Here is a 72,089-nt window from a genome sequence, read left to right as displayed (position 1 = left end):
CGCAATAATCTCACTTGCTTACTGTCTTCTGTAGGGAAAAGCTTTTTAGACCACACAGATGATAGACGCAAAGCATTAAAGGAGAAGTTAGAGAAAGGCTTAGAAAAACGTACTTATGCAAATGATTATGCTTACACAGCCATTAAAACTCAAGGCAAATTAGCTATAGATGCATTACACGTAGGTAGGCTATGTATATATAGGCTAAAATCTGATCAAGACAATTTATTTGTGGGTACGAGTGCATGTAGGCATGTGTTTTTGTTTCAGAGTAAATGGACCTTCATGTTAAATGGACAAGACCCAGCGATTCCTGGAATCTATTACATCTGTGGGTTAAATGCATATTACCGTCTCCCAAAGGGATGGTATGGGACATGTTATTTGGGAATAGTTTTCCCAAAGATATACCAGATTGATGACTTAAAACAAATACCTAAATCTTCTGAAATACAACATGTTAGACAAAAACGAGAATCAGTGGCGGCTGTCATTGGTGACATATTTGGAGCAATAATCCCATCAGTTGGGGTTATCTTAAATTCTATGAAAATTCAAAAGTTGTCTACTATTGTGGATAACATGCTGACAAATTTTACAGGAGCAATATTACTGATGGATACTGAACTTGCTGCAGAAAGAGCCATGACTCTTCAAAATCGGCTTGCTTTAGACATTCTTTTAGCAAAGAATGGAGGTGTGTGCAAAATGCTTAATGAACGTCACTGCTGTACATTTATACCTGATAATAGTAAGAAAATTAGAAGTATGCTCACTAACCTTACTAGAGATAGTGTAGATTTGAAGGATTTAAAAGAACCTGGAGTTTGGGAAAAATTTGGAAAAGGAATTGCCCGAGTAGGAAGCTGGTTTACCAACATTTGGAATGGAGTTCTTGCAAAAATTATGTTAGGTCTATTAATTGTTTTGATTTGTCTATTAGGATTATGGGGAGCATGCAAAATTAATGACAAAATTAAAAGAAACCTGTCAAAAAGAGCCAGACTGAACGAAGAAAATGAAAGAGAGAAAATGTTCAATGAAATATGGGAAAGCTCACATAAAGGGCAAGATGTTGAAATGCGTATTATGCGCAAGGTGAAAAATTGAAGATCAAAGATTGTGTGATGACGAGCGTCATCAGAGGAGGGACTGAGAGAGCGTAGTTTAAATAATATATTTATAGACGTGAAATGCTTACATTCGACAATGCAAATTAATAAATGAGGGCCCATATTTATACTTTTTGACGCTAAACTGCGCTAACGCAGTTTAGCGTCAAAAAATTTAGCGCCGTCTAACGCCATTCTGAAGCGCCATGCGGGCGCCGTATTTATGGAATGGCGTTAGCCGGCGCAAGCAGACCGGCGCTGCCTGGTGTGCGTGGAAAAAAACCACGTAGACCAGGCAGCGCCGGCGTTGGGCAAAAATGACGTTAGGGCGTCTTAAAATGGGGCAAGTCAGGTTGAGGCAAAAAAATCGTCTTAACCCGACTTGCGCCATTTTTTAACGACGCCCATCCCCCATCAACATGACTCCTATCATTGTAAAGATAGGAGTCATGCCCCCTTGCCCAATGGCCATGCCCAGGGGACTTATGTCCCCTGGGCATGGTCATTGGGCATAGTGGCATGTAGGGGGGCACAAATCAGGCCCCCCTATGCCCAAAAAAATTATTAAAAAAAAAAAAAAATACTTACCTGAACTTACCTGAATGTCCCTGGGGTGGGTCCCTCCGTCCTTGGGTGTCCTCCTGGGGTGGGCAAGGGTGGCAGGGGGGGTCCCTGGGGGCAGGGGAGGGCACTCTGGGCTCATTTTGAGCCCACTTGTCCCTTAACGCCATGCCTGACCCAGGCGTTAAAAAGCGGCGCAAATGCGCCGTTTTTGGCCACGCCCACTCCCGGGCGTCATTTTTGCCCGGGAGTATAAATACCACGTAAAGGCCTGGGAGTCATTTTTTAAGACGGGAACGCCTCCCTTGCATATCATTAACGCAAGGAAGGGGTTCACGCTAAAAAATGACGCACACTCCGGGCACTTTGGCGCCCGAAGCGTCTAACGCCATAGTATAAATATGGCGTTAGTTGGCGTTAGTTTAGCGTCGAATTTGCGTCGAAAAAAACGACGCAAATTCGGCGCAACCAGAGTATAAATACGGCCCGAAATGTATTAATAAATGTGAAGATTTATCTCGCTTGTGAACACTAATGCTGAAATAAAAGAAATAATCTTTAATTATATGTATTACCACGATTACAGCCGTATTCATTAGAACTCGTATGTCTTAAGTTAGCATGAGTCGCGAACTAGCTGTGTAACTCTCATTTAAAAGCGTATTTTTCTGCTTCTCCAGTATGCGGACTTGCAAACGACCATGACCCAGCTATTGTTCTTTTCTGTACTTGTTAGCAACATCACGGAATTCTCCCATTCGCATGCTAGTAGCTTCTAGTCTAAAATCTTGTGATTTGAAACAAACATAGACACTTTCAAGGACAATAAAGCGAGGAGAAGAGAACTCTTGACCCGAGACATGTGCCAAGATGGTGAAGTAACCCCGGATATGCCACCTACGAAAATGTTGATTATGAAGACCAATTAGAGGACGAACCGATATCGTGAAATAACAAATGCATTACTTAAAGTATGATTTGATTGGTTACCAATGATGGGGTGTAGTTACTAACCAATAGAGTTTTGGGGGAATGTATCACGAAAAAGGGGATAAAAACCCATGACACGAGAGACGAGACGCATTAGGCAGGGGATGATATTGATTGCATCCAGAAACTCTTGTCACTCTATTTGATGATTTGAGACTTAGAAAATAATCTGGTCCATAGATTGCCCATACACTTTCCCCTTAAGGGAAAGTGTTCCTTGCTTCCAACTTAGATAGACTGACGGTGACTCAACTCATGTCCTGAAGACGAAGACTGATCCTGAATGCTGACCTATCTCGAAGAGGGTAATTATAATGCTAACGGAATCTATTTGCCTTTCTTTCTAGGTACCAACTGCTGTTTGTTTAATTAGGTATCTTAGTTAGATGTTTTTCCAAATTGATATTCTAAATTGTTTTGCATGAAGCCCAACATGCTAATGCTAATTTGAGGCTAGACGAGGTGTTCATTGGACTGACGGAACTGACGTGACTGACATGTAGCTATGCTGAACTGATATTTTATGGATTATTATGCACTGTGATCTATTCTTTGTTTACGCATTTATCTTATGTTCCTGATCATCGCATTATTGAAAGCTTATCGAAGTTGCCATTTTGTGATTATGCTCTTATGCTTCTTAGTTTTGAAATTAATGCGTTTATCAGATTGTAATCAATAGGGAATAAATTCACAAATCTTCCTTCAAGGTGTGGTTATTTGAGTCTGAAAACTAATGATTGCGCCGAAGGTTCATTAATGGTTAATGTGAAATATATTTTGATGATAACTTTTAACAATCTTATTGATTTATTGATTGGGTTATTGATTGGTTATCTCGTCTTATGGAGACTCATCACTGGGCCCAAAGATTCATCGACCTAAAACGAGTCCTGATGTGTATAAATTGACATAGATGGACGCGTTAACAGTTCCAAGAAAAATTTAAAGTTATTGACTGATTATATCAAGAAGCATTATGTGGTCGATTCTGTTAAGTGCCCTAACAGGCATTTTGTTTCTTCACCGTCAAAGACACTGGCGGATAATAAGCTGAGTTCTCTCAGATAGAGCCTCCCCTTGCAGTCTGCGAACAGCCTGGCTAAATCAAGCAGGTAAGTCTCAAAGTACTGGACCCTCTCAATAGCAGACTTTTCTGCACTCATTCTTCATTGGCTAGGATTTAGCTGGACAGTGCATTATAGAGAATAACATTGTACCTATTGTTATATTATTTACTTTCTTACATGTTTACTCACCAGAATTCTTGTGACATTTGCTTCTAGAATTTTGCATACATTCTGCAGTTTCTTGGCTTTAAGTAAAGACTTATAAAGTACCAGATCAGATTCTTGTGGGCTCTTGTGGAGATAGGGTGAGGGAAACCCACAAAAATGCCTACGTTCCCTGCTGGTATTGTCTATTCTAACTAACTTGGTTTTCTTACCTGTAAATGTGGAAGATATTCATACATTTTCTTATCTGCACTAAATTCTTGGAGCCACACATTGAATTACTAAGTATTTCATTGTTTACATGTATTTTTAATTCCATAGATAATGTTAAAGCTAGCATGTTCAAATCTGAAAACGTGTGATCTCACAAAGCAGTAGACGAGCCAGTAGTGTGCTGGGGTACACATTATTTACCATTGGCAATACACCTGACAAATGCAATTAAGAACAGGGTAGTACATATTTAACCATTTAATCACATGTTTATCTTGATCGTGTCTCCATAAATGTACTCCATATATGAAAGACGATGATTACCTGGTGTCAAATGAGCAACACGGATTAACACAAGTTTGATCCAATGAAGAAAAAACGTTATCAAAGGTTCTAGATAATAAAATGGATTATCCCAAATCGGTACATTTTAAGAGATGGTTAACAGTCAATTTTCATTAGAGATGCAAATCCAAGCTCTAACTGAAGTTAGAATTGTGTTCAGCTTAACTTCCTAAAAGAAGCAAGGAATGTGGAAATAACCCGACGGCCACACAGTCTGGATTTTGGAGGAAAACTAATGAAGGAACAGAGAGCTCCCACAGTATTGGGGTTCACAGTGCAGAGCTAGTGCTACTGATTCAGCCGTAGCAGGCCAGTCACCCTTACCACTAATATCGCAAAACATACCTTGGTAACTCTCTTCCTATCAATGCACCTGTACCACAAAACAAACCCTATAAGCCCAGTCACTAAGAGAGCTAAAGGAGCGCAGCACAAGCCTCAATAGTGTAGCTCTTACAGTAACAGTACCACCACTGTAAGTCTTTGTAACACAGTTGACACTAGATTTTGTATCTGTTGAGCACATGTGCTCACTAAATACAGAATCTATCACCTGTTGGAACAGATGGGCCTAAATATTGGCGTGGTGTTATCTGAGTGAATGCAGAGAAGTGACATAGACTCTAAATCCTAAAAGATTTTACATAGCAATGGCAAAACCTGTGAGGCTGGTGCACAATGTACATATGCTTTCGAACGTACTTCAGGCAATTTTGTTAGTAAAGCAATTGCCTTTGCTCACTAGTCCCCCTTTCCCTAGGGCTGCTTTTGAATTCTTTCCTATCTAAACTGTTCCACTGTCCAGTTCGTTAAGGAGACTTGCAGGCTGTTTCTCTGTGCATTCTGCCTGAAGGCCTGCAAACTCTAGTTTTTGGGCACAGAAGACTGCTCTCACCCCTCTAGCCAGCCTGGTACAAATACATCTATAGGGTTACGCCACCTTTTGCTCTCTTCCCTGAGTTCAGGTCAGAATGACATCAACACTACTAGTTCCTTATATATCAAAAAATAAAAAGACTCATAGGCAAAAACAGGTTAGTGCCCACTTCAGTTTTTTTATGAACTATATAGTTTGCTGTGAAACAAGATCAATGGTTTCTGAACCACTATAGTTTACAGTTTGTATTTACCTCTTGTCAGCATTGACTTCAGTGTCTGCCACTGTAACCCAGAAATGATTTGATGATTAATTAATTTCTAAAATATAACAGCTTAAGGATTGTACCTTAAACTGTGCTATTTGGGGGTGATATGATTAAGAAATATCCCTACATGCAATGTGGGGCAGGCACTCACCAAGGATCCTTATATATGAAATTAAATTTAAATTTATAAAGTGAAATAAACCCAAGGGTATCTAAATGCTAAACCAAACAAGTAGAAGCCGCTAATGGCTACAGCACCCGAAAGAGCTAACATGAAAATAAACAGGTTTTCAAGGATTTTTAAACAAAATAAAGGAGTCGAGCCTAGAGATGTGGGCAGGAAAAGTATTCCCTAACCTGGTTGCAGCCACGGAAATGGAGTGGTTGTCCCATCTGGATTTACAGAACCTGTGAATGATAACTTTCCTATCTGAGAGGGATCTAAGCATCCTACTTGGAACGTGTCAATTAAAGAGAGCAGAAAAATGTTTCGACCCATTTTGATAAAGGTTTGGAAGACCAAGAAGATAGCCTTAAAGGAGATGTGCTTCCTAATAGGGAGCCAGTGCAGCACACTAATGACCTCTCTAACTGACAGCTGTTTGGGGGTGTTAAGAATGAGGTGAGCGTGAGTTAAATAAAGTGCTTCAGTATCTAGCACACAGAGAGAGGTAATTTAGAAGTTTAATATACCTCATACCGCAAACAAATCACAGAAGGTACTCCAAATATTCATTAAATGATCTATTCTACATTTACAATTGTAATGAAAAGAGAATCTGGCTTTCATTAAAGACACGGAGAATAGCATTATGCATTAAACCTTTTAATGCTACTCCTGCAGCACTTTAAAGAACTGAATAAGATCATAAAAGACCAAACGTCTATGATTCAAATCTTTTCTAAACATAAATACGCCCCTCTTGGCATGCTCTTCCTCTTTTAAATACGACACCCTTCAACCAACTTTCATTGCCTTCCTATTCTTCCAACCCAGAAGAAATTCCAACCTCTAGTATCAGCAACATCGCTGATGACTTTCTAGAACAAATAATAAACACAATAACCATTTTTTCTTCAAGAAAATCATAATAGTAACCGATAACAAAAACCACAATCCAAAACAACTCAATAAAAATCTCAAATCACTAATAAATAGTTTATTTTTTTTAAAAATTCTTTTTAAGTTCAACTTTCAAAGTGGAGGTGGGCAGGATAGTGCTAGCCTTCATGTCTTTATTGAAATCTAGATTCTCTCTTCATTACAACTGGAGAACTGTCATGTTATTACAAGACCAGAGGCTATCATTATGCATGTTGGTAGCAGCCCCCCCTAACACCACATTTGCCATATGCTCATTAGGTCTACAATGATGCTCTGTGAAAACACTTGCATTTGACCAGTCAGCAGCCTTCATAATTTCCTGCAATCTCCCTCTGTATCAAAGAGCCTTGTTTTCCATCTCTCTCATAGAATGAGCCTGAAACGTTTCTAAATAAAGTCCTGCTTCATCCATGGTAGATGTCACTGCCTTAAATAGCTTCATAAACATAGTCAATGACGGACTCACACGATCCGATCTATATTTCTCAATTCTGCGCTCATACTGTTTCATACTGTCCATCACACCAAGTTTCTTACATTGATAAATTTTTGGATAAAAAAATGAATCTGACATAATCTTTGTTCTCTCCAGTATCTCAAACGCCAACAGAAATACGCCCATGCTATCACGACCCACGAATCCACGGGCGGTCTTTCAACCGCGGTATTCCATTGGCGGTGCACACCGCCGCGCTCAAAATACACACACTCTTACAAAACACAGCCACATTGGACAATTCCAAATACACACACCTGATCCACATACACACACCACTCCCACACACCCAATACAATATAAAACACACACCCACATCACCCACAAACCCCTACGACCATAAATTCAGAAAGAAGACCAGAGAGAGACACCACCATCCACAAACTAGCAGCCACAGGCACTCAACACCATCACCCACAGTACTTCCACACACAAAACACCACACACCACTACATATCACCACACTTATCACCACATACACCACCCCACACATCACCTACACCACCCCATGGCACGGCAAAGACACCCAAGGTTCTCGGAGGAGGAGCTCAGGGTCTTGGTGGAGGAAATTGTCCGGGTAGAGCCACAGCTATTTTGATCACAGGTGCAGCACACCTCCATAGCTAGGAAGATGGAGCTATGGCGAAGAATAGTCGACAGGATCAACGCAGTGGGACAGCACCCAAGAAATAGGGACGACATCAGGAAGAGGTGGAATGACCTACGGGGGAAGGTGCGTTCCGTGGTCTCAAGACACAACATCGCGGTACAGCGGACTGGCGGCAGACCCCCACCTCCTCCCCCACAACTAACAACATGGGAGGAGCAGGTCTTGACTATTCTGCATCCTGAGGGCCTCGCAGGAGTCAGTGGAGGAATGGACTCTGGTAAGTCAAATCTTAACTATCATATCCCCCACCCTAACTGCATGCTATCACAGACCCCCACCCTCGCCCCCTCCCCCATTACTCCAACTCCTCACAAATGTACTAATAACACAAACCACACATCCCAACACCAAGCCCTGCATGACACAACAAAGCATGGACACCCATCACTAAAGCATGCCCACTGCACATACCCATAACACCACCCTCAACCATTGTCACACAAACCCCCACACAGGAATGCTAGCACTGGGGTACACGGTCACTCACCCATTGCACACCATGACACACACAGATGCAATAATCATGCTTTTACACCCCTGCAGGACCACTACCCAACGTTACCAGACAGGAGGGTACAGACATCTCCACCCCACCTACAGAAGAGGCCCACAGTGATGACAGCAGCTCTGTCCAACTGGATCCAGATGACCAGCCCGGGCCATCGTGGGCCTCGGGACAGTCGGTTCTCCACACCCAGTCACAGGCTACCACAGACCTTCCCCCCTCTGGAAACACCAGCACAGCACCCACCCAGCGGGCCCATACCCCCGTCCCCAGGACACGTCAATCAGCTGTGTGTCCACCACTACAGGGAACCCAGGATAACCCACCACCCCAATAACAACAAGGACCTGGGGGCAGTGGTAGTGGGCACACGGTCCAGGGGACGGAGGCCCAGGAACACAGGGGAACTGGGAGGGCTGCTGTGTGACAGGGGGCGGACAGGCCTAGGGAACCCACCACTCCCAGGAGACTATGGCAACGGTCCTGGCCAAGTTTCAGGAGACCCAGCGGCTGCAGGAGGAACAGTATTTGGGGTTCAGAGAGGAACTCAGAACCATCAGCTCCGCCCTGGGCATCATCGTAGGGGTGCTGAAGGAGATACTTAACACCAGGAGGGACACTGTGGCACTCCAAGGGGCCCCGGACACTAGCATGGACGATGAACTGCCCACCACCTCTGCCGGTGCTAGTGGACAGGACGCCCCGCCACAGGACCACCACACCAGCACCCCACCTCCTGCAGACGGAGAACCACCCCGCAAACGGTCCCTGAGATCCAGGAACAAGACAGAGCACGATGCCAAGACCCACACCAAGAAATGAGACCAACCTGATTGTCATCCTACTGTCCCACTTTGTAACCCTGTCCATATTGGAACTGCCCCAGCTTCACTTCCTATGCCCATATTGGCAATGCACCTGTGAGACTCATAGACTGGACTCTGCCATGGACATTCCTCCACCATCACCCCTCACCATTTTACAACCCCCTCCAATATTGAGTACTTCAATAAACACCCTTGAAGCACAAAACAATCTGGAGTCACTCTGTGATTTCGAAATTGTGTATTAGCAATGACAGTGACAAAATGCCTTTTCAAATGTAATGTCAACATACCTATGTCACACATCTCAAGTCCATGAGGAATCTAAGCAGATGACACACGTTGGAAACCACACCAGTGAAACCGTAAGGGAAATGTACAACTCAGTTACCATATACTGGTTGAAATCGACAGACAGGATAGAGGTAAAAGTGTGAAAGTACTTGTAGTAGGCAGGAATGTGTTCTCATCTGTGTGTCACTGGAAATAAATTGCTGGATAACTGAGTCCATGTTGTCAATGTCTTCTTCCTCTGCTTCCTCCTCATTACTGTCCACAGGCTCCACAGCTGCCACGACACTGTCATCTGGACCATCCTCCTGCAGGAAAGGCACCTGTCATCGCAAAGCCAAGTTGTGAAGCATACAGCAGGCCACGATGATCTGGTACACCTTCCTTGGTGAGTAGAATAGGGAACCACCTGTTATATGGAGGCACCTGAACCTGGCCTTCAGAAGGCCAAAGGTGCGTTCGATCACCCTCCTAGTCCGCCCATGGGTCTCATTGTAGCGTTCCTCTGCCCTGGTCCTGGGATTCCTCACTGGGGTCAGTAGCCATGACAGGTTGGGGTAACCAGAGTCCCCTAATAGCCACACCCGGTGCCTCTGGAGTTAACCCATCACATAAGGGATGCTACTATTCCGCAGGATGTAGGAGTCATGCACAGAGCCAGGGAACATAGCATGTACCTGGGAGATATACTGGTCTGCCAAACATACCATCTGTACATTCATCGAATGATAACTCTTCCGGTTCCTGTACACCTGTTCACTCCTGTGGGGGGGGGGGACCAGAGCTACATGGGTCCCATCAATGGCACCTATGATGTTGGGGATATGTCCAAGGGCATAGAAGTCACCTTTAACTGTAGGCAAATCCTCCACCTGAGGGAAAACGATGTAGCTCCGCATGTGTTTCAGCAGGGCAGACAACACTCTGGACCACACGTTCGAAAACATAGGCTGGGACATCCCTGATGCCACAGCCACTGTTGTTTGAGAAGACCCACTTGCAAGGAAATGGAGCACTGATAGCACCTGCACTTGAGGGGGGATCCCTGTGGGATGGCGGATTCCTGACATCAGGTCAGGATCCAACTGGGCACACAGTTCCTGGATTGTGGCACGGTCAAACCTGTAGGTGATGATCAAATGTCGCTCCTCCATTGTCGACAGGTCCACCAGCGGTCGGTACACCGGAGGACTCCGCCATCTCCTCACATGTCCCAGCAGACGGTGCCTAGGAATGACAACAGCGACCACAGAGTCAAACAACTCAGAGGTATGTACCCACAGTCTACACAGAACACCATTCATACACAAAATCTGGCCTATATTTGTGTTGTGCGACAAGGCCTAGGTCTGTGTGACGCAGTTGGTAATTAGGCCCTGTGGGCCCCTGAAATGGCGGCTGCCTGACCTCTAAAGTGGGACAATGGAATGTGAGGTAACTGCGCTGGTGTTGTACACTGTCGCGGTAGGCGGTTGAAGACCACAGCGCAATGCTGCATTGGTTAACATTGGGCCCTATGGGTCCCAGGAGGCAATGACGATGTACGCCGCGGACGTGACTGCCATTTTCTATCTGTTCAATCACTCGATACCTGACCTTCGCAGGAGAGGACCTACACTGCAAGTGCTGCTGTGACCTCGGTCTGGAAGAGACAATGGCTCGTGCGTCTGGGGAAAGGGCCCTTGCCTTCACTGAAGAGGAGTTGGAGAAGCTCGTGGACGGGGTCCTCCCCCAGTACACGCTACTCTGCGGTCCAGACAGGTAAGTACACAGGGAGCACGTTGTATGGGCTATGCCTTAGTGGAGAGGGCTGGTTGTAAGAATGAAGGGGGCACAGTTCTGCGTGCATGAAGGACTGTAAATGCACGTGCCACATGGTAAGGATAGGGATGTGGGCCACTCTCTTCGACGGTGCAGTTGGTAATGACTTCTCTTCTTCCCCTGTACATGTCATGTAGGTCAGCGCCCACCAGAAGAAGGATATTTGGCGTGCCATCTCCAAGGATGTCCGGACCCTGGGGGTCCACCACAGATGGAACACCCACTGCCGGAAAAGATGGGAGGACATTCGCCGCTGGAGCAAGTAGACGGCGGAGGCTCAGCTGGGGATGGCCTCCCAACGTGGGAGGGGTGCCCGTCGAACCATGACCCCCCTGATGTTCCGGATCCTGGCGGTGGCCTACCCTGAGTTGGATGGGCACTTGAGGGCATCACAGCAGACACAAGGGGGTGAGTACAACATCATTCAGCGGACTTTGCGTGCAGTGAAGGTGTCTGGGTGGGGGAGGAGGGCTGTGGGTTTCCCTAGGCCAGGGCGAGTTCAGTAGGCTAGGCCCCTCCGTACTGCAGAGCATGTGGCACCCCACCCGACCTCTGTAGAGTGCCAAATACAGGTATACATGCCCCTGTGTCATCTATGTGTGCAGATGTCGACCATAGCCATGTAGGACATATCCCAGGAATTGCATCTGTAGAGCCCAACAGCGCGACATAGTGCAGGGGGCTGCTGTGTCTGTACTGTCCGCCAATGGATGGGTAAGCCATGCACTCAACCTGTCTTTCTTCTGTCGTCCCCCACCCTTTTTGTGGTCTCCCTGTTCTTGTGTGCATCAGCATCATCAGGCGGAGGTACAGTGGCACCGGAGCACGAGGGAGCTGCATCCCACATGGCCATGGATGGCCACACCACGGACTCGAAATACACCAGTGGGATGGAGGGCTAGGGGAGCTACACGGCGGTCACAGGATCAGCAACCAGCGACACGGACACGTCCTCCGATGGGAGCTCCCTTGTGGTGGCAGCAAAATCTGTGCCCCCCACTTCTACAGGTACAGCCGCCACCCCCCCCCCCCTACCAGCACCGGCCTCCTAGCAGCCCCTCAGCCTTCGCACCGTGCCCGCTCACCCAGGAGGGTGGGCATCACCTTCGCCCCAGGCACCTCAGCCCCTGCCCCTGTCACCTCTGCTGCCCTCAGTGAGGAGGCCATTGACCTCCTCAGGTCCCTCACTGTTGGGCAGTCTACCATTTTGAATGCCATCCAGGGTGCAGAAAGGGAATTGCAACACTCAAATGCATTCCTGGAGGGCATTCATTCTGGTCAGGCTGCCCTTCATCGAAGCCTGCAAACTCTGGCCTCAGCACTGATGGCAGCCATTGTCCCTGTCTCTAGCCTCCCGCCTCCAACTTCCTCCACCCAGACCCAATCCCCTGTACCCCAGCCTATCCCAAGCACATCATCAGACCAGCCTGCACACACCTCACCACATAAGGGAAGCTCAGGCAAACATAAGCACCACACATCCCACAGGCACTCATCCAAGCATCACACACATACAGACACACCAACATCCACTGCCTCCACTGTGTCCCCCTCCTCGTCGTCTCCCTCCTCCCTCCCCGTCTCGTCTACACTCTCACCTGCATGCACTACCACTACAGCCACTACGTCCCGCACCAGCACACCCACCAACACACCCCGCTCACGTGCACTCACCACCCCCACTACCATTTACACGTCCCCTGTGTCCTCTCCCAGGGTGTCTGTGATGCCCCTTCCGAAAATACACAAACGCAGGCACACACCCACCGAACAGCCATCCACCTCACGACAGCCTCCAGACCATGCACCTTCACCCAAAGTCACCAAACGTACACCTCCTACAACCACTACCTCTTCCTCCACTCCCAAACCCCCTCCAGCTACCCACCCCAGTGTTCCTAAGAAATGTTTCCTGGCCAACCTTGACCTCTTTCCCACCACCCCCCCCCTCCAACTCATAGGTCGGGTACTAGCACCTCAGCTAAAAAATCTCGGGGACCAGTGGTGTCTGCTACAGGTATGTGGAGTGCACCGGCCACCAGGCCAGCCAGTGTGGCACGGAGCCAGAGCACAGCCAGTCCCCCCCCCTGTGAAGCACCAGATGTTGGACAGTACCCGGCGGGAGAGGGGGAAGACTCCAGCCAGCAAAGCCGCTCACAAGGGTCCTGGGGGTAGTGTTGACTCAGCTGTGACTCCTCCCAAGGTGGGGAAGGGGCAGAAGATATCTCCAAAGAGTGGGAGGAGCAGCACAGCGGAGAAGACCGCCATCATCCCCGCTGCCCAGGAGGCCACCGCCAGCCCAATCGTCACTGGCCAGGAGGCCACCGCCAGAGTCACTGCCCAGGAGGGCAGCCCAATCGTCACTGGCCAGGAGGCCACCGCCAGAGTCTCTGCCCAGGAGGCCAGCCCAATCGTCACTGGCCAGGAGGCCACCGCCAGCCCCAGAGTCACTGCCCAGGAGGGCCCCGCAAGCCACAGCCCAGCTGAACCATGAAGGAATGCCAGCCACAGGCCTGCTGGGCAATGAAGGACCGCCTTCGCAAGCACCGCTGAACCGGCCAGGGACCGCTGAACAAGGCAGAGACTGCCATGGTAAGCACCGCTGAACAGGGCAAGCACCGCTGAACAGGTCAGAAACTGCCAACTCGAGCACCGCTGAACAGGGCAAAGACCGCCATGGAATGCACCGCTGAACAGGGCAAGCACCGCTGAACAGGTCAGAAACTGCCAACTCAAGCACCGCTGAACAGGTCAGAAACTGCCAATTCAAGCACCGCCGAACAGGGCAAAGACCGCCATGGAATGCCCCGCTGAACAGGGCAAGCACCGCTGAACAGGTCAGAAACTGCCATCTCAAGCACCGCCGAACAAGGCAAAGACTGCCATGGAATGCACCGCTGAACAGGGCAAACACCGCTGAACAGGTCAGAAACTGCCAATTCAAGCACCGCTGAACAGGGCAAAGACCGCCAAGGCAAGCACCATTAGTGGCAGGGGCAGTGACGCAACTGGGACCGTCATGGGGTGAGTGCTGCACTCTGGGCACCAGTCCCCCTCCAGAACCAGTGGAGACATGCATCCACTACCTCTGTCCTGCACAGGATGAAGCACTCTGGGCACCAGTCCCCCTCCAGAACCAGTGGAGTCATGCATCCACTACCTCTGTCCTGCACAGGATGAAGCACTTTGGGCACCAGTCCCCCTCCAGAACCAGTGGAGAACAGCATCCACTCCGTCTGTCCTGCACAGGATGAGGCACTCTGGGCACCAGTCCCCCTCCAGAACCAGTGGAGACTGTCATCCACTACCTCTGTCCTTCACAGGATGAAGCACTCTGGACACCAGTCCTCCTCCAGAACCAGTGGACACTGTCATCCACTACCTCTGTCTTTCACAGGATGAAGCACTCTGGGCACCAGTCCCCCTCCAGAACCAGTGGAGATATGCATCCACTTGAGAGACTGTGGCTTTGAACTCCCCAGGATGGTACAGTGGGCAACCCACCCACTGTAGTGAGTTGAGAGACTGTGGCTTTGCACTCCCCAGGATGGTACAGTGGGCAACCCACCCACTGTAGTGAGTTGAGAGAATGTGGCTTTGCACTCCCCAGGATGGTACAGTGGGCAAACCACCCACTGTAGAGACTGGAGAGACTGTGGCTTTGCACTCTCCAGGATGGTACAGTGGGCAAACCACCCACTGTAGAGACTTGAGAGACTGTGGCTTTGCACTCCCCAGGATGGTACAGTGGGCAAACCACCCACTGTAGAGACTTGAGAGACTGTGGCTTTGCACTCCCCAGGATGGTACAGTGGGCAACCCACCCACTGTAGAGACTTGAGAGACTGTGGCTTTGCACTCCCCAGGATACATCAATGGGCATGGAGCCCCCTCGTGGATCTGGCGTGGTGCACTCATCCGGCTGAGGTGTCCCTCCTTCCCTTCCCCCTGAGGTGCCTGTTGTATTTCTATCTGATGCCCCTGCAGTGTTCTCTCCGTTTTGATCAGGTATCTAGTGTGGGCCTCACCCATGCATTTTGGGCCCAGTGGTCCATGGACAATGAATGGTGCATTACCTGCACTACTAATCGTGGTGTATATTTTGTTTAATGTGTATATATATATATATATATATATATATATATGTATATATTTGGTTACTGTATTTTGATATATTACAATGGTTCAACTCATTTCCTTTTGTCTTTGCATTCTTCCGGGGAGGTTGGGGGTTGTTACTTCCATGTTTGGATATGCCTTGGTGTGTGTGTTGTAGTGGGTGAGGGTCGGGGTGGGGGTTGGGATGTTGGTTGTGTGGGTCCCTGTGTTTTTCCCTCCCCCTCCCCTATGTTGTAGGTGCAGTACTCACCGTGGTCTTCGCCGCCGGCGTTGATGATCCTCGTATAGGAGAAGGAAGACTATCGCTGGCAGAATATGGAGTTCCGGCTCCATGGTGTCGTTGTTCCTCGTGGAGTGTGTAGAGGTGAGGGTTTTCCCTTTGAAATGGCTGTTTCCGCCATTTTTTTTATCCACGGTGAATCCGCCCCAGAAAAGGTGGCGGATTGGTAGGTTGTGATACTGTGGGCAGTACATTGTCCTCCGCCTGTCTGTTGGCGGTGACCGCCGCGCAGTTTTTCTGTACCGCCGTGGCGGTCGGAGTGTTAAAGTGGCTGTCTTTGTTGGCGGTTTCCGCCACGGTCATAATTCCAATTTGTTTACCGCCGCGGCCTGTTGGCGGTTTTACCACCGCTTTAACACCGACCGCCAGGGTTGTAATGACCACCTAAGTCTTTTAAAATCCAAACATTTATTACTTTACCAAGAACTCAAAAAAGCAACACTAAATTTACGCCCTACTAACATCATAGCTCGCTCTAGGGGTCTACTCAACCTAATACTTTTCATAATTCTGCACACAAAGACATGCACATATTCCATCCACCTGATCATGACCTGCAGGTACTGCAGACCTATGACAATTCATACTCCTGTAACTAAGTCCTATCTCAAATTGTTCCACCAGAAAATTCACTACTTCCAATACAGGAGCCTCCATGAGATCCAAACTCCTCTCCATGCACCAATGTTCCAAACTCCCCAAATTCCTCTATAACTATGCCTTGTACCTCGTGCCTATGACTCCTAGTGCAAATCAGCTGCTGTCCCAGACAGATCCGAGAAGCATGACGATCTCCTAACACCTTCCTAGCAAGAAGGTTCAATTCATTTTATTGCACCAACAGGTGTTCTTCTCCCATCCCTGTTGATGAATAGTCATTGTTGCTCTGGAATCAAGAAAGGTACATCGCAAGCCAAATCCATGGCCATTGGAAACCAAGTCTGAAATACCCAAAATTAAGTCATCTACACCACTGTGCACTTCTCACTCCTTACTTTCTGCAAAAACCTCTGAAACATTGCAAACTGAGGAAACTCATAAGATGTTCCCTCCTTCCAATTCTGTTGAAACACATCTACCACTACTGCCCCAGGATCTGACATCCACCTGTAATATCTCTCTATTTGATATGTCAGTCTGCTCGCAAAAAGATCCACATCCAGAGGTCCAATTCCCTTCTATTTTCCTGAAACAATCCCGATCCACCTTCCAGTTGTAGAAGTTTCTCAAGGATCTTGAATTCCAAACCGCAGTAAAATTCTCTTTCACAGTCAAATACTCCGCTCTCTGATTTATTTTGTGTACCAAACAAAACACCCAAAGCTTTTTCACTAATTCAGGACTTGCTGCCCCCCAACCGATTTATATAAGCCATTGCAGAAACATTGTCATTTTTTAACAACACTACTTTGTCTTTCAAAACATCTTTGAAACTCATATGTGCATATAGACCTGCTACCAACTCTAAACAATGTATGTGCTGATTTCTCTCCACTGCTGGCCACAATGCACCAATCTCCTAAATAGCCATACGTGCACACCAACCAGACGAGCTTGAATCCACTTCCAATTCAAAATCTGGTATGCATCCAAAAATGGCTCACTAATTCCAAGCTTTCAGGTTCTCCAATCCCCAAATAACTATTCATTTGTTTATTGATCTAAATTGGTCGCCATACCACAAGTACTCAAGACTTCCACTTTCACTCTCTGTTTAGCCTGGCAATGTAAAGGTTCTGGAAAAACAGTCTGTATTGAAGAAGATAACAATCCTATAGACCTCACTAGATCTCTTAAAGTCAAAATGTTCTTCCCCAATACATACCATATTTCCTTTATTATTCTCCTTACTTTTTCCCCAGGTAATAACAACATTACGTTGATGGTATCTTTGTTAAAACCTAGAAACTCCTGTGTCTGAGCCAGCTTCATAACTGACTTCTCCTTATTCACAATAAAACCCAGACTTTCCAATAAATTCCTTACCAACACATGGGCTTTCTGCAACTGCTCCATTCTCTGTGACATCACCAAAAATGTTGCTTAGGTAAATAATAATCCAAATATCTTACTCTCTCTCAAGAAAGACACTACTGCCATCATTACTTTGGTGAAACACCATGGAGAAGATGATAGCCCAAAGGGTAGACACTGAAACTAGCTGGTTCTGCCACCTGAACTGAAGAATTGATTGGCTGATCCTCTCCATTGGAATTGTATAATATGCATCCTTTAGATCCATTTTTACCAGCCAATCTTTTTCAACAACATATCTCTTAGAAGATGTATACCATCCCTCTTGCAATGCCTGTAAATCAAAAATCTGTTAAATTCTCTGAGATTTAACACAAGTCTCCAACCCTTGTCTTTGAAGACTCACCTTTATTCCCCATCCCACTTCCCTTTCTGGCTGTACATGACTGGACCACACCCTCTGTCGCTGCAGCCACCTGACCACGGAGAAAACACAACCCACCTGTCACTGGACCCGACTGTACGGAACCCGCATTGGCTGTGTACGTTGGGAGTCACATGAGATCAGGACCACTGCAGACATATACATGTCACGGTAATTTTTTTAAACTACTGTGCCATGCATATGTTGGGGAGAAAAATGTGTCAAACACAGATGGGGACACACTGGCACACAACAAATGCCACACACATACACAAATTTCACTTTGGTGTCAGTATTTATTGCCAAATGAATGCTTGCACCACAATCATGGTACAGCCACACATTGCAAGGAGATCTGTACCTGTCATGTTGTGCTTCAAGTTGCGTTTGTGACTCAGTACGTGTATGTGTGTGTGCGATACAATTGGCTGGGTGAGGTGTAGGGAGCTGTAGTGAGTGGTGTGGTTGTGTCAGTATGTGTGTCACATGCAGATGGCATTGAAGCTGTGGTGTATGTTGTGTTGCCACATACAGCATTCAGGTGAGTGTTGTTGCATAGCAGTCGTCATTAGTTGTGATGTGTGAGTGTGTGTGTGGATGAATGTGTGGTTGTGTTGGTTGTTGTGGTTGTGTAATGTGTTGATGCAGTGTCAATAGTGTGTGTATGTTGTGTCATGGAAGTATGTCAATGTGTGTTTGTGGCATGTAAATGTGTTGTGGTGGAATGGCAATGGATAATAGAGTGTATGTGGTGTGTTGTGTCAGGTGTGATGCAGGGGTACACATATGGCAAAGGTACAGCGTGTGTGTCTGAGAATTACCTCTATTCCATAGCCACTGCCATTGTCTGATGTCCATTGGGTCCAGCGCCAGCATCCCTCCATCAGCAAACCGCCTCCAGAACACCACCTGCAGGACTGTAATATCTAAATATGGTGGGTGGAACAGTCTTCTTGAGTCCACAACTGAGGCAGTTTGGCGGTGACACCACCAAGATAAAAATCAGCTTATTTTTCTTTATTAGTGTTGCACACATCTCTCACGCACATACCCACCGACTGTATTAGAATAACAAATCTGCCTTCTATGTAGGATAGTGTTTTAGGAGGAGAGTTTTAGCCAGTAGCAGATATGGTGTCTCTGTGGATGACTGCTGCCCAAGCCCTAACTTGAGTTATGGAGGACATCTCCGAGACAAGATCAGAGACTCAGACATCAGATACTGAGACAGCATCTGATGGTGAGGAAAAATGGAGCAGAATCTGCAAGGGATTTTTCAGTCGGTGGACTACAAGAGATTCTGAGGGACACGATGAGGGCAGTTGTGCTGTCCTTTCGCAAGCACCGTCTGTGCAGGGGGACAACTGTAGCAGGTTAGGCCAATCCAGAGAGCACGCATGTGCAGCGGCAAGCACAGACAGAGTGCTCTCTTGGCACTCCCCAATTTAGTTTAGCCCCCAAATTCCACCTTTCCCTGGCAACGTTAGTTGTGAAGTTGATACAGCTTACTTTTTGCCAATTGATTATATCCAGCTCTTCCTGGATGTTGACTACCTTGAGCAAAATGTGCAGCAAACAGATATGCTTGGTGAACAATTTCTGAGGGAGCATGGAGGCACTCTACGGCCTCTTTCTAGGGCACACCAGTGGACTCCCACTTCACTTGAGGAGTTTATGATATTTTTGGACATTATGCCTAAAATGGGGTTAGTGAGGAATCCAACCTTGCAATCCTACTGGTCTACTCACACAGTTTGGGTAACCCCATCTTCGCACCATGCATGAGCAGACATTGTTTTTTGCTGTTGCAGCACATTGTTTTTCAATGACAATTCTGCTGCATTGCCCTTGTACCATCCAGGCCATACAAATTGTTCAAAATGTGTCCTGTCGCGGAACATTTGTCTGCCAGGTTTCCAGAGAGTTATGTTCCTGGAAAGAATATAGCCATTGAAGAGTCCTTTATCTTGTACAAAGGGTAGCTGCTGTTCAAGCAGCACATTTCGAGCAAAAGAGCTTGCCATGGCATCAAGTTGTGGCAGCTTTGTTATAGCTCTACTGGCTATGTGTACAGCTTGAGCATGTATACAAGGATGGACTCCACTCTAAACCCTGTAGGTTACCCTCCCATGCTAGGAGTCACAGGAAAGATTGTATGGGAGTTTGTCCACCCACTCCTTCACAACAAATGTCCCATGGGACTTATTCACCAACATTTCTACTTGCTTTGAAAGTGTGCAAATTCAATTAGTAACTTGTATCATATCCAATGTTATTGAAAAAGGGCACAGGAAACAATATCTTGTATGAGGATTGCTTTCACATCTTTAATATAAGATGTGAAAACAATCATCATACAAGATATTGTGTTCTGTACCCTTTTTCAATAACTTTGGGTACGATACAAGTTAGTAATTGAGTTTTCCCACTTTCAAAGCAAAAGTAGAAGTATTGGTGAATGAGTCCCACAGAACATTTGTTTGGCTTATTACTCAGGGAACTTAGGCAGTATTTCCCAGCATGTTTGCTTCAGTTTCAATGGTAGATATGCTCGCTTAGTTCGAAGAATAAGGCCTCAGAAGGTATACGCGGACACCACCAACTTGCATCCACAAACTGGAGGGAGTTGGATTTAGTACAGTGAGTACGCTGATGGCGCATGAAAGACACGTGTTCTTGAGCTTCAAGTAGCTAGATAAGGGAGGCATTAATATAGGTTCACTTGGCAATTATACAGGACTACTCAGGTCTCTGATGAGGACAGAGACATGAATGGGTAAGAAAAGCTTACAGTAGGTGTGCTTTCACATGGATATTGCACAGGTAGAAGGCAGAAGAGAAAGGTAGTACAGATACACATGCCATGACTTCATTTTCACCTACTGATTCAAACCCATTGGAGCCACACTCGCCCTATACTGAATTACTATGGCATGTATGGGTAAATGCTTGACCTGCTTGCCATGTTCATCCTCCGTCACAAATGAGTAGAGTTCAGTTTTCTGTATGATAAGTGCATTACAATCACAGCACTGCACATAACGGTTAATGGGACATATGCTATGTTCTCACGGACTACCCTTTGTTTAAAAAATTACTGTTCTTCATTGCTTATGATGTTCTGTTTAGGAAACTTCAGCAGTATTGCCCAGGATGTTTGCCTTAGTTTCAAAGGTAGATATGCTCACTCAGTTAAAGGAATGACGTCTTGGAGGCAAATTCGAACACCCCCAACTTGAATCCACAAACTGGAAGGAGTTGAATTTTCCATAGTGGGTGTGCTCAAGACGCATGTAATACATGTCTTCCTGAGCCTCATGTGGCTGTCATTAGAGCCATTAGATCAAGGTACACTAGGCATGCATTTGGTAATGTTCAGAAATAAGGAGGCGGTTAATTGACAGGTGGTAAAATGTATTCAAACTGATTTCATCCTGTGGTGTATGAATGTGATGGCCGCTTGTGTGGCGGTAATAAGTTTATGCGAGTGCACTGATTGGCTGGATTGAGCCTGCAGCTGGCACTATGAAATTCTTGTATGTGGTGCATGAATGGCGTGTGAATGGACTATAAAGCGGTTTGTGCCTTAACATGGCTTTATGGCTCCCCTACAGAAGTCTTTGTTTCAAAATTCAGACACTTTGATAAGTATTAGTGCTTTGAACCCATCATTGTAAGTGGTGGATTAACTTAAACAAATTAGTAGCACATTTTTGAAAACTAGACAACTGGGGAGCCCAGAGGTGCATGACTTCCTTTGCTCTTAACAGGTAATATTACCAAGAAAAAAGGGCCAGTTTTCAGTGGAGAAATGTGATGCATCTATGTTGCGTTTTGGGCCATTTCCTATTGCCAGCACTAGGCCTCCTCACACAAGTGAGGTACCATTTTTCTCAGGAGACTTAGGGGAAGGCCAGGTGGATGGATGTCTATGGCTCTTCGCAGATTTCAGAACTTTCCAGCACAGAAATGTGAGGAAAATGTGTTTTTTAATTAAAATGTGAGGTTTGCAAGAGATTCTGGGTCCAAATACCTGGTAAGACCCATGCACATCAGACCACCCTGTGTACCCCTTGGTGTCTAATTACAAAACATGTGTAAAGTTAAGACTTGTAGGAGCATAGAATAGTAGAACATTTGTTGTTACCCATTTGAGTTTGCTGGATTTGTGCCTTTCAAATGTAAGGCAGTGGTTAAGAAAGATGACATTTTGAAAAATACCATCTAGATCATTGGTTCCCAACCTTTTGACTTCTGCAGAACCCCCACTTTATCATTACTGTAACCTGGGGACCCCTACCAAATCATTATTGGAATCTGGGGACCCCCCTCACTGAGTCATTAAAAAAGCTGGGGACCTAATGTGTTAAGATTATATCATTTTCTAAGCAGTCATGGACCCCCTGAGGATACTTCACGGACCCCTAGGGTTCTCCGGACCACAGGTTGGGAACCACTGATCTAGATTATATGCTAGTACAGATACCCACAAATTCAGAGATGTACAAATAACCACTGCTCCTAAATTCCATATCATGTGCCCATTTCAGAAATACATAGGTTTCCTTGATACTCATCTTTCACTTTGCCTATTTCGCACCAAGAATTTGACTTTACTCTGTACTCAAAAACCATTGTAAGGTGCAGTTCAGTTGGTGGCTCTGTGTACTTTGGGTTCATGGAGAACCTAAAAACCCTATATATTCATACAACCAGGAGGGTCTAGCAGGCATAATGGTATATTACTTTTGTAAATTGGTCATTGTGACAAAAAGTTACAGATGAAAATGTCACAAATGGCCGTTGTTTTACTACTAATTTTCAACATTTCATTATTTCAACAGGTATTTTCCATGGGAAACCTTTAGAAGGATCTACACATATGACCCTTTGCTGAACTGTGTCTACTGTTTAGAAATCTAGGTGCTTCTCTGGATCGCCCATGGGTTTCACGCTGGTTTCTACCACAATCTGAAAGTAGGTTGAGAACACAAAAAATAGGGAAATTTAAATACCTCTTAGATAAATGCTAAAACGGTGGTTCAAAAGTAGGTTTTTTTTTGATTCAGCTCTGCATATTCCTGAATGCTGGAAAGATGGTGAGTTTAGTACAGCAAAACGTTTGTTGATACCATTTTTAGGGGGGGAACCAGACACTTTTATCTGGAGCACATTTTCTCTATTTGTCTCAAAAAAATCTAAATGTTGCTATATTTTGTCTCTGCAGAAGAATCCCCAAACAATGAATACCTTTGGAATCCCCAGGATGTAGGAAAAAAGGCCACAAATTTGGCATGGCTACCTTAAATGGAAATAAGTTATGGAGCCCTGAGGACAAGCTACCCCCAAATAGCCAAACAAGGGTTTAGCACTGAACACTAGGGATTTTTTTTGTGCACCAATTTCACGCAAGGGGAGCGACCCCTTAGGCAAGGGTCACTCCCATGGGGGACACATTTATTTTAGGACACTTCTGCCCCCCTTGGGAGCAGATCAGCCTATTTTGATTAGGCCAATCTGCCCCCAAGGGGGCAGGAACCACTAGGCACCAGGGATCTTTTTTTTATGTTTATTTTTTACAGATGGGGAACGACCCCTTAGGCAAGGGTTGCTCCCCTGGGGGGCAATTTTATTTTAGGCCATTTATGCACCCTTTGGGGGAAGATCGACCTTCTTTTATTAGGACAATCTGCCCAAGGGGGCAGAAACCACTAGACACCAGGGATTTAAAAAAAATTACATAAGGGGAGCGACCCCTTAGGCAAGGGTCGCTCCCCATGGGAGGCATATTATATTAGGCTATTTCTGCCCCCTTTGGGGGCATACTGGCCTATTTCTATTGGGCTTATCTGCCCCCTAGGCACTAGGGATTGTTATGTGTGTGTTTTATTTGGGGGGGTGGGGCCTGGGCAAGGGTCGCTCCCTTTGGGGGCACATTACTGTTGGCCATTGGCCTATTTTTTATAAGGCCCTTCTGCCCCCAAGGGGGACAGAAAGTCCACTAGACACCAGGGAAGAATTGCTTAAAAAAAAAAAACGGGGTGGGGGTATAGCCATACCCCCACCCCAAATAAATGTGGACAAAGTTGTTCTGCCCACCAGTGGGCAGACGGGGCATTTACCCCAATCCACTCCCCAGGAAGGGGAGGGGGGGCAGAAAGTCTTATCCCAATGGCAAGCAAGAGGACATTAGATTATTTTGGGTTCTGATTTTACATTTGGGCCATGAGAGCTTGGCTAACTCTCAAAATTGTCCTACTTGAAATGGTGAGGGCTACAATTTTTGGACTTTGGAACGCTGCAATCTAGAAAAATCTACAAAACTAGACACATCTGAAAACTTAACATCTGGGTGAGTCCAGGGTGCTGGGCTTCACATGCACCTCGCATCAGTTTCTTCCCACAATGTCCTGCAAACCTCGAACTTTGCTTGAAATCACACATTTTCCCCACATTTTTGTGATGGAATCTGCAGGGATCCACAAAATTCCTACCACCCAGCGTTGTCGCATCTATACCGATAACAATTCTGCCACGCTTGTCAGCCTAAAAACGTTATGGACCCGCTTTGGTTCCCTCTCAATTTCAACATGTTTTTGGCTCTTCCCTGTCACAGGAACTTGGCCCACCTACACAAGTGAGGTATCATTTGTATCAGGAGACTGAGGGGATCGTTGGATGGTAGGAAATTTGTGCCGGGTGGTGACCCCACACAGAAATGGGGGAAAAAGTGATTTTCTAGCTAAATTTGAGGTTTGCTGGGGATTCTGGGTAAGAAAAAACTGGGGGATCCATGCAAGTCACAACCACCTGGACTCCCTCGAGTGTGTAGTTTTCAGAAATGTCTGAGTTTGGGAGGTTTCCCTAGATGGCTGCTGAGCCCAGGACCAAAAACACAGGTGCCCCCAACCCCCTGCAAAAACAGGTATTTTTTGTGATTGATCATTTTGATGTGTCTATGTAGTGTTTTGGGGCATTTCCTCTTGCGGGCTTTAGGCCTACCCATACAAGTGAGGTACCATTTTTATCGAGAGATGTGGGGAATGCTGGGTAGAAGGAGGTTTGTGGCTTCCCTCAGATTTCAGAACTTTGCAGCACCGATATGTGAAGAAAAAGTGTTTTTTGTTTTGGTCAAATTACGAGGTTTGCAAAGGATTCTGGGTAACAGAACCTGGTGAGAGTGCCACAAGTTACCCAATCCTGGGTTGCCCTAGGTGTCTAGTTTTCAGAAATGTCCAGGTTTGCTAGGTTTTCCTAAATGCCGGATGAGCTAGAGGCCAAAATCCACAACTAGGCACTTTGCAAAAAACAGGTCAGTTTTCATAAGAAAGATTTGATGTGCCCATGTTGTGTTGTGGGGCATTTCCTGTCACGGGCACTAAGCCTAACCACACAAGCGAGGTAATATTTTTATCTGGAGACTTGGGGAAATGCTGGGTGGAAGGGAATTTGTGGCTCCTCCCAGATTCCAGAACTTTCTATCACCAAAATGTGAAGAAAAAGTGTTTTTTGCCAAACTGTGGGGTTTGCAAAGGATTCTGGGTAACAGAACCTGGTGAGAGCACCACAAGTTACCTCATCCTGGGTTCCCCTAGGTGTCTAGTTTTAAAAAAAGCCCAGGTTTGGTAGGTTTTCCAAGATGCCGGCTGAGCTAGGGATCACAATCCACAGCTAGGCACTTTCCAAAAAACAAGTCAGTTTTCTTTGGGAATATGTGATGTGTCCATGTTCTGTTTTGGGGCATTTCCTGTTGCAGGCACTAGAACTACTCACACAAGTGAGGTACCATTTTTATCTGGAGACTTGGGGGATTGCTGGGTGGAAGAAAGTTTGTGGCTCCTCTCAGATTCCAGTACTTTCCATCACCAAAATGTGAGGAAAAGGTGTTTTTCTGGCCACATTTTGAAGTTTGCAAAGGATTCTGGGTAAGAGAACCTGGTGAGAGCCCCACAAGTCACCCCATCTTGGATTCCCCTAGGTGTCTGGTTTTCAAGAATGCTAGGTTTCCCTAGGTGCCGGCTGAGCTAGAGGCCAAAATCCACAGCTAGGCACTTTGCAAAAAACACGTCAGATTTCAATGTAAAAATGTGATTTGTCCATGTTGCATTTCCTGTTGCGGGCACTAGACCTACCCACACAAGTGAGGTACCATTTTTATTGGGAGACTTGGGGGAAAGTCCGGTTAGGAGTTTACAAAGCTAATAGCAATGGATCTCGCATTTGCTTGAGTTAGAGCTATTAGCGTTGCAAACTCCTAACTGGACTTTTCCTGCCACACAAATGAAAAGAAATGAAAAACGCAGCGCGATTACGTGTGGCAAGAAAAGTGCGGTTAGGAGTTTACAAAGCTAATAGCTCTAACTCAAGCAAATGCGAGACCGGTTGCATTGAAAATGCTTGTTTACATATTGTTATGTTTCCTCTTGTTAGGCTTACTTGGGTGATGGGTCAACACCCAGCATTATGCTTGTATTGCATCTTGGCTAGATTTCAGTTTAGGTGACTGATCCTCCTTCTCTCCCCTTTTTATTTAGTGGATCCTCGGATAGTGAGTGCCATGTATATAGCCTACGCTGTTTCTGAATTACAGACTGCTTGTCAGAATGTTACAAACTTACAGACCCATCAGTTTCACATATATGTTAGGCACGCTAGATGATTCAGTGAGCTTGGAACAGCCTGCTGACATCTGAAGTGTGTCCTGTAAGTCCTGCACTACATGTTATTGTCAGTGATTGTCCAGCAGCGTGTGGGGTAGGACTGGGGTAGACTGACAGACTGGGGTATCTTCCAGATGCTGGGAAAGATTGCTGCCCTACAGGCCAGGACAAAAGTAATTTGAAAGTGCACTGCATGGTCTTAGTTTGGCATAGCAAGAGGTGGTCTGGGTTAGGATTACGGTGTGCTGGTCTCTACCAGAAGTGGGTGTTTGCCAGCTTCCTAAAAACAATTTTGGAACTGGCTCTTAGTTTTTACAAGTTAGGCACTGTGCCTCCCTGTCGACAAGGTGCTTCTGCCCCACTGTTCCCAACGATGATGATAAATGCCACATAGTTATTCTAATGTAAGAGAGGAGAGAATGAAGTAATGATGCAGCTTGTTGTTTAATCTTGGAAGCAGATTAAATTATACATGTTCATGAGGGCATCTGAGCCGCTTTGTACTAACACCATTCTCAAAGAATCGATGGAGCCTTAAAGGGTAGAAATGTCTCAGTGAAGAATATCAGAAGTGGAATGATCTGGTGTAAAATTGAGAGGGTTTGTGCTACTGAAGGAATGGTAGACCTAAGACTGTCAGAGTTATTTATATATGAACTCTGTGGCTATGAAAGGCATTAGAGATGGGGCTGGGATGGTCAGAAGATAACACTGTACTGTTTAAAAGGGGCTAGATCTGTGGCAAAGTGAGAAAATGGTGCCCTATATTATTGACTACAATATTTGCCAGATGGACTTAATAATAGAAAATCTATACCCAATGGACAATATGCTCTTGTTAACTATCTGTAGGCCATTATGTTTATGTCAGATAATAGTTTAATTTACAATATTCTGACATACAATAATTTTTCCCCTGGAAAATTTGGAAATATGGTTGTAGAGTGGAAGAACCCTAAGGATGTATACAGCGATCATTTGGTTAGGCTCAAGATATTACAAAATATTCAGGGAATACATATTCTAGTATTGGTGGCCCTATTTTGACTCATGGATACCTGACACGTTGGACCAACCTGCCAGTCCAGGGTCCCTGAGAACCCTGCTGTTGGACTTTTTCCCTTATGCAGGGCCATCCCCAATCTTTTTGCCTCCTTTTTTTCTGACCTGTTGTTGTTGGCTTTTGAACTTTGAGCACTTTACCACTGCTAACCAGTTCTAAAGTGCATATCCTGTCTATATAAATTGTATTGTTGATTGGTTTATCCATGATTGGCATATTTGATTTACTGGTAAGTCCCTATTACAGTGCACTAGAGGTGCCCAGGGTCTGTAAATCAAATGCTACTAGTGGGCCTGCAGCACAGGTCATGCCACCCACATTAGTAGCCCCGTAATCATGTCTCAGACCTGCCACTGCAGTGTCTGCGTGTGCAGTTTTAAACTGCCAATTGGACTTGGCAAGTGTACCCACTTGCCAGGCCTAAACCTTCCCAATTCTTACATATAAGACGCCTCTAAGGAAGGCCCTAGGTAGCCCCATGGACAGGTTGCAGTGTATGTTTAAGGTAGGACATATACTAATGTGTTTTATATGTCCTAACAGTGAAATAATGCCTAATTCAGTTTTCACTGTTGCAAGACCTAACCCTCTCGTAGGTTAAAATGGGGGCTGCCTTTAAATAAGATTCCCTTTTGGGGGAGGATAGACATGTGGTGTTTGGGGTCTCTGAGCTCACAATTTAAAAATACATCTGTTAGTAAAGTTTATTTTAAGATTGTGTGTTTGAAAATGCCACTTTTAGAAATCTGCATTTTCTTGCTTAAACAGTTCTGTGACTGTCTGTTTGTGGATTCCCTGTCTCAGTCAGTTTGACAGTTGGGCTGTTTGCATCTCTCTCTAGACAGTGAGACAAAGGGAGCTGGGGTGTAGCACCTATATCCTGATGAGCCATCTGTGCTAGGAGGAAGGGGAGGAGTGGCCACTTACACCTGAAAGGCCTGTACCTGCCCTCACACAATGCAGTCTCCATCCCCCTGGTGTGTGTCTGGGGCCTGGCCTGAGAAAGGCAGAATTTCACAAACAAGAGAGATTTTCCTTTGAAGTAAGCCTACTTCAAAGGCCAAAATGGGTATAAGAAGGGCACATAAAAACCACAGACTTTAGGTCACTTCTGGACATCAAGAGGAACCTCTGCCTGGAGAAGAGCTGAAGAGTGGAGGAGAAGTGCTGCCCTGCCTGAGACTGTGCTTTGTGGAGCTATCCTGCAGTTGCTGCTTCTGCCTGTGCAAGAGGACAAAGACTGGACTTTGTGTGCCTGTCTCCTGAGACTCCTACCCCTACCAAGTGGTGCCCTATCCAGTTCCTGGTGCCTTGGAGGGTGAAGCTGTCAGACCAAGACTGAAAATCCACGCACAGACCGCCATGCGGGGAAAATATTGATGCACCTTCCAAGGCACGGCTGAACACGATGCGCTGCTGGCTTTGTGGCAGAAATCAACGCTCAACTGGCATTGCAGTTGGAAAATTGACGCATGTAGCTTGAAGAACGATGCGCAACACCCGCTGACAGAGGCTGTTAACGTCGCAACCTACATTGGGTGGTTTTGCTGATACCGTGCGCCAGGATTTTCTATGCAAACCTTGCTGGGCGTGGAAAAACGATGCAACGCCTGCCCGGACTCGAGTGCTGCCCGGATCGACGCATCGCTCATCTGCGGGGAGGAAAAACGATGCATGTCGACCCGAACTGAGAAGGAGAAGTGACGAATGGTCTCGCTTGCGGGTGAGAAATTGACGAACCACTTACTTTTTTCAACACACACTCGCCCACGCGTGTTATTTTGATGCTACTCAGGGACTTTTCAACACTAACAGTGTTTTACCTGTTTTCTCAAGGATTTGAGACTCTTTTTGCTTTTTAATTAATAACTTGACATGTGTATGTTGGATTATTGTCGTTTTGGTCTTGTTTTAGATAAATATTTTCTATTTTATAAACCTGTGTTGTGTCATTTTGTAGTGTTTTCATTAAGTTACCATTGGGGTGATTCTGACCCCGGCGGTACTAGACCGCCGGGGCCAGGGTCGGCGGGAGCACCGCCAACAGGCTGGCAGTGCCCCGCAGGGCATTCTGACCGCGGCGGTTTGGGCGCGGTCAGAAGAGGAAAACCGGCGGTCTCCCGCCGGTTTTCCGCTGCCCTTCTGAATCCTCCATGGCGGCGCAGCTCGCTGCGCCGCCATGGGGATTCAGACACCCCATACCGCCATCCTGTTCCTGGCGCTTCGCCCGCCAGGAACAGGATGGCGGTATGGGGTGTCGTGGGGCCCCTGGGGGCCCCACTTTGAATTTCACTGTCTGCATTGCAGACAGTGAAATTCGCGACGGGTGCAACTGCACCCGTCGCACCTTCCCACTCCGCCGGCTCCATTCGGAGCCGGCTTCTTCGTGGGAAGGGTGTTTCCCACTGGGCTGGCGGGCGGCCTTTTGGCGGTCGCCCGCCAGCCCAGTGGGAAACCCAGAATCACCGCAGCGGTCTTATGACCGCGGAGTGGTGTTCTGGAGGGGGGAACTCTGGCGGGCAGCCTCCGCCGCCCGTCAGAGTTAGAATCACCCCCCATGTGTGTTGATACAAATACTTTACACCTAGCACTCTGAAGTTAAGCCTGCCTGCTCGTACCAAGCTACCAAAGGGATGAGTGGGGGTTAGCTGAGGGTGATTCTCCTTTACCCTGACTAGAGTGAGGGTCCTTGCTTGGACAGGGGGTAACCTGACTGCCAACCAAAGACCCCATTTCTAACACCTGACTTCTGGAAGTACAGTTGGCCATCACACTTTGTCTTATTCATCTCAAGTATGGAGATGGTGAATGTTCATGGAAGCGTGTTGTCAATGTGCTGGTCAAACATGGAATGTAGGGTCTTGATACATTAAATAAATAATAGGGCTTGGAAGCTGTGCAGGAGAGAATGTCACCCCAATTGACGCTCAGACTAAGAGGCCCTGTCAAGCCAGGGTATGAAAGCTGGTGTTTGATATACATAATGAGAATGCCCATCAGGTTTCAGACAGCATCAACTGATTGTGGAAGCAACTGGGGATGAGGAGTACAGTAGAAGAGACATCGGTGAGCAGAGTGGGGCAGAGTACAGTGGTGTGTTGTGCATCACTATTAAACTACTAATTTAAATTATTTAGGCTGAAATATATGAGATGTGTGAACAGGAAAAATGGGAAAATAAACCACAAAGGAGTCAGTGGTTGGGTTCATCCATTATGCACTTTTTATGCTAGACTATGTGATAAATGGCCAAACTGGTATCATATTGAACACTGTGGTAGATCAAAAATGAATGTTCCAACAAACAGGCTGTGAAGAACCAGACAAACAACTACATCCCGCTTCATGGTGAAAGTGAGGGGATTAAGGAGATGCATTGACAATGTTACATGGATGTTTCATTCATACTATGGTTGCTATTAGGGACGGGTGAAGGATAGTGCAGAACTGTGCAAAATAAAGAAGTTGGCACCTACTGCCAAGCTCCTGCTGACCACCAAGTGCACATATAGGAGCCACACAGCGGAGGACAAGACATAGACAAAGGCAATACAAATGAGAAAAGGTCACCCAGGCAATAGAGGCCCTGCCTCCACTTGAACATGGCGCAAGCATTTCCAGGACTGTGCAGCCTCCACACTACACTGTGGTCCACACACCACACAAGGTTTGTTGCCCAGATCTATAGCCAGAGGTAGACATGCTTGCCGACCATCCACATATCATGGAGCACTCTTGCAAATTGAGTGACCCCTGCAAAAGCATTTGATAGCTCAATTCCCTTATTTGTCAATATTTCAGGAGGTATCTGTTCCCACAGTAACTTCAAATGAAACCTCTCCATCCTGATGGAAGGAATATGGCAGTGCACCAACTTCCTTAGTCTCCAATAGAAAGTACAGTGATGCTAAGCGTCAGAGGATTCAGGCAAAACATGACAGTCAAGCTAAGCTACAAAACAGCCACAAAGTACCCCAAAGAAAGTCATGATACTGTCCTGTCATCTCAAAGGAATAGCTGCACTAAAGGAGAAGCCAAGCTGCGCTCCCCTCTGATACACGATGCTAGCACAACAAGCACTCATGCACAAGTCCTCCCAACCAGCACTTTAAAGTCTGATCTTCTTAGTCTCACTAGCCAGTCCACAGGCCATTGCTCAATAGGCCTGGTTAAGCCTCTCTAGCATGACCAAGATCCATCCAGTCTCCTTGCACTTAATCATCTCCATGTCCAGCCAGGAGCACCCAAACATGTTCACTCCAGCCCTTGTGCAATCACCCTTCCCTTCAACCAGCTCTTGCTGCTCCGAGTGTGGCCTTGATTCTTCTTACTATGAACTAACAGCAGCCAGTTCAGTGCATCAGTGAGTCCCACAGAACTGCCACCTGACATCCTGGGTTCACTGGCATGTGCAACGTTGAACAGCATGACTAAACAGAAGTGCAATATGGTAATGACTCATTATGTATGATAGAAGTTTAAGAAGTTGCCCCCCTCCATAAGTATCTTCTATCACCAGACCTAATCTCCCTTCCACAGACAGAGAGTCCCTGGCAAGGGATGGAGGTTAGCCGGTCAATGGTAGCCCACAGACATGCATAATACCTTGTGGAGTAACCCTTCCTTCTGAGGAAGAGAGGTGCTAGGCCTGGGACCATATTGTGACTCACATGCAGAACTATGAGGGGCAGATAATGAGTGCACTAGGCACTAGTGCACTAGGGGCAGACCTATGAGCACAAATACCGGTGATGGCATAGAGTAAGCACTGCAAGGAGAGAAGAGAGTTACAAGAGGGTAGCACTAGGCCATGTCAAGGTAGGCACAGGCAGCAGTGGAGAGACACCACTCTACCTGAAATCATTGACAAGGCAACCCGGTACACATCCATAAAATGAGACCATGCACGACCAAGTGGGCAAACTGCAAGTTCCTTAGGCATAAACCTAAAACCAGGAATGGTCCTGCTGGGAGTCAGAGAGAGGTCGAATAGGTAGAAAAGAGGCATGGGTGGTGCCTGATAGTGGTGATTTCAAAGGTCATAATCAATACACCCACTTTGTTGGTGGTCAACTTGCCTTGTTTAACACTGAACTTACACTTCATATTTATAAAAGCAACTACAGAGGTTCGGTTTGCGGCATGTCCTGTGGAAATAAAATCATTCCTATGGACAAGAACTCACTCACATTGCCCATGCAACTCTACCAGCATTCCTCTGTCAGTCAGCAACCAGCAGTGAATGTTTAAGTTTAAAAAGCAATACACAAATTCACGCTTCACCGCTAAACGTGACAGAAACATAGCCAAGAATAGTACAATAAACTCCACATAATTACCTGAAACCAAAATAAGGACTGGAGAAACTAAAAGGTATAGCCTTTAAATGACCAAGATATTGCACTTGTCAGTGCTAGCTGCCACTGGAATGAAGACACATGCATGTACATGAATGTACATGCTTGACTGATAAATTTGGAATGGGACTGTGCGCACAAACACACACACCAGAAAACAGGCATGCATAGTGATGCATTTGCACACGTGAGTCATGAAAAATGTTTGCACAGATATCATGATGTATTTGACAAAAAGGCGAGTGAAAACAGTGTAAAGGGAGGAACATTACAAAAGAGAACACATTCGCTGCCAAGGAGTGGTGAAAATAAAAGAAGAAATAGTTCCCTCAAGTGGAAGGATGCAACTCAACCTTTCAGATGACTGTGCGACTGAAATGTTCTTGTGTGATAAAAACACATACATTTGGAGAAAAACTCTTGAATCAAAAGGAGAGAACTGAGTTAGACAACAAAGCCAAACAATCGTAAGCAAGGGGCTCACCCAAAGTCCACTCTGTATATTGAAAACAAAAGTTCTGCCTAAGCGAAAAACGCAAAAACTGTAATGTCAGATACTCTGCCATTCATACTATCAAACTGTTGCTCCAAATCACGTGACAACTTCATCCAGTCCTTGTGTTTAGGCCAGTCACTTTTTACCAGTAGATTTGCTTTAGGCATGAACCAAAAAGTCTACCATGTAAACAAAGAGTTTTTGGAAACAACAAATACATGGCTTGCAGAAGACATCACTTATGCCATGGTACATGGTCAGGGCTAGTCTGGCCTATTGGGCGACCAGTCTGACAGTCTGTGTGGGCTGGTTTTTTAGCACTTGTAGGTCAGTTTTATGGCCAACTGGGCTGTTTTTCTTCCCTTTGATATCCCTGGTTTTACCACTTGTCTAACAAACTGCTTTACTAGTGGGGCCCACCTTTATTTTGGGGCCTGGGTGTAGGAAAGTTGCAGTTTCCCCCACCTTTTGCCTGATAGTGATGCTGACTTGACTGAGAGTGTGCTGGGACCCTGCTAACCAGGCCCCAGCACCAGTGTTTTTTCACTTAAAACGTACCATTGTTTCCACAATCAGCACACCCCTGACACACAGATAAGTCCCTTGTAAAAGGTACCAGTGGTACCAAGGGCCCTGTGGCCAGGAAAGGTCCCTAAGGGCTGCAGCATGTGTTGTGCCATCCTAAGGGACCCCTCACCTAACACATGCACACTGCCATTGCAGATTGTGTGTGTTGGTGGGGAGAAAAAGGCAAAGTCGTCATGGCATCCTCTCAGGGAGTCATGCACACAAAACACTGCCTGTGGCATAGGTAAGTCACACATGAAGCAGGCCTTAAAGCCCTGAGGTAGGGTGCACTATACCACAGGTGAGGGCACAGCTGCATAAGAAATATGCCCCTACGGTGGCTAAGTCCATTCTTAGACATTGTAAGTGCAGTGTGGCCATATTAAGTATATGGTCTGGGAGATTATCAAAATGAACTCCACAGTTCCACAATGGCTACACTGAATACTGGGAAGTTTGGTATCAAACGTCTCAGAATAATGAACCCACACTGATGCCAGTATTGGATTTATTACAAAATGCACACAGAGGGCATCTTAGAGATGCCCCATGTATTTTGCCCAATCCTCTAGTGGAGGACTGACTGGTCTGTGTCAGCCTGCCACTAGCAGATGAGTTTCTGACCCCCTGGGGTGAGAGCCTTTGTGGTCTCTGAGGTCAGAAACAAAGCCTGCACTGGGTGGAGGTGCTTCACACCCCCACTTGCAGGAACTGTAACACCTAGCGGTGAGCCTCAAAGGTTCAGACTTCGTGTTACAATGCCCCACTTTTGGTGGCAAGTCCAGAGGGATAATTAGGAAAAACAAGGAGGAGTCACCACCTCAGCCAGGACCACCCCTAAGGTTTCCAGAGCTTACGTGACCCCCTCCTTACAGAATTCCCCATCTTGGTTTGGAGGACAGGGACCAATAGAGTTAGGAATGTGCCTCCCTCCCCAAAGGGAGTGGGCACAGGAATGGTGCAGTCACCCTAAGGGACAGTAGCCATTGGCTTCTGCTCTCTGACCCCCTAAAAACGCCCCTAAATCTTGTATTTAAGGGCTCCATGAACCAAGCTAGTAAGATTCCTGACGACCTCAAAAGAAGAAGGACTGCTTAGCAGAAACCCCAGCAGAGAAGGAAAAGAAACAACAACTGACTTGGCCCCAGCCCTACCGGCCTACCTCCTGCTTTTCTCTGTTTTCTTAAAAACTGTTTACTTGACTAAAGTGAAACAGTTACATTGATGTCTATGCTAAGTACTTACCTGCAACAGTATTTACTTCTGAACTGAGTCTTGTGGTTCTTATAATAAAGAAAGAAAAATATGTTTCTATATAAAATCCTATTGGTCTGGTGTTAAGTCATTGAGGGGGTCATTACAACCCTGGCGGACGGTGTTAAAGCTGCGGTAATACCGCAAACAGGGCGGTGGATAAAAAAAGGGAATTATGACCCAGGCGGAAACCGCCAACAAAGACAGCCACTTTAACACACCGCCCGCCACAGAGGTACAGACAAGCAGCGCGGCGGTCCCCGCCAACAGACAGGCGGAAGACAATGTATCGCCCATAGTATCACAACCCGCCAATCCGCCACCTTTTCCGGGGCAGATTCACCGTGGATAAAAACACGGCGGAAACAGCTTTTGCAATGGGAAAACGCTAACCTGAACACATCCCACGAGGAACGAGGACTCCATGGACCCGGACCTTGCCCTTGTCTTTCTGCTCCTCTACGACCACCATCTACGTAGGCGCTGAAGACAACGGTGAGTACTGCACCTACGACATGGGGGAGGCAAAAGTTAGGGGGACACCCACCAAACACCCCCACCCCCACCCTTGCATATTACAACATACACACCAATGCATCCACAAAAATCACAGTAACAACCCACAATCCCCCCGGAAGAATGAAAAGACAAAGCAAAATCCGTTCAAACATTGTAATGTTGCAATATACATGTCTTTCAAAAATATACAGATATATACGAAATTCAGTCAGAAATATATACATTACGAGAAGTAGTGCAGATATGTACATAACAATGTCCGTGCACCAACAGTCCAAAAATGCTTGGGCGAGGCCCACAAAAGATACCTGACCACAATCGGAGAGAACACTGCCGGGGCATCAGATAGAAATACTACAGGCACCTCAGGGGGAAGGGAAGGGGGGGCACCTCAGCCGGATGACTGCAAAGCCAGATCCACGAAGGGGCTCCATGCCCATTGATGTATCCTGGGGAGTGCAAAGCCACAGTCTCTCAAGTCTCTACAGTGGGTGGGTTGCCCACTGTGCCATCCTGGGGAGTGCAAAGCCACAGTCTCTCAAGTCTCTACAGTGGGTGGTTTGCCCACTGCTCTATCCTGGGGAGTGCAAAGCCACAGTCTCTCAAGTCTCTACAGTGGGTGAGTTGCCCACTGTGCCATCCTGGGGAGTGCAAAGCCACAGTCTCTCAAGTCTCTACAGTGGGTGGGGTACCCACTGTGCCATCCTGGGGAGTGCAAAGCCACAGTCTCTCAAGTCTCTACAGTGGGTGGGGTGCCCACTGTGCCATCCTGGGGAGTGCAAAGCCACAGTCTCTCAAGTCCATAAAATTCTCCACTGGTTCTGGGGGGGACTGGTGCCCAGAGTGCTTCATCCTGTGCAGGACTGAGGTAGTGGATGCATGTCTCCACTGGTTCTGGAGGGGGACTGGTGCCCAGACTGGATGAGTCTCCCCGTGAAAGTTCCTGTCCTGTCACTGTCCCAGCTGCACATGGGATAAGGATGCCTGATGTGGCGGTCTATTCATTCCTACCCGGTGCTTGCCCTGTTCAGCGGTCTTCACCATGGCGGTCTTTGCCCTGTTCAGCAGTGCTTTGCCATGGCGGTCTCTGGACTGTTCAGCAGTGCTTTGCCATGGCAGTTCTGGACTGTTCAGCGGTGCTTTGCCATGGCGCTTCTGGACTGTTCAGCGGTGCTTTACCATGGCGGTCTTTGCCCTGTTCAGCGGTGCTTTGCCATGGCGGTCTCTGGGCTGTTCAGCGGTGCTTTGCCATGGCGGTTCTGGACTGTTCAGCGGTGCTTTACCATGGCGGTCTTTGCCCTATTCAGCGGTGCTTTGCCATGGCGGTCTCTGGACTGTTCAGCGGTGCTTTGCCATGGCGGTTCTGGACTGTTCAACGGTGCTTTACCATGGCGGTCTTTGCCCTGTTCAGCGGTGCTTTGCCATGGCGGTCTCTGGACTGTTCAGCGGTGCTTTGCCATGGCGGTTCTGGACTGTTCAACGGTGCTTTACCATGGCGGTCTTTGCCCTGTTCAGCGGTGCTTTGCCATGGCGGTTTCTGGACTGTTCAGCGGTGCTTTGCCACGGCGGTTCTGGACTGTTCAGCGGTGCTTTACCATGGCGATTTTTGCCCTGTTCAGCGGTGCTTTGCCATGGCGGTCTCTGGACTGTTCAGCAGTGCTTTGCCATGGCGGTCTCTGGACTGTTCAGCGGTGCTTTGCCATGGCGGTTCTGGACTGTTCAGTGGTGCTTTGCCATGGCGGTTCTGGTCTGTTCAGCTGTGCTTTACTGTGGCCGTCTTTGCCCTGTTCAGCGGTGCTTTGCCATGGCGGTCTCTGGACTGTTCAGCGGTGCTTTGCCATTGCGGTTCTGGACTGTTCAGCGGTGCTTTACCATGGCGGTCTTTGCCCTGTTCAGCGGGGCTTTGCCATGGCGGTCTCTGGACTGTTCAGCGGTGCTTTGCCATGGCGGTTCTGGACTGTTCAGCTGTGCTTTGCCATGGTGGTTCTGGTACGGACATTGGTGTGTGGCATGACGTTCCCTACACTGGGCATTGGTGTGTGGCATGACGTTCCATCATAGCCCACCTAGGCTGTGGCAGCCGGGGCCCTCCTGGGCACTGACTCCGGCGGTAGCGGTGGTCTCCTGACCAGTGACAATACTTGGGCCCTCCTGGGCTGTGACTCTGGCGGTGGTCTCCTGACCAGTGACGATACTTGGGCCCTCCTGGGCTGTGACTCTGGCGGTGGTCTCCTGACCAGTGATGATACTTGGGCCCTCCTGGGCTGTGACTCTGGCGGTGGTCTCCTGTCCAGTGACGATACTTGGGCCCTCCTGGGCTGTGACTCCGGCGGTGGTCTCCTGACCAGTGACGATACTTGGGCCCTCCTGGGCAATGACTCCGGCGGTGGTCTCCTGACCAGTGACGATACTTGGGCCCTCCTGGGCACTGACTCTGGCGGTGGCTGGGGTCTCCTGACCAGTGACGAAGGTGCTGGCAGTTGTGTCTCGACCGCCGGGAATGATGCTGCCCTTCTCCGCCATGACACTCACAACAGGCTGGGCAGACTTCCTCTGGCCCTTCCTCACCTTTGGTGGAGTCACAGCTGACTCTCCAGTCCCCTTGGAACCCATGTCAGTTGTTTTCCCACCAGGAGTCTTCACACAGTCCCGTCGTCCACTCTCCAATTTTAGAGCCTTTACAGGGGGTGGGCTGCCAGTGCCTTGGCTCCGGGTCACACTGCCTGCCCTGGTGGCCAGTGCACTCCACAAACCTTGAACAGGCACCACTGGTATTGGAGGCTTTTTGGCTGAGGCGCTACGACAGGACTGATGAATTAAAGGGGGGGGGCAAAAAGATCAACTTTACAGAGGGACAGTTTCTGACGTACACTGGGATGGGTAGTTGGAGGGGTCTGGGAGTGGAGGAAGAGGAGGTGGTTGTCGGAGGTGTCACTTTAGGTGTTTTGGGTGAAGGTGCAGGTACTGGAGGCTGTCGTGAGGTGGATGGATTTTGGGTGTGTGGTTGCCGGCGTTTGTGCACTTTGGGAGGGGGCGTCACAGACACACTGGGAGAGGACACAGGGGACATGTAAATGGCAATGGAGGTGGTGAGTGCAGGTGAGCGGCTTGGGGTGCTGGGTCTCCTTGTGCGATTCATGGTGCCTGTAGATGTGGTGCATGCAGGTGTGTGTGTAGACGAGACTGGGAGGGAGGAGGGAGAAGACGAGGAGGGGGACACAGTGGAGGCAGAGGATGTTGCTGTGTCTGTACGTGGGTGAGGATTGCATGAGTGCCTGTGGGTTGTGTGGTGCCTATGTTTGCTTGAGCTACTTGTGTGTGCTGACTTGTGTGCATGCTGGTCTGTAGGTGTGCTTGGGATGGGCTGGGGTGCAGGAGATTGGGTCTGGGTGGAGGAGGTTGGAGGGGGGAGGCTGGACACAGGGACAATGGCTGCCATCAGTGCTGAGACCAGAGATTGCAGGGTTCGCTGAAGGACAGCCTGACCAGAATGAATGCCCTCCAGGAATGCATTACCTTGTTGCAACTCTCGTTCTACACCCTGGATGGCATTCACAATGGTAGACTGCCCAACAGTGAGTGACCTCAGGAGGTCTATGGCCTCCTCACTGAGGGCAGCAGGGGTGACTGGGGCAGGGCCTGAGGTGCCTGGGGCAAAGGTGATGTCCACCCTCCTGGGTGAGCGGGCACGGGCGAACGCTGAGGGGCTGCTGGGAGGGCGGTGCTGGTAGGGGAGGTGGCAGCTGTACCTGTAGAAGTGGGGCGCACAGATGGTGCTGCCACCACAAGGGAGCCCCCATCGGCGAACGAGTCTGTGTCGCTGCTTGGTGATCCGGTGGCCGACGTGAAGCTCCCCTCACCCTCCGTCCCGCTGGTGCATTCAGAGTCCGTGGTGTGGCCCTCCATGGCCATTTGGGATGCAGCTCCATCGTGCTCCGGTGCCACTGTACCTCCGCCTGATGATGCTGATGTACAAAAGGACAGGGAGAGCAGAAAAAGGGGTGGGGGAGACAGAAGAAAGAGAGTTTGAGTGCATGGCATACAAGACACACACAGCAGCCCCCTGCATTACGCCGTGCTCCTGCCCTCTGCATATCCAATTTCTGGGATATGGCCTACATGGCAATGGTGGACATCTGCACACATGGATGCCAGAGGGGTAACTATACCTGTACTTGGCACTCTGCTGAGGTGGGGTAGAGTGCCACATGGCCTGCATTACGGAGGGGCCTTGCCTACCGAACTCGCCCTGGCCTAGGGAAACCCACAGCCCACCTCCCCCATCCAGACACCTCCACTGCACGCAAAGTCAGCAGAATGAGAGTGTACTCACCCCCTTGTGGCTGCTGTGATGCCCTCAAGCGCCCATCCAACTCCGGGTAGGCCACCGCCAGGATCCGGAACATCAGGGGGGTCATGGTGCGACGGGCACCCCTCCCACGTTGGGAGGCCATCCCCAGCTGAGCCTCTGCCATCTTCCTGCTGCAGCGGCGAATGTCCTCCCATCTTTTCCGGCAGTGGGTGCCCCATCTCTGGTGGGCCCCAAGGGTCCGGACCTCCTTGGCGATGGCACGCCAGATGTCCCTCTTCTGGTGGGCGCTGACCTACATGACATACACAAGGAAAGAGGAACAGTCATTACCAACTGCACCGTCGATGTGAGTGGCCCCCTCCCTACTCTGGCCATGTGGCCCATTCATTCCCATGCATTAATGTTCTATGAACTCGGCCCCCTTCCCTCTTCCAACCAGCCCTCTTCACCCAGGCCTAGCCCATACAACGTGCTCCCTGTGTACTAACCTGTTGGTCTGGAGAACCGTAGAGTAGCATGTACTGGGGGAGGACCCCGTCTACCAGTTTCTCCAACTCCTGTGCATTGAAGGCAGGGGCCCTTTCCCCAGACGTAGCAGACATCGTCGCTTCCAGACCGAGGTCACAGCAGCACTTGCAGTGTAGGTCCTCTCCTGTTGAGGTCAGGTATCTAGTGATTGAACAGATAGAAAATGGCGGTGACGTCCGCGGCAGTGACGTCCGTGGCGGTGCGCATCATCACCGCCGGCGCACCTGTTCATTGGCTCCTGGGACCCATAGGGTCCTATGTCAACCAATGCAGCATTGCGCCGCGGTCTACGACCGCCTACCGCGACGGTGTGCAACGCCAGCGCAGTTACCCCACAATCCCATTGTCCCAGTTTAGAGGTCAGGCAGCCGCCATTTCAGGGGCCCACATGGCTTAATTTACCTCTGCGTCACACATAGCTAGGCCTACACTCAACGCACATACAGGAAGGGGTTTTGTGAGTGGTGTAGTCTTGTGTGTAGCTGTGGGTACATATCTGGAGGAATAATGACTGATTCGTCGCTGTTGTCCTTCGTAGGCACTGTCAGCTGGGACATGTGAGAAGATGGCGGAATCCTCCGGTGTACCGACCGCTGGTGGACCTGTTGACAATGTAAGAGCGACATGTCATCGTCACCTACCGGTTTGACCGTGCCACAATCCAGGAACTATGTACCCAGTTGTAGCCAGACCTGATGTCACCAATCCGCCATCCGACTGGAATCCCCCCTGACGTGCAGGTGCTGTCAGTGCTCCATTTCCTTGCTAGTGGGTCTTTTCAGACAACAGTGGCCATGGCATCAGGGATGTCCCAGTCTATGTTTTCCAATGTGCTGAACAGAGTGTTGTCTGCCCTGCTGAAACACGTAAGGAGGTACATCATTTTCCCTGAGGTGGCAGATTTGCCTACAGTTAAAGGTGACTTCTATGCCCTTGGACATATCCCCAACATCATAGGTGCCATTGATGGGACCCATGTAGCTCTGGTCTCCCCCCACAGGAGTGAACAGGTGTACAGGAACAGGAAGAGTTATCATTCTATGAATGTTCAGATGGTCTGTGTGGCAGACCAGTACATCTCACAGGTAAATGCTATGTTCCCTTGCTCAGTGCATGACGCCTACATCCTGCGGAATAGCAGCATCCCTGATATGATGGGTCAACTCCAGAGGCACCGTGTATGGCTATTGGGGGACTCTGGTTACCCCAACCTGTCCTGGCTATTGACCCCAGTGAGGAATCCCAGGACCAGGGCAGAGGAACGCTACAATGAGGCCCATGGGCGGACTAGGAGGGTGATCGAACGCACCTTCGGCCTCCTGAAGGCCAGGTTCAGGTGCCTCCATATGACAGGTGGCTCCCTATTCTACTCACCGAAGAAGGTGTGCCAGATCATCATCGCCTGCTCGATGCTTCATAATTTGGCTTTGCGACGCCAGGTACCTTTTCTGCAGGAGGATGATCCAGATGACGGTGTTGTAGCAGCTGTGGAGCCTGTGGACAGTGATGAGGAGGAAGCTGAGGAAGAAGACAACAACAACAGGGAGTCAGTCATACAGCAATATTTCCAGTGACACACAGGTGAGAACCTTTTCATTTTTACCATTACATTAACTTTCACACGTCTACCTCTATCCTGTCTGTCGATTTCAACCAGTATTTGGTAACTGAGTTCTACCTTTCCATTACGGTTTCACAGGTGTGGTTACCAACGTGTCATCTGCTTGCATCCTTCAAGGACTTGTGATGTGTGACATAGGTATGTTAGCTTTACAATAGGAAACGCATTATGACGCTGTCATTGATAATACATATTTACTAAATCACAGACTGACTCCAGATTGTTTTGTGTTTCAAGGGTGTTTATTGAAGTGCTCAGAAATGGGAGGGGGTTGTAAAATGAGGATGGGTGATGGCGGAGGAATGTCCATGGCAGAGTCCAGTCTATTAGTCTCACAGGTGCACTGCCCATCTGGGCATAGGAAGTGGAGCTGGGGCAGTTTAAGTATGGACAGGGTAACAAAGTGGGACAGTGGGAGGACAAACAGGGTGGTCTCATTTCCTGGCGGGGGTCTTGCCATCTTGCTCTGTCCTGTTCCTGGATCTCAGGGACCGCTTGAGTGGTGGTTGTCTGTCTGCATGGGGTGGGGTGCTGGTGTGGTGGTCCTGTGGCGGGGCGTCCTGTCCACTAGCGCCGGCGGAGGTGGTGGGCATTTCATTGTCCTGGCTAGTTTCAGGGGCTCCTTGGAGTGCCACGGTGTCCCTCAAGGTCTGCTGTATGTCCTTCAGCACCCCTACGATGGTGCCCAGGGCGGAGCTGATGGTCCTGAGCTCCTCCCTGAACCCCAAATACTGTTCCTCCTGCAGGCGCAGGGTCTCCTGCAACTTGTCCAGGACCGTCGCCATCGTCTCCTGGGAGTGATGGTATGCTTCCATGATGGAGGATAGGGCCTCGTGGAGAGTGGGTTCCCTTGGCCTGTCCGCCCCCTGTCGCACAGCAGCCCTCCCAGTTCCCCTGTGTTCCTGTGCCTCCGTCCCCTGGACCGTGTGCCCACTACTACTGCCCCCAGGTCCCTGTTGTTGTTGGGGTGGTGGGTTCTCCTGGGTTCCCTGTAGTGGTGGACACACCGCTGATTGACCTGTCCTGGGTACGGAGGTTTGGGCCTGCTGGGTGGGTGCTGTGCTGGTGTTACCAGAGGGTGGAAGGTCGGTGTTGGGCTGTGCCTGTGCAAGGGGAACCGACTGTCCCGTGGCCCACGATGGTCCGGGCTGGTCATCAGGATCCAGTACGGCAGAGCTGCTATCGTCACTGTGGGCCTCTTCTGGTGGTGGAGTGGTGTTGTCTGGACCCTCTGGTGTGGTGACGGTCCTTCGGGTTCCTGCAGGGGCATAAGAGCATGATTATTGCATGTGTGTGTGTAATGGTGTGCAATGGGTGGGTGAGCGTGTACCCCAGTGCAAGCATTCCTGTGTGGGAGCTTGAGTGATGGTGGTTTAGGGGGTTGTATGGGTACGTGCAGTGGGCATGCTTTAGTGCTGGGTGTCCATGCTTAGTTGTGTCATGCAGGGCTTGGTGTTGGGATGGGTGGTTTGTGTTATGAGTACATTAGTGAGGAGTTGTAGTGATAGGGGAGGGGGTGAGGGTGGGAGTGTGTGAGAGCATGCAGGTAGGGTGGGGGATATGATAGTAAAGATTTGACTTACCAGTGTCCCATCCTCCACCAACTCCTCCGAGGCCCTCAGGATGCATGATGGTCAAGACTTGCTCCTCCCATGTTGTTAGTTGTGGGGGAGGAGGTGGGGGTCCGCCACCAGTCTGCTGAACCGTGATGTTGTGCCTGGAGACCGTTGAACGCACCTTCCCCCGTAGGTCATTCCACCTCTTCTTGATGTCCTCCCTATTTCTTGGGTGCTATCCCACGGCGTTGACCCTGTCCACGATTCTTCGCCATAGCTCCATCTTCGTGGCTATGGACGTGTGCTGTACCTGTGAGCCAAATAGCTGTGGCTCTACCCGGATGATTTCCTCTACCATGACCCTGAGCTCCTCCTCGGAGAAGCGGGGGTGTCCTTGGCGTGACATGGGGTGGTGTGTGTGATGTGTGGGGCGGTGTGAGTGTTCATGTGTGTGGTGATGTGTAGGGGTGTGTGGTGTTTTGTGCGTGGATGTGGTGTGGGTGATGGTGTTGTGTGCCTCTGTATGGTGGTGTTGTCTTGGCTGTGCTGTCTCTCTGGCCTTCGTCTCGAAATTGTGGTCGTAGGGGTTTGTGGGTGATGTGGGTGTGTGTTTTATATTGTGTTGGGTGTGTGGGAATTGTGTGTGTATGTGTATCAGGTGTGTGTATTTGGAATTGTCCAATGTGGCGGTGTTTTGGAGATGTGTGTGTATTTTGAGCGTGGCGGTGTGTATCGCCAATGGAATACCGCGGTCGAAAGACTGCCACGTGGATTCGTGGGTCGTAATAGCATGGGCGTGTTTCTGTTGGCGTGGAGGTGGAGGTTTTGTTTTCGCCAGTTTAACACTGACCTTTGGTGTGGCGGAGTTGTGTGGGTGTCTGAATTTCGGCGGATTCCGAGATGTGTGTCATCATAGCTGTTGCGGACTACCGCCGCTGTGTATTGGCGGGATTCTGCACGGCAGTAAGCGCCTTTTACCGCCAATGTTGTAATGACCCCCTGAGTGTGTGTTTCTTCTATTGCTTGTATTTGTATACCAAATGCTTAACACTAACCTCTCTGATAAGCCTAACTGCTTGACCACACTACCAAAAATAGAGCATTATTATTATCTATTATTTCCCCTGTCAAGCCTCTGGGGAACCCCTGGACTCTAAATCTCATTTTGATATAGTATAGATACAGAGCCAGCTTCCTACACTGGGCTTTTTTTTGTGCCAGTCCGACCCTGCACAGGAGAGTTATTAAAATGATCTGAAATACTGAATGTGGAAACGACTGTATTTTAGTTGTTAAATGTGTCTTCTGATTTTGTGTTAATAGTGGACTTCAATCATGGGAGGCAGAAAAACGGTTTGATGTCTGCAATAAAAGCTCATGGAAGTTTTTATATTTGTGATCTTGAAGTTAAATATTATGTTTCATATTGACAGCACTCTTTTTTGTCACTCTGTAGGCGGATCCTTCCGCCTTTGCTGCATTGTAGAGTAGCTAATCATTTAGATGCAGTAAGATTAGTCAACAGATGAACACTTTTGCTATAGTGGCTGTAGTTTTTCCAAAGGTAACACAAATCTTTTAAAGACGTTTGTAATTGTGTATAATGGCTTCTGTAGTTTTAGCACTTGAATGCTGTTTTTTTTTTACAGTTTCTAAGAACTTTACAGTGTCATGTTTGGTTTTATCAGCTAATTTGCCTGTCAAGCAAAATAATTTATTATTATGAATGTGTTATAATAATAATTATCATTATCATCATCATCACAACAGTGTTGAGAAAATGCAAAACAAACATAGAAGGTATGTAACCAAGTCCTGAGAAATGTGAACTAAAGAGATGCAATGAAAAAGTCTGAATATGAATGAAGCAACTTCTTTGAGGATGCAGAGACCCAGGTGTCGGGACATAAACGGGCTGGTGACCTAACCTCTGTGAGGCGGACAGACACCCATTTGAATGTGCCAATATTTTCCGAAGGTTTGAACTGCCTCTGCCAGTAACACTGTGCACAATGATAACCTCACCCATCTACAAGACAAGTAGAAATGCAGTCTCAGCTCTGTTGACTTGTCTCCAGCGGTGCTGGAACAATTTGGAGAGCGGGATGGCCCTGCCATTAATGTTATGTCAATGAAGATGGTGAAAAATATAAGCATCACACAAAAAGCATGTGGCAAATGTGTACGCCCATTCAGTAGGAGAGTGGTAAGGGTATGTAATGTAGCGAGTGGCGCATTTGAAGTACATATGTGGTGTGGCATTGTCATTTACAGACAGCAAGTTTTCAGATGATATGGCCACTGAATTTGCACAGACATGCAGTTTTACTAGTAAAAACAGTGCACAAATGAAAATGAGTAGAAATCAGGTTTCAGAAAATAAATGCATCACCAATTAAAGTAGTCATGTGTTTTGATCACATTAAAACATGTATTTCCATCACACTTAAGAATTACACAAAATGTGATTCATTTGTGCTTTTCTAATTGCTGATATATTTTGAAATATGTTTAAAGTTAAATTACAATTAAGCTTTCTGTTTTTATAAAACAAACTGAAATCTAACATCCTTTCCTTTCATTCCTATACCTCAGCAAGATTTTCACCTAGGCCACTTTTAAGAAATCCTCTGGCTTTGCAGTCAAAGATATAAAAGTAAATACCAGCATTTTTTCAGAAAACAAAGCCTAGCATTTGACTTTTGTATTTGAACCCACAGCAAATGTGGCATGATAAAAATCAAAATGTAAAGGCATCTTGATTGCTCATTCACCTTGTGATCTCCAGCATGATAATTTCAGGGAATGCAGCCCCCACCCCTACTTCCAGCACCAATTCTTGTATATCTCTACTCCAGGCGAAAATATACACTCTTGCAAGGTCTCAGCAGAGCCCTCTGTTAATTAGAATATTTTACAAGCTCAGCAGTCTTGCTGAGAACAGAAAAACCCTGAAGACGATCTTTATCTCACTCTTGATCAGCAGTTCTCAGGCCTAGCTCTGATTCAGTTGGCTGCCTTCAAAGATGTTCTCTCTCTCCCACTCACTCCGCCGAAATGAAGTTATGTTGCTGCACACTACTATACGTAGGGCCAATGGAATTACACGGTATTGTAGAATCAAACTATGCGGCAATTAAAGCCAAATCATGCACCATAATGCGGCACATTTGGTGACACTCTTACTTCATTACTTGGTTATTTTATACCTGGTACAGTATCTAAAAAAAGAGCTCACACTAATTAGAATCAATTTAACACCCACACACAGCAACAAGCAACTGAAAAGGTGACTAGCTGATGTTTGTGAAAAGCCTTCCAGTGCTCAGAAACACAGGTCGCCATGCGATTTGCAAGTTTTGATCTTTTTGAGTTAGAAATATTTTTTTGGTAAAATCAGCGGGTTTTGCGGTAGTTGATATGTGTCAAATCCAAAATTATGTGAAAATTTCAGTGGCCGCAGAATTGCATAATTCTAGTGACCCTGACTACATGAGATTAGTCAATCAAAAACTGTGGGCTTTGTGAAGATCCTGTGAATCTGCCCAGTCCCTTCGGGTAATTCGGTTTGTCGAGATAAAGGGCGTCAACTAATGGATAGTGGATGAGATGCAGGTTGACAGGCCTACAAAGCCATCATGCACATCTACTGCTAGCAGGGCTGGACAGGACTTTTTTTCTGGTGGGCTGAGCCCTTGGAGGCAAGTTTTTAGGGCAGAGGCAGCTCCTGGAGCCTCTATAATTTTCCGAATTTCCTCGAGGTTAATTGCAGCAGTAGGGGGGAGGCTTCAAGACAGGGAGAAAGAGAAGGAGGGAGGGGGAAGGTAGAGAGAAAGTGATCAGAGAGGTAGAAGAGCAAGAGGAGAAAAGAGTGAGATTGAATGAGCGGGTGAAAGGAGAGATATATCGGGAGGAGAAGAAGGGACCAGGGCTCTTTTGGGCATTTTTGCCAGACTGCTTTTGGTTACCCAGATTGGCCCTGGCAGCAACATACCTCAGAATATTAAGCACACGTTCTCTCATTTATGAGCAGTAGAACCTGGTGCACTTCGAGGAATTCTGTGCAGAGGATAGCAGTGCCGGACTGTCCTATTGGGAAATTTGGCAGTGCCAGAAGAGCTGGTCCGAAAAGTCAGTGTGTGGGTCATTTTTTTGGATGTTTATTGGCCAGTTTTGTGGCTGTTTATGGACTTGAGTGGCACCTTTTACTGCTGATTTTTCAGATATTACAACAAACACTACCTGCAGCAAGCACAAGTTCATTTATTCCCAACTATCCGGTAAAATACTTCTATAGCATGTCTTTACGAGTTCAAAAAAGTCCCGATTTGCAAATGTATGCCACTATGTTATTTGTGTGATCCACTTAAAGGGGCCATTTTTATTTTGGTGCCTAGACCTATCTTCTTTCTCAGTCCAGCCCTAGATAATAAACACTAACAATTCATAAATAAAAAATTAAGCTGGACATTACAGATTGAATGTTACCTTTGAGAGGAAGGACAAGAAAATTGTTTCAAAAACATTTAGAGCAGGTTGCTAGATGTCTACGACTAAATATCTTACTTTTAAGGGTATCCCCTTGTAATGTGGATTGATGACCGCCCCCTTTAGCGGCTCCTTTTGGATGCATGTATGTAAATGGTGCAGAATGTTGTAGGTAATTATCAGTGCATTACTTCTGTATGGTTTAATATGTATGCATAATGTGCATTGCACCTTGAAAGCATTTCTCTCATATTTTTCTTCTTTATGATAACATAAAAAAAAAATCTAGAAAGTCCTCCTCATACCATGTTCAGGTCTTTGACACCAGTTTAGACAAAGTGGTGGCCTGCTTGGTACAGCAATGTAACGAAGTAATGGCGGAAACATTTGGATTAATCTAGGTAGAACAAGAATTCTGAGATCCCCGGTGGAGACAACTGCAGGATCTCTTATCTTGAAAAAATGTATGTTTGTGGCTGCTTCACGCTATCCTCTGAAGAATTTCATCTGGGCCTGAATTCTTCGTGTGGAAGGATTGGTAACACGCTATTTTATGGATTCAGTGCTTTGTCATAGATAAATGATTACTATATAACCTATCTATAGTTGCAAGATGTGCTTGCCTTGCTCCCAAAGGACATCTCCATAACAAACATAACACATTGGATACAACATCTAACCTACAATTAACACAACTCAGATAAGCCACAGAGTTGGCTATCAAGGGACTCTCAACAGTCTATACTTATGACAGTATCCATACATTTAGAATTCACTGTATTGCAAAATAACACATTAGAATGACCTTCTGACATAACTGAGTTCGTAACACAGTACCAAAGCCATGTAGTTGGCAAAGCATAGTACCTCAATAGTACACCCCTCTGTGCATACCAAAACAGAACTATTTAGAGCAGTGTTTCCCAACCTTTTGACTTCTGTGGTCCCCCACTTTATCATTACTAGATCCCGGGGACCACCACTAAATCATTATTGGATTACAGGGATCCCTCAACTGAGTCTTTGCTGAAAGCTGGGGACATAATCCGTTAATATTAATTTTCTAAGTAGTCGCGGACCCCCTGAGGTGGCTTCACAGACTCCTAGGGGTCCACGGACCACAGGTTGGGAACCACTGATGTAGAGCATGTCAGCATACCCATATCACACTTGCACAGCATTGTATCTAAACTATATAGGTGCCAAACAAGGCTACTCAACAAAACAAGTAATCCATACTGTGCAATGACAACCATTCATCTTTGGCAAACAAAATAAATGAATCACAAAATAAATTGTTTGCATGCCAGGTCTGCGCATATATGTGGTCCAGTTGGCTTTACTGGACGATCAAATCTTCACAACTGTGAATACAGGTGGTCATCGTGATGACTGGTTATAATTTCCATGTATGTGTTCATGTGATGTAAGTGGGAGGTGAGACACTATTTTTATTGGATATGGATAAATACTTACTTTGAAGATGATTAAGAAATTGTGGAATAGCATGATAAATTAGCCCTGATGAAGTACCAAAAAAAATGTGTTGGCAGCAAGAACGTTTCTGAGTTTTAATAAACTTTTGTTTGGGTTAATAAACAAAAGATGAAGGAAATCAAATAAGACGACATTGGGCTTCTGAAAGGCATCTTGTAAGTTTCTGTGGTGTGCAAATGGACTGAACTATTTCAAGTCCTTATATTATCACTCGTGCAGCATATTGAGCAGTCCAACATCCTCTCCAATTCTAGCACCCAGTAGTTGTGAAATATTTATTATATGATACAGAGACTGGGGATGTTGGAATTAGGAATCCTGTGAGATTTTACCTGTGGGTGCTTATTTCTGATACATATGAACAAAATAAATGGTAAAGCCCTATGTCACATGCACCTATGCATGTAGTACTTTAGAACGTTGCTTAACAAGAACAGGCACATTGTATACTTCCCATTTTCTAAAACAGACCATTGCTAAAAAAGAAATCCCAGAACCATATAGAAAGGGGAAACAGAGTCGAAAAACTTCACAAGACCATATCATTGGTAGAAATGCAAAACACAAATGTTGATGATGTAGGAAGCTGGCCTGGTGTGGGGTGAGCACCTATGGTGTTATCTCCTTTCACCACGTCAAGGAATTCCCTATTGGTGAGGCTTAGACAGTGTCTAGGAAGCCAGTGCTCTCTATAGGTAGGTGTGGATGAGCAGCCAAGACTTACCTAGGAGACATGCAAAGCGTTTGCAATACTACTACACACATGAAAGAGCCATACAGTGTTACAAAAATAAAAGTACTTCGGTATAGTAACAGAAATATTAACATAGGTGGTCATTACAACCCTGGCGGTCAGTGATAAAGCGGCGGTAAAAAAAATTGAATCACGACCGTGGCGGAAACCGCCAACATAGCCACTTTAACACTCCGACCGCCACGGCGGTACAAACAAACACCGCGGCGGTAACCGCCAACATACAGGCGGAGGACAAAGTACCGCCAACAGTATTGCAACAGTCCAATCCACCACCTTTTCCGGGGCGGATTCATCGCAAACAAAAACACAGCGGAAACAGGACTTGGAAGGGAAAACAATTACCTCTACACACCACATGAGGAACCAGGATGCCATGGAAACGGAACTCCAGATACTCCCTGCCTTTGTCTTCCTGCTCCTCTACCAGGAACACGAATGCCGGCAGCGAAGACCACGGTGAGTACTGCACTTAAGACACAGGGGAGGGGGAAGGGAAAAGAGAGTGACAGACACACGCAACACCTCCACCCCCACCCTCACCCACGACAACACACACACTAATACATCATGATACATTACAGTTACACCCCCCAAACCCCCCGGAAGAATGCAAAAACAAAAGGAAATGAGGTGAATGATTGTAATCTATTAAAATTCAGTATTCAAAAAATATATACACACTATTAACAAATATATACACCAATAATATAAGTCCAAGGTATTCCACCATTAAAGTCCGTGGACCACTGGGCCCAAAATGCATGGGCGAGGCCCACACGAGATACCCGATCAAAAGGGAGGTAACACTGCTGGGGCATCAGTTCGAAATACAACAGGCACCTCAGGGGGAAGGGAAGAGGGGGGCACCTCAGCCAGATGAGTGCACGACGACAGATCCACGAGGGGGCACAAGTCTCTCAAGTGGGTGGTTTGCCCACTGCTTTATCCTGGGGAGTGCAAAGCCACAGTCTCACAAGTCTCTCAAGTGGGTAGTTTGCCAACTGCTTTATCCTGGGAAGTGCAAAGCCACAGTCTCACAAGTCTCTCAAGTGGGTGGGTTTCCCACTGCTTTATCCTGGGGAGTTCAAAGCCACAGTCTCACAAGTCTCTACAGTGGGTGGGTTGCCCACTGCTTTATCCTGGGGAGTGCAAAGCCACAGTCTCTCAAGTGGATAACAGCTTCCACTGGTTCTGGAGGGGGCTTTGTGCCCAGAGTGCTTCATTCTGCCAAGTACTGAGGTAGTGGATGTTTTTCTGCACTGGTTCTGGAGGGGGCTTGGTGCCCAGTGTGCTTCATCCTGCCAAGGACTGAGGTAATCAATGGGATACTTCGCTGGTTCTGGAGGGGGCTTTGTGCCCAGAGTGCTTCATCCTGCCAAGGACTGAGGTAGTGGATGTATCTCTCCACTGGTTCTGGAGGGGGCTTTGTGCCCAGAGTGCTTCATCCTGCCAAGGACTGAGGTAGTGGATGGGATACTCCACTGGTTCTGGAGGGGGCTTTATGCCCAGAGTGCTTCATCCTGCCAGGGACTGAGGTAGTGGATGTCTTTCTCCACTGGTTCTGGAGAGGGCTTTGTGCCCAGAGTGCTTCATGCTGCCAAGGACTGAGGTATTGGATGTATCTCTCCACTGGTTCTGGAGGGGGCTTGGTGCCCAGAGTGCTTTATCCTGCCAAGGACAGAGGTAGTGGATGTGATACCCCACTGGTTCTGGAGGGGGCTTTGTGCCCAGAGTGCTTCATCCTGCCAAGGACTGAGGTAGTGGATGGGATACTCCACTGGTTCTGGAGGGGGCTTTATGCCCAGAGTGCTTCATCCTGCCAAGGACTGAGGTAGTGGATGTCTTTCTCCACTGGTTCTGGAGGGGGCTTTGTGCCCAGAGTGCTTCATCCTGCCAAGGACTGAGGTAGTGGATGTCTTTCTCCACTGGTTCTGGAGGGGGCTTTGTGCCCAGAATGCCTCATCCTACCAAGGACTGAGGTAGTGGATGTATCTCTCCACTGGTTCTGGAGGGGGCTTGGTACCCAGAGTGCTTCATCCTGCTCATGGCAGCCCCAGTAGCATCAGAGCTTTTGGCGCTCATTGGCCTGCGGTTCTGGTGGCGGCGGTGTCCTGTGAAGTGGTGCTTGTGGCGGCGGTGTCCTTGGCAGCGGTGCTTGTGGCAGCGGTGTCCTTGGCAGTGGTGTCCTTGGCAGTGGTGCTTGTGGTGGTGGTGTCCTTGGCAGCGGTGCTTGTGGCGGCGGTGTCCTTGGCAGCGGTGCTTGTGGCGGCGGTGTCCTGTGAAGTGGTACTTGTGGCGGCGCTGCCTTGGCAGCGGTGCTTGTGGCGGCGGTGTCCTTGGCAGCGGTGCTGGTGGCGGTCTTGTCCGCCGTGCAGGTTTTCAGCAACTTGCCTGTCTTTCTGTGCCCCTTCCCCACCTTGGATGGTGGCGCAGCTGTCTTCCTAATCCCAACTGTACTCCTGGAAGAGGTTTTGGTGGTAGATGTTTTGCCTTTCTCCCGCCGGGCACTGGCCAACTTTTTATGCTTTTGAGGTGGAGGAGTGTCTGTGGTCTGGTTCCTTGGCAGACTGGCTGCCCTGCTGCTTGGCGCACTCCAGAAGCCGGTTACTGCTGGCACCACTGTGCCTGGTGATGTGGTGACTGAGGTGCTGGGTTGGGACCTGGAAAGGCGGGCCCTAGGGGACTGAAGGGGTGGGGGAGGTGAGGGAAAGAGGTCAAGGTTGGACAGGAAAAGATTTTTGGACATACTGAGACGGGTAGGTGGAGGGGGTTTGGGAGTGGAGGAAGAGGTAGTGGTTGTAGGAGGTGTACGTTTTCTGACTTTGGGTGAAGGTGCATGGGCTGGAGGCTGTCGTGAGGTGGATGGCTGTGGGGTGGGTGTGTGGCTGCTTTTGAGTACCTTGAGAGGTGGACTCACAGACACACTGGATGTGTGAATGGTAGTGGGGGTGGTGAGTGCAAGTGAGCTGGGTGTGGTGATGGGTGTGCTGGTGATGGACGTAGTGGATGAAGATGTAGTGCATGCAGGTGTGAGTGGAGACGAGACTGGGAGGGAGGAAGGAGACGTGGAGGAGGGGGACACAGTGGAGGCAGTGGATGTTGGTATGTGTGAATGGGTATGATGCTTGTGTGAGTGCCTGTGGGATGTGTGGTGCTTATGTTTGCCAGAGCTTCCCTTGTGTGATGAGGTGTGTGCATGCTGGTCTGATGGTGTGCTTGGGATAGGCTGAGGTACAGGGGTTTGGGTCTGGGTAGAGGAAGTTGGAGGGGGAGGCTGGATACAGGGACAATGGCTGCCATCAGTGCTGAGGCCAGAATCTGAAAAGCGCGCTGTTGGGCTGGCTGACCAGAATGAATGCCCTCCAGGTATGCATTGGTCTGTTGCAACTGCCTCTCTACACCCTGGATGGCATTCAAAATGGTAGACTGCCCAACAGTGAGGGACATGAGAAGATCAATGGCCTCCTCACTGAGGGCAGCAGGGCTGATTGGGGCAGGGGCTGAGGTGCCTGTGGCGAATGCGATGCCCACCCTCCTGGGTGAGAGGCCACGGGGCACACGCTGAGGGGCTTCTGGGAGGGCGGTGCTGGTAGGGGGGGTGGCGGCTGTACCTGTAGAAGCGGTGGGCACAGAGGGGCCCGCCACCGCAAGGGAGCTCCCATCAGAGGAGTAGTCCATGTCGCTGGTCTCAGCTCCTGTCCCCGCTGTGGAGCTCCCCTCGCCCTCCGTCCCACTGGTGGCTTCAGACTCCGTTATTTCGCCCTCCAGGGCCATGTGGGATACAGCTCCTTCCTGCTCCGGTGGCACTGCTCCTCCACCTGATGATGCTAATGCACACAAGAACAGGGAGACCACAAAAAGGGGGGGGAAGACAGAAGAAAGACATGTTGAGTGCATGCAATACCGCTACCGTTGGCGGACACTACAGACACAGAAGCCCCCTGCACTACGCCGTGCACTTTGAGTTCCCTAATTTATCACAGGGACATGGGTTACAAGGCCTATGCCCGATTCCTGCACACATGGAAGTCACAAGAGACTGACTAGGTGTAGTTGGCTCTGAACACAGGTGGGGTGGGGTGTCACATGGTCTGCCTTACGATGGGACCTTGCCTACTAAACTCGCCCTGGCCTAGGGGAACTCACATCCCACCTCCCCCACCCAGACACCTCCACTGCACGCAGAATCAGCTGAATGTGACTGTACTCACCCATTTGTGGCTGCTGCGATGCCCTCAAGCGCCCATCCAACTCCAGATACGCCACCACCAGGATCCGGAACATCAGGGGGGTCATGATGCGACGTGGACCCCTCCCACGTTGGGAGGCCATGCCCAGCTGGGCCTCCTCCACCTTCTTGCTCCAGCGGCGAATGTCCTCCCATCTTTTACGGCAGTGGGTGCTTCGTCTGTGGTGGACCCCCAGGGCCCGGACTTCCTTGGTGATGGCATGCCAAATATCCTTCTTCTGGTGGGCACTTACCTAAAGGAATAGTACAGGGGAAAAGGAGAAGATATAACCGTCCGCACCGTCACAGTCATTGGCCCGCATCCCTATCCTTGCCATGACGCACATGCACTCACTGTCGTTTCATGCACGCCTCATTCTCCCCCCCTATCTTCCATCCACACCACTCCACACAGGCATTGCCCATTCGGCATGCTCACAGTGTACTTACCTGTTTGTCTGGAGGACCATAGAGTAGCGTGTACTGGGGGAGAACCCCATCCACTAGTTTCTCCAACTCCTCCGTGCTGAAGGCAGGGGCCCTTTCCCCAGACACATGAGCCATTGTCTCTTCCAGACTGAGGTCACAGCAGCACTTCCAGTGTAGGTCCTCTCCTGTCGAAGATCAGGCATCAAGTGATTGAAAAGAGAGTAAATGGCGGTTACGTCCGCGGCGGTGCGTACCGTCACCGCCGGTGTACATCGTCATTGGCTCCTCCGACCCATAGGGTCCAATGTTAACCAATGCAGGATTGCGCCGCGGTCTACGACCGCCTACCACGACGGTGTACAACGCCAGTGCAGTTACCTCATATCCCCTTGTCCCACATTACAGGTCAGGCAGCCGCCATTTCAGGGGGACACTTGGCATTAATTTTAAATGCGTCATACATATCTAGGCCTTGCATACAGACTAATACAGGCACATAGCGGTTTTAAAATATTGAGGAATAAAGTTGTGTCAGCGTACCTCAGTGTTGGTTGACTCTCTGCTCGCTGTTCTCCTCCATAGAGCACGTCCGCTGGGGAAGATGAGGTGGCGGCATCCTCCGGTGTACAGACCGCTGGTGGACCTGTTGACAATGGAGGAGCGACATGTAATTGTCACCTACAGACTTGATCTTGCCACAATCCTGGAACTGTGTGCCCAGTTGGAGCCAGACCTGATGTCACCTATCCGCCATCCCACAGGAATCCCCCCTCTAGTGCAGGTGCTGTCAGTACTCCATTTCCTGGCAAGTGGGTCTTTTCAAACAACAGTGGCCATAGCATCAGGGATGTCCCATGCTATGTTTTCCAACATGTTGTCTAGAGTGTTGTCTGCCCTGCTGAAACACATGCGCAGCTACATTGTTTTCCCTCAGGTGGAGGATTTGCCTACAGTGAAAGGTGACTTCTATGCCCTGGGACATAGCCCCAACATCATAGATGCCATTGATGGGACACATGTGGCCTTGCCCCCCCCCCCCCCACAGGAGTGAACAGGTGTACAGAAACCAGAAGAGTTACCATTCAATGAATGTGCAGATGGTGTGTTTGGCCGACCAGTACTTCTCCCATGTGAATGCCAAGTTTCCTGGATCAGTGCATGACGCTTACATTTTGAGGAATAGCAGCATCCCTTATGTGATGGGGCAACTCCAGAGGCACTATGTGTGGCTATTAGGTGAGGACATGGAGCCTATACAGGGTGACTAGGTGTCTGGGTCTGGGGATGTCCCTAAGAGTTAGTGTGTGTCTAACAGATTTCCCTCGACATTTGCAGGTGACTCTGGCTGCCCCAACCTGTCATGGCTACTGACCCCAGTGAGGAATTCAAGGACAGGGGCAGAGGAACGCTACAATGAGGCCCATGGGCGAACTAGGAGGGTTATAGAGAGGACCTTAGGCCTCCTGAAGGCCAGGTACAGGAGCCTCCATCTGACAGGTGGTTCCCTGTTCTACTCACCGAAGAAGGTGTGCCAGATCATCGTGGCCTGCTGTATGCTTCACAACTTGGCTTTGCGACGACAGGTGCCTTTTCTGCAGAAGGATGGTCCAGATGGAGGTGTTGTGGCAGCTGTGGAGCCTGTGGACAGTGAAGATGAGGAAGCAGAAGAAGAGGACATCGACAACAGAAACACAGTGAGTCATCAATATTTCCAGTGAGACACAGGTAAGAAGACATCACTGCCTGCTACATCTGATATAATTGTTCGATCTCTCATCTGTCTGTCAACTTCACCCAGTGTATGGACCCTGAGTTGTCACTTTCCCTTTCAATTTAAACAGATGTGGGTCCCACTGTGTGACATCTGCTTTGTTTCCTCATGGACTAGAGCTGTGTGACATAGGTATGTTGACAATACAATGGATATATCATTTTTACACAGTTATTGCAAATACACATTTTCGAAAGCACAGACTGACTCCAGATTGCTTCGTGCTTTAAGGGTGTTTATTTAAGTGCTAAATATTGGAGGGGGTTGTAAAATGGTCAGGGGTGATGGTGGAGGAATGTCCATGGCAGAGTCCAGTCTATTAGTCTCACAGTTTCATTGTCCAAAGGGACATAGGAAGTGGAACTAGGGCAGTTTAAGAATGGACAGGGTGACAAAGTGAGACAGAAGGATGACAATCAGGGTGGTCTCATTTCTTGGCGGGGGTCTTGGCATTGTTCTCTGTCTTTGTCCTGGATCTCAGGGACCGCTTGCAGGGTGGTTCTCCATCTGCAGTGGTTGGGGTGCTGGTGTTGTGGTCCTGTGGTGGTGCCTCCTGTCCACTAGTGCTGGTGAAGGTGGTGGGCAGTTCACCGTCCAGGCTAGTGTCAGGGACCCCTTGTTGTGCCACAGTGTCCCTCTTGGTGTTGACGAGTTACTTCAGCACCCCTACAATGGTGCCCAGGGTGGTGTTGATTGATTTGAGTTCCTCCCTGAACCCCAAATACTGTTCCTCCTGCAGCCGCTGGGTCTCCTGAAACTTGGCCAGTACCGTTGCCATTGTCTCCTGGGAATGGTGGTAGGCTCCCATGATGTTGGAGAGGGCCTTGTGGAGAGTGGGTTCCCTGGGCCTGTCCTCCCCCTGTCGCACAGCAGCCCTCCCAGTTCCCCTGTGTTCCTGGGCCTCTGTCCCCTGAACCGTGTGCCCACTACCACTGCCCCCAGGTCCCTGGTGTTGTTGGGGTGGTGGGTTAGCCTGGGTTCCCTGTAGTGGTGGACACACTGCTGCTTGACGTGTCCTGGGGACCGAGGTATGGGCCCGCTGGGGGGGTGCTGTGCTGGTGTTTCCAGAGGGCGAGGCTCTGTGGTGGCCTGTGCCAGTGTGAGGGGAACCGACTGTCCCGAGGTCCCAGATGGGCTGGGCTGGTCAGCTAAATCCAGTTGGACAGAGCTGCTGTCATCACTGTGGGCCTCTTCTGTGGGTGGAGTGGAGATGTCTGGACCCTCCTGTCCGGTGACGTTGGGTAGGGGTCCTGCAGGGGTGTAAAGGCATGATTATTGCATCTGTGTGTGGCATGGTGTGCAATGGGTGGGTGACCCTGTACCCCAGTGCTTGCATTCTTGTGTGGGACCTTGTGTGATAATTGTTTAGGGGGGTGTGTGGGTATGTGCACTGGCCATGCATTGGTGATGGGTGTCCATGCTTTGGTGTTGCATGCAGGGCTTGGTGTTGGGAAGGGTGGTTTGTGATAGTGGGACATATGTGAGGAGTTGGAGTGATGGAGATGAGGGCGAGGGTGGGGGTATGTGATGGCATGAAGGTAGGGTGGGGGATGTAATAGTTAAGATTTGACTTACCAGAGTCCATTCCTCCAGCTACTCCTGCGAGGCCCTCAGGATGCAGTATAGCCAAGACCTGCTCCTCCCATGTTGTTAGTTGTGGGTCTGCCGCCAGTCCTCTGAACAGCAATGTGATGTCTGGATACCGCGGAACGTACCTTCCCCCGTAGGTCGTTCCACGTCTTCCTGATGTCATCACGTGTTCTTGGGTGTCGTCCCACTGCATTGACCCTGTCCACGATTCTGCGCAATAGATCCATCTTCCTAGCTATGGTGGTGTGCTGCACCTGTGATCCGAATAGCTGTGGCTCTACCCGGATAATTTCCTCCACCATGACCCTGAGCTCCTCCTCAGAGAACCTGCGGTGTCTTTGCGGTGCCATGAGGTGGTGTGGGTGATGTGTGGGGTGGTGTGTGTTGTGATGTGCGTGGATGTTGTGTGAGTGATGATGTTGAGTGCCTGTGGATGCTAGTTTGTAGATAGTGGTGTCTCTCTCTGGCCTTCAGTCGGGGTTTTGGGTAAGGGTTTGTGGGTGATGTGGGTGTGTGTTTTATATTGTATTGGATGTGTGGGAGTGGTGTGTGTATGTGTATCAGGTGTGTGTATTTGGAATTATCAAATGTGGTTGTGTTTTGTAAATGTGTGTGTAATTTGAGCGCGGCGGTGTGTACCGCCAATGGAATACCGCAGTTGAAAGACCGCCACGTGGATTCATGGGTCGTGATAGTGTGGGCGTATTGCTGTTGGCGTGATGGTGGAGGTTTTGTTATCGCCAGTTTATCACTGACCTTTGGTGTGGCGGACTTGTGTGGGTGTCTATATTTTGGCGGATTCTGAGCTATGGGTCATAATAGCTGTGGCGGAATTCCGCGGCCGTGGCAGTGTGTTGGCGGTCTTCTGCATGACAGTAAGCGGCATTTACCGCCAATGTTGTAATGACCCGCATGCTGTATAGGCAATACTTCACTAGGAGGTGAGTAAACACATGAGTAAACACACTATTACGGACACATTAGGAGTCAGTGATTAGCATTAAAAGCAATTGCAAATAGTAAAAGCAATAGCAAATAGTGAAGGCCCTAGGGGGAGACCAAACCATAAACTAAGTAAGTAGAATGTGAAAGACAGTCCCCCACCCAAGGAAGTGGAATCAGTAGAAGGGAGCTGGAGGAACTAGAAACCCCACAAGTAAGTACCAGGGTGCCCCCCAGTGACCAGGAGAGAAGAGGTAAGTACCTGGGTTTACCCCAAACTCACAGGAGAACTTTGGGAAAAGGACTGTGCAAGACCCAGACAAGACTGGAAGAAACCAAAGGTGGATCCTGACAGAAGAGAACCTGCAAAGGAAGGGGACCAAGTCCAGTTCGCGATGGAGTGTCCGGTTGTGGCAGGAGCCACTACCTACCCTTCTGTGGATGCAGGACCAGGTCGACGGTGGACGAAGAATGTCAGCAGTGCAGCCCAGGAACAGAAGAGGAGTTCCAGAAGTGAAGCAAGTGGTGTCCCACGTCGGCGGACATGATGCAGTCGGTCAGTAGTGCTGGAAAACCACCAACAAGCCTTGACAAAACAAGAGTCGGAGAATAGAGTCTTACAAGGCTGAAGAGGACCAGCAAGACCCAGGAGACACGACCCAACAAGGGGAGTCTGAGGTGACCCTCAGCAGCTGGGAGAGTCTCAAGAAGAGGTCAGCCCCAACAGCTGACCCGTGGTGACCAGGCACATACGTTGAGACACTGAGCACACCTGAAGAGGAGTCCTAAGTCGCTAGAGCAGTAGGCAGGAGACTGTGCTTTGCAGGGAGGAGTGCTGGAGGCCAGAATTACACAGAGCCTGAAGATCCCTTAGAGGAGGAGCAAACAAGATTTGAAAACTGCAAGAGTTGCAGTGCACAGAGGTACTGTCCTGCAAGGAGAGGCAAGGGCTTATCATCTCCCAAGTTGGACAGCTGGTAGAGAAGACCAAGGAGACCACTTCAGACTACCACATGTGATGCAGGATCCACACAGTTTCAGAGGAGAGAGGATCCACGCAGCCGGACATTGTTGCAGTTGGTGCCTGCAGATGCAGGGGAGTGACTCCTTCACTCCAATGACGATTCCTTCTTACTTCTTATGCAGGCTGAAGACTTGTCACCCTCAGAGAATGCACAGTCAGGGAAATATTGCAGTTGCTGAAAGGAGCCGGAGAAACAATGTTGTAGAGCAGAGTTGTCACTTGAGTAGCAGATTGTCAGTTCCTGGAGCATCCAGTTGCAGTCCCGATGGCCAAAAGATGAAGTAAACAATGCAGAGGAGTCCTGCTGGAATCTTACACGTAGAGTCTGAGGACCCTAAATAGCCCAGGAAGACCCCAAATAGCCCAGGTTGGGGATTGGTCACCTAGCAAGGTGACCACCTATCAAGAGGGGGCTGTGATGTCGCCTGCCTGACCTGGCCACTCAGATGCCTCCAGGGGCCTCTCTTGGATTCAAGATGGCAGAATCAAGTGGCCTCCTAGAGGAGCTCTGGGCACTACCTCTGGGGTGGTGATGGACAGGGGAGTGGTCACTCCTCAATCCATTGTCCAGCTTCGTGCCAGAGCAGGGACCAGGAGTCCCTGAAAGATGCAAACCAGTTTATGCAAGGAGAGCACCAAATGTGCCCTTCAAAGCATTCCAGTAGCTTGGGGAAGCTACCCCTCCCAAGCCTTGTAACACCTGTTTCCAAGGGAGAGGGTGTTACCTCCCTCTCCCACAAGAAATCCTTTGTTCTGCCTTCCTCTGCCTTAGTTGGTCAAGCAGCAGGAGGGCAGAAAACTGTCTGATGGGTGGCACCAGTGTGGGCTGCCCGGAAAACCCCAGAAGACTGGTAGGAACAATGCTGGAGGTCCTCTAAAGGAGCCCCCAGAGTGCATGGAATCATACACCCAATACTGGCAACAGATTTAGGGTATGTGTAGGAAATTGCCACTGTCGGCATTTTTACCCCCCACTTTTTGCCTAGTGTTCATGCCAACTTTGACTGAAAGTGTGCTGGGATCCTGCTAACTAGGCCCCAGCACCAGTGTTCTTTCCCAAAATCTGTACCTTTGTTTTCACAATTGCCACACCCATGGCACACAGTAAAGCCCCTTGTAAAAGGTACCCGTGGTACCAAGGGCCCATTGGCCAGGGAATGCCCCCAAGGGCTGCAGCATCTATTATACCATCCTAGGGGATCCCTCACCAAGCCCATGTACACTGCCTTTGCAGCTTGTGTGTGCTGGTGGGAAGAACAAGGAAGCATCGACATGGCAACCCTCTCAGGGTGCCATGCCCACAAACCACTGCCTGTAAGGCCTCTCTAGCAGGCCTTACAGCCCTAAGGCAGGGAGCACTATACCACAGGTGAGGGCATAGCTGCATGAGCAATATGCCCCTACAGTGTCTAAGTCCATGCTTAGACATTGTAAGTGCAGTGTAGCCATAATGATTATATGGTCTGGGAGTTTGTCATTTTGAACTCCACAGCTCCATAATGGCTTCACAGAATACTGGAAAGTTTGTTATCAAACTTCTAGGCACAATAAACCTCCACTGATGCCAGTGTGGGAGTTATAGAAAAATGCACCCAGAGGGCATCTTAGAGATGCCCCCTGTATGTTAGCCAAACTGCTAGTGCAGGACTGACCGGTCTGAGGCAGCCTGTCACATTCAGACAAGTTTCTGACCACATGGGTTGAGAGTCTTTGTGCTCTAGGTAGTCAAAAACAAAGCCTGTCCTGGGTGCAGGTGCTTCACACCTCCCCCTACAGGAACTGTAACACCTGGCGGTCAGCCTCAAAGGCTCAAGCCTCGGGTTACAGTGCCCCAGGGCACTCCAACTAGTGGAGTTTCCCGCCCCTGAACAAAACCCCACTTTTGGCGGGAAGTCCGGTGGGAAAATTAGTGAAAACAGGGAGGAGTTACCACCCCATCCAGTACCGCCTCTAAGGTGTCCAGAGCCAAGGTGACGCCCTCCCTGCAGAAACCTCCATCTTGGTTTGGAGGACAGAGACCAATAGGATTAGGTTTGTGCCCCCCTCCCCAAGGGAGTAGGCACAAGGAGGGTGTAGCCACCCTCAGGGACAGCAGCCACTGGCTACTGCCCTCTGAACCCTGAAATGCCCCTAAATCTAGGATTTAAGGGCCTCCCTAAACCCAGCTCACCAGATTCCTGGCGACCTGAGAAGTAGAAGAAGGACTGCATAGCCGAAACCCCCAGCTAGGAAGAAGGAAGACGACAACTGACTTGGCCCCAGCCCTACCGAACTGTCTCCTGCTTCAAAGAACGTGAACAAGAACAGTGACGCATCCAGCAGGACCAGCGACCTCTGCCAAGCTCCAGAGAACTGCCCTGCACCCAAAAGGACCAAGAACTACCATGGACAGTGGCCCTGTCTAAAGAAGAAACAACAGCTAAGGACTCAAACCTCACTCCGAATGCATGAGTCCTAACCACTCTACCCGATGCCCACAGCCCGTGTCCAGGTGGGCCAACCAGCTAGAGAGGATCCCTATGCGTTTCTGGGCAAGTGCCCACCCTGGATTGACCTCTCCACCCCTCCACGTCTACGCCTGCAGAGGGAATCCCGAGGACCCCCTTACTGCGAAAGCTTAGGACCAAGATATCTGACGCCTAAAGACACACTGAACTCGAAGCCCCCAGGCCTTAGTGAACCCGACCTCTGGTGCAGCAACGTTCAGCAGGCAGCTCTCCTCGCTGTCCAGCCTGAGGTTTGCCCAAGACGACCTCCTGGACCTCGTCTGCAGCCTCTGTGTGACCCCCGGGGTCCCTTCATTGAGAATCATTGGAGACCCGACACCTTTCTTGCACCCTGCACCCAGGTGCCCCAGAGCCCCTGAGGTGTATTTTTGGTGCCTACTTGTGGCCCCCAGTGCTCCTCTAAACCCCCCCGGTCTGCCCTCCAAAGGCAACAGTACTTACCTGCCTGCAGATCTGAAAACGTGTGCCCCCATTCTCCACAGGAGCCCATGTTAATTTTGTCTACATTTTCACCTCTGCACCCGGACGGTCCCATGTTGCTGGTGGTGGGTGTCTGAGGTTAACTTGAACCCCAACCTGTGGACTTCCTAACTGGAACTGTAAGTGTTGTACTTACCTGAAAATCAATCTAGCTTTTCTTCCTCCCAGGAACTGTTTCTGAAAATTGCACTGTCAACACTTAAAACAGATAATTGACTATATTTATAAAACAGTATAACTAATCGATTTCAAACATAGTGCTATTGATACATGTGTGAAACACGAAACTATTGAAGTACGTACCTGCAACTTGAATCTTGTGGTTCTAAAAATAAATTAAGAAAATATATTTTTGCTATATAAAAAACATTGGTCTGGAGTTAAGTCATTGAGTGAGTGCTTCTTCTATTGTGTGTGTGTGCACAACAAATGCATTGCACTACCCTCTGATATGCCTAACTGCTCAACCACACTACCACAAAAGAGAGCATTAGTATTACTTACTTTAGCCTCTGTTAAGCCTCTGGGGAACCACTGGACTCTGTGCACACTATGGGGGTCATTACGACCCCGGCGGTCTGTGGTATAGTGGAGGTATTACCATCAACAGGCTGGCGGTACCTACCTCCACTATTATGACATTGGAGGTTTGGCCAAAGCCAAACCGCCAAGTCAACACACCAACCACCACGGCAGTAACGACCGCCCATGGCGTCACTAGGCCGCTCATGGGATTTGACCCCGCCCATCACCAAGGTTTCAGTGGTTTCTGTACCGCCACAGAACCCTAGGCTCAAATGGTCCCCTAGTTTTTGGAGTCTGTTGGTTCCTACTGCTTCTCCTGTAAAATAACTTTCTCTACTCCTCGCCACGCTTTTTGTTACCAGTTAAGATGCACTTCAGAATAAACACTCAGATTCTGCCCTTGCTCCTGAGGCAGATCCTACAATATCTAAGGAGATTTTGTCCAGCACTTTTTCTGATATCCCAAAAGCTGCTTTTGTTCATCTTCCACCAGTTGTGCACGAAGTGCTACCATCCAAAACATGGAAGATAAATCAGCCCAGGCAGCAACAATCTAGCCAGGAACTCTTGTGAAACCTACACAGTAAGCCTCAAAGTCAAGTTGCTCTAAATGTTGGATAGCATCCACTCCTAACAACCAATGAGGCTAATTGCACTAGAAATGTCATAGGCTACTGCCTCTGCTCCTACAGATCAACACAATTAAGTTCTGAAGTGGAGGTGGCTAAGCCACATTGCAGACACTTTTAATTTTCACAAAGTTGTTTTCAAAGCACAGAAGTGTAAACAATGTACGGAAGAGCAGTCATAAGTAAGAAAAAGAAGCAGGACCTGCCACAAAAGCAATACATGTAAAAAAGAAAAATCAAATTTTAAAGTCAAATTAACTTGCGCCTGCAAAGTAGTGCATGGATTCGGCTCAGATGTTGGATCTCAAAGACAAATGCAAAGACAACAGATGATGGATGGAATGCAGAACAAATCAAACATTCACCCCTAGTCACAGATCAGGGTTTAATCCATCAGTTTCTTTTGCCTGCGATGCCATTCCAGTTTAGACCCAGCCATATGCAAATCAGGATGGACCCTGTTCCCCAGGAGAACAGTCCAGCCCGAACTGCCAAGGCAGGCCTTCCCTGGACCAGAAACACGTATCCTGGGAGCAGTTTTAGGGTATCACCCTTCATCAGCCAGGCCAGTCTGAATCTGGTGGCATATCAAGCACGGGATTCACATCTGGGCATACCCTTTCCACTTAGTGTGACAAAGACAACAGATGATGGATGGAATGCAGAACAAATCAAACATTCACCCCCAGTCACAGATCTGGGTTTAATCTATCAGTTTTTTTGCTACCATGTCATATGCAAATCAGTCTTGACCCTGTTCCCCACGGGAACAGTTCAGCCTCAACCGCCAGGCCAGGTCCTCCCTGGACCAGAAACAAGCATCCTGAGACCGGTTTCAGGGTATCACCCTTCATCAGTCAGGCTAGCTTGAATCTGGTGGCATAGCAAGCATGGGATCCACATCTGGGCATACCCTTCCCACTTAGGGCGACAAATGCAGACAACAAATGATGGAGGGAATGCACAACAAATCAAACATTCACCCCCAGTCACTGATCTGGGTTTAATCCAGACAGGCTTGTGTCTGTCCATCAGAAAATCGCAAATTTGCCTATGTTCAATTAAAAATATTTCTAAGTGTTTATGCCAAAAAATATTACAATGCAGCTGAAGTGCACCTTTGAACTTGATGGATACCAGTGAGATTGGTATTGAGTGGTATGGTTTACTGATTAAATGAGTATTGTCCCTTTCTGAAACCAAAATACAAGCTAGAACCCTGAGAAGGTGCCAAGAAAGTTCACTCCCCCAAATGATGCTTTTATTATGAATGTATACAGGACCAAAATGCCCAAATAGACTGCACTTTAGAGTGAATAATGGTGGTAGTTAAAACATGAGTAGAGAATTTAGAGCCCAGAGAAATGGGTGCCAAATGCTGATGGGCCTAAAAAAGAGAACATTTTATGAGACTAATTGAAGTAACAAGCAGTAAGCCATATCAAAAATGAATTCCAACTTTTTTTTGCACATGGTAAAGAGTGAACTTGTCATATCACCATCAAGTTTAGAGGCCTAAGTGACTGAAACCCAATGGGTAGAATTTATCACCCACTTAAGTAACACTGATGCTAAAAATGACTTTGATGCTGTTGAAGATGGTGTTAAATAAAAAATTATTAAACCCGGGCACATGGATAATTTCTGAAATAATAAGTAATATGAAACACTCACAAGCAGGGGGCCTAAACAGCCTGCCTGCTGTTCTATTCAAATTGATTCCTTTGTGGTGGGCAATTGTATTAGTCATTTTTTGAATGGGTGTCTTTGTCAAGTTCAATTCCCGAACTTGGAGGGGAACGGTTGTTAAGACCATCCTCGAGAAAGGCTGAAAGGGCAGTCCATCAAATTATACACTGATCTTTTTTAATGTAACCTTCATACTTTGTTGCCATATCTTGAGCCTTTGTGTCAGAAATTATCCCAAAAGAGCATAGGGGATTGTAGACTAAATAACTTCACAACGGATGAGTGCTTTGTATTGTGTGGAGCAGCAAAGATGTAAAAAATACCAGCTGGCTGTCTTTGCTGCTGTTTTGTTGAATTCCAGGCTGTGTTTGATGGAGTTAATCGGGCCAACTTGGGGGAGGAATTATGCATATGGTGTGTCTCTTGGGATTTGTTGTCTGTGCTTCAGATATTGCATTCTAATAACTCAATCCAGGTGGATTTAAATGGATCAGGCATATTGGCCGAAATGATTCCAGTAGAGAACAGACTAAAGCAGGGGTTTGTCTTCGCCCCCTTCTTTTTAGTTAGGTTATTTCAGAGTTACCAGCTGAACTAAGAAAAAAAATGATTGCTCTCCTAAAAAGGGAGTTTCCATGTCAGCTGCCTCATGTATGGCGGTGACTTAGTCATAATGGTATATACATCTGTAGGTTTGCAGCAAAAACTCCAGGCTTTGCCTTCATACTGTTTACATAACAAAAGCATTGTTGATGTTGAGATTATCACAACTTTGATTTTCTCAAACCGTTCGAGGAAATTTACTTGGTACCTAAATAATTTTCCTTTAGAACAGGTAATGAGTATACGTATCTAGGCCATTTGTTTGCAAACAATTTAAAATGTGAAAAATATATAGCAAACCTAGACATTTCACTCCTGTCAACTGTAAGTGCCTTGAAAAGGTTTGATTCATGTATTGGGTGTTTGCTTGAGCCTTGAAGGAAGGCTGTTTCAGGTATGCCTATTCTACCAGAACTTTATTGAGCAGAGTTGCTGAGCCTGGACCAGGGATTTGATTGGGAGTCTATAGAGAGCCTTTCTGTAAAGACTCTCTTGAGCCTCCCAAAAATTCAATGATACACTCAATTAAGCAGTCACTCGGCCTCGATTCTAGATTTCCATTGATGCAATTTTGAGCATTAAGGTTTCTCTTTTCTATCAAATGTTGCTATTTGGGGAAAATCTTTCGTCCATGACTTTGAGGGATATAATGTCTCATACTGATGAGTTTTTGAAGCTTATCTGTAAATTTATTGGTAACACCAAATTGTGATTTGACATCATTGAGCTGGGTGGCTCTGTACCCCTCTACAAATTAAAGAATGTTCTTAGAGATCAGGTAAGTGAATCCACTGTATTTTGGATAGGTTATTTTTTTGTTTTTTATGTTTAAAGAGAAAGTTTATTGAAAAATAATACAATATACAAAACATATTAATAAATTTGATACCAGGAATGAAATCATACAATAGCAGTTCAATTTCATGAGAAACGCGTATTTGAAGAGCACATTAAATATATTAATACTTTAAAACATAAGTATATATGCATATATTAAAAATACTATGAGAGAGAGTTGAATACAAGTAAGTACAATAATATAGGGAAAAAACACAATTCATGGTGGTTTAGAGACCTCCTAATTTCTAGGAAAATTATTGCACGAAGTATAAGCCAAAGAGTTTAGATAATTTGTAATAGGTAACCATAACATGTCTCTTTTAATAGCAAGGGATACAGGAAAACATAAGCCCTATCCAGCCTAAGATTATAACATACACCATACCACTGAGCCTGAAAGGATAATTGAGACGAATCCTTCAAATTTTTCGGACTTTGCTGAAAAGCAACAGTCAACAATAAATTCAAGATTACAGTAGAATTTTTTGGAAAACTAAACCAATCAGCTGCAAGGCTACCTAAAATATGTTTGCAAAGCTTAAGGCAATTTGAGTTTTACAAATAGTGTTCATTTGGCTCCATACTTTAACCCAAAATTGAAATGTATATGGACATTCAAAAAGCATGTTTTTAAGTCCGGAGACCGGCTTATTACAGGACCAACAAGAGGATGAACGGTTAGAATTCATTTTATATATACTTAGAAGGTGTAATTAATAACCTGTTATATATAAAAAATAAAGTTTGAATTGCATTAGCTGCTCTAGAGGACTTTCATATTTTAATCCACACTTTATTCTACAAAGAAGTTGAAAGTGAAATATCCAAATCTTTCTCCCATTTCATGTCTATTGCTGATTTAGGTCTCTCTTCAGGAAGAGCTGTAATAGTTTGATAAAGACAAGAAGTTGATGTAGATTGTAATAACAGATTCTTAATTGGAAGAGGACGGGCCGAAGGTGCTTGCTGAACTGGAAAAGATTGATATAAACTATTTATAGCGTGTATTAGTGCGTCATATTTTTTATGTAAAGAGGATGGAAACAAAAAAAGAAATTGTGCCTGCACAAAAGAAAGAGGGGAATCATTTTCAAATAATTGATGCACCCATCTTAACCCCTTCAAATGCCACGATTTCCAATAGATGATTCTATTCAACTTAATGAGCTTATTGTACCAAATTGACAAATTTAGAAACTGCACCCTATCTTCGTTGTATGAGGCAAAAACAGGCTGCAGAATTCTACAGGAGTTGTTCAAAATCGGGAGGGAGATAGATGTTGGTTTATTTGACAGAGTTAATACCTCCAGAAATGTAAAGGGAACAACAAAAAACTTTTCAACTTCAACCCATAAAGGTAAAAAAGCAGAATCATCATTCTTCAATAAACAAGAAGCTTGCTTAAGAGAAAAAGCCATTTAATAAGAGCAGAGATTCAGAAAGTTAACCCCTCAGCTGTATTTAGGTCTCATTAACATTTGGAGGGACATTCTGGGTTTCGTATTATTCCATCAGAATTTAATTAAAATAAAGTTCAACTTCTTTCTTAAAATAAAAACATGGGATATTAATTGGAATGTTTGATAAATAAAAGAGGATTACAGGAAGTAACATAATTTCAAGAGAATCTAATCTACCCCATCAGGATAAAAATAAAGGGTTCCATTTAGATATAAGAGAATCAAGAACAGAAAATAGTTACAAAAAATTACAAGAGATTGTGGTGGTCATTACGACCCTGGCGGATTACTTCCGCCAGGGCCGCGGGACGCGGTGGCACCGCCGACAGGCCGGCGGTGCCCCGCGGGGCATTCTGACCGCAGGGGCTTAGCCGCGGTCAGAGAAGGGAAACCGGCGGTCTCCCGCCGGTTTCCCGCTGCCCCCAAGGAATCCTCCAAGCCGGCGCAGCTTGCTGCGCCGGCTGGGGATTCCGACTCCCCCTCCCGCCATCCAGTTCCTGGCGGTTCTCCCGCCGGGAACCGGATGGCGGGAGGGGGAGTCGCGGGGCCCCTGGGGGCCCCTGCAGTGCCCATGCCAACGGCATGGGCACTGCAGGGGCCCCCGTAAGAGGGCCCCAAAATGTATTTCACTGTCTGCCTTGCAGACAGTGAAATACGCGACGGGTGCAGTAGCACCCGTCGCACCTTCCCACTCCGCCGGCTCGATTACGAGCCGGCTTCATGGTGGGAAGGTTGTTTTCCCCTGGGCTGGCGGGCGGCCTTTTGGCGGCCGCCCGCCAGCCCAGGGGAAAAGTCAAAATACCCGCCGCGGTCTTGCGACCGCGGTACGGTATTTTGACGGCGGGACTTTGGCGGGCGGCCTCCGCCGCCCGCCAAGGTCCGAATGAGGGCCTGTATCTTTAAAAGAGGGTTTAAACCACAGACCTAGAGTTTTAATTTTATCATTGTTCCAGTGAAAACTTGAGGATTTAAAATCTTCAGGAAAGCAGAATTTATTTAGGTGAAGTATTTCACACTTATCTTTATTTAATTTATACCCTGAAATAGAAGCAAAATTCTGTACTTCGCATGGAAAGGAAGGATTTGAAGATTTTGGATTTGATATAAAAAATAAGATGTCATCAGCATAAGCCGAAAATGTTATCTGTCTTTCCCCATAATGGAAGTAATGCAAATTTGGATTAGCTTTAAGTTTCAATAAAAAAGGTTCCAAGGCAAGAACAAACAAAAGCGGTGACAACAGACATCCCTGACGAACTCCTCTATGAAGTGAAAACAAAGGAGAGATTTATTGCACAAATACTTTACACATTGCCTTCTAAGTTAAGCCTGTCTGCTCAGTGCCAAGCTACCAGAGGGTGGGCACAGGATAATTTGGATTGTGTGTGACTTACCATGACTAGAGTGAGGGTCCTGCTTGGACAGGGAGTAATCTGACTGCCAACCAAAGACCTTATTTCTAACACGCCCTAATTTAACTCTAAACCAACTCCTTGAAAATGATGGCTAAAGGACACCTTACTCTTTCCTTTAGATTCTTCCTCATTTGTACTAGACTTCAATCTCAACATCCCTCCAGGCCTCCATTCAGAACAAAACTCCCTATCCCTCATCAATTTATGTTGATTTTCTCCTGTGTTACTGTTAGGTGTTTTTCTGTCCACCCAAAAGCTCTCTTCACAGGTACACACTAATCATGCTCCGCACAAAGTGCCAATTGCAAACCTTCCTTCAAAACTGTGTTTCATCTCTCCACCACAACATTACCTTGGGGATGTAGATTGACTTTCTCATATGACGTATGACTAGTTTGTTTAAGAACGTTGTCATATCGATTGACACCAACTAGACACTATTGTCCTTAACAATTTCTATAGATACTCACTCTCTGACAAACATCGTGTCTAAAAAATCAATAATATTCTTCATCTCAACATGTTTCACAAACATAACCTCTGGCCATCGCAAGAACAAATCAATAGCCACCAGTGTAAACTTTGTTCCAGGGACCAGAGTGGCAAAGATGCCCATAACATCCAAGGTGGTGTTCCTCCAGGCACCTTTATCTATAACTTGAGGAGAATATGCCATCACCTGTTGGGATTTATCACTCCAAGAAGCAACTCACACAATGTCTAACCATACCCTCCACTTCTCAATTAAAATGTAGCCACAAAAAATCTTTTGTCATCCTTCTGTTCATGGCATTCATCTCTATGTGCCCTTTCTGAGGCAATTCCAAGATCGTTTGTTTTAGTTTGTTTGTTTTAGTTTTGTTGGTATCACCAATACACCAGACACTACACTATGCCTGAACAAATCTTGTTTGATAGCCTTTTAATGCTTTAACTCATCATCCAAATTCCCTTTGTTGGGCCGCCCTTCTTTCACATACTGTGCGACCTTCCCCAGGGTATCATCAGCTTCAGTTTCCATCATCCATGTTTCCTGTGTAATATCAACCCTGCCAAATCAACCACATTACCAACTACTCATTCTTCTTCAACTTTGGTAACATTCTTACAGCCTGAACAATCAGCATGTTATACAGGGAGTAGCCTTACTATCCTCTTTTGCTGTTCAAAC

The sequence above is a fragment of the Pleurodeles waltl genome, chromosome 11 (assembly GCF_031143425.1).
Source record: "Pleurodeles waltl isolate 20211129_DDA chromosome 11, aPleWal1.hap1.20221129, whole genome shotgun sequence".
NCBI lineage: Eukaryota > Metazoa > Chordata > Amphibia > Caudata > Salamandridae > Pleurodeles > Pleurodeles waltl.
Note: the sequence above shows the minus strand (reverse complement) of the source record.